Source organism: Rhyacophila brunnea, unplaced genomic scaffold (assembly GCF_057557595.1).
Source record: "Rhyacophila brunnea isolate RB1 unplaced genomic scaffold, BYU_Rbru_1.0 scaffold_19, whole genome shotgun sequence".
Taxonomy (NCBI): domain Eukaryota; kingdom Metazoa; phylum Arthropoda; class Insecta; order Trichoptera; family Rhyacophilidae; genus Rhyacophila; species Rhyacophila brunnea.
In genome coordinates this window covers 5,249,363-5,321,451 of record NW_028232848.1, presented here as the reverse complement: position 1 = coordinate 5,321,451, position 72,089 = coordinate 5,249,363, and the positions used below count along the sequence as shown (strand labels likewise).

The following is a 72,089-nucleotide window of genomic DNA, read 5'->3' as shown; positions in this document are numbered from 1 at the left end:
TCATGATGCTGTGTATCGTGCAATTAGCTTATTTGATGGCACCATAAAGGTTGATTTGTTTTTTATTAATTATATAATGTTTGTAGACGTTTTAAATAGGATTAATTTATAATTGTATATATTATCATATTTCTTTAATATTTACACATGCTGTCTTTTCCACTTTCTTGTCATATTAGTTGTTATTTCTAATTAAGATATTTTTATATATTTGTATATATTATGTATTATGGCGCATTGGCCAAAAGCTGTAATGCCGTAATACTCTTTTTTATAAATAAATAAATAAATAAATAAATTCACAAGGTTTAAGAATGTAGCGTTCTTTTATTGAACATACATAATTTGAAAACACTTTTGAGAAATGTATACCTAACCATTAAAAAACGCAATTTAGAAAGCGCTTCAGAGATTATAGTAAAATACATAGTTAACTTCATTGCAATTAGATATGACAGGTATTGCTTAGTGGTCAGAGCACATGGGTGCGAATCTTGCTGGGTGTAGTAGTCAATTTTCAAAAAGATTTTTTCTTCTGGTTATATTATATTTCTCAGGTGTGTTTACAAATGATGTATGTTATATTTACAGTCGAACTTGGTTATTACTAAGAAGATGGGACCGACTGAATTTGCTCGTTATAAGCATGACTCGTTATATCGTTAGGTATATAACATTTTTCGGGCCACGTTCTATTTAAGCATAGAACATAAAAAATCTGAAAACCACCATAAAAATCCCCGAAACAAGCATGGCTTTCATAAACTACTGAGACTGGTAGGTACCTACTGACTTCGCAAAGCTTGGATTTTGTACGTGCAATTTCAAGCATATGCGTGGATACTTTTTCAATGTTGTCGGCGAAAACAGCAATTACTTAGACATTTAACTGGTAAGTGTCATAAACGTAATCCGATCCCGGCGGCATCGGTCTAGCTACCCTGTCGGATTTTATTGCTTAGGGCAATGACATTATTAATGGACAACGCACTCAATACAGTAGCTAGCAAGTAAATTCGCGCATTGCAACATTCTCACATGTAGGTATAGGTAGACATCACGCAATTTCCATTATGCGATATCACGCATCGGGAATTTATAGCAATGTCGCCTTTATTGTAATGGCGTTAGAACAGTGTTTCTAGTGTCAATGTTCTTTTGAGCGAACTCGTTCGAACCGAACCATTCGGCAGACCCGACAAAAGGCATCGGGAATTTATAGCAATATCACCTTTATTGTAATGGCGTTAGAACGGATTATGCCATTCGGCAGACCCGACAAAAAAGTGAGTGTCATTTTTTTCCAGATGCTTCGTCCATATTAATGTCATTGGCTTAGGGTCGAAAATGTTGTTTTTAAACGATCGACAGAATATTAACAGTTTTGCTCAGTATATCCGAGAAGTTGCTCGTGATATCATAAACTAAAATGTCAACGAATGTTTCCTCATTACATCCGAGATTTCGCTATTTCCGTGATCGTAATAACCAAGTTCGACTGTATATCGCTATTTTAAGGATTTGTTAAAATAATGCTAACAGAAAATACGTCTCGTTCATATTTCAATTAGTCCCCTCGTATTAGTATTATGTTAGGTACCTACTGTCGACACAGACAGTTTGCGAGGTGAGGGGTTGCCAAGCGCGGGCATCGAGCAGCTCGCGCCCGGACAGGTGGCTCGTAGGGGTAGCCGCTGCCATGGCAACCGCCAGACGCTTTCGTTTGATTCAAAATAAAATCAAACAAAATGGAGGGAAATGTAAAAGCTCACAGACGAAGTGCCTATGTACATACAATATACAACTATGACTACAACGTCTGTCTGTAAAAGGATTTAGTATATTGTCTATATTGAAAATTTACAGTTATATTCAAAGCGAATACTATTCAGAGTCTAGAGAATCCAATCCCGAGCCAAAATTCTGATCCCGGGATTACAAATAACATTGATAAAATTGGTCAAAAATAAATCTAGTATAATTTATACTATTTAAGACATTTATTATTAATATTGTATACGTCTAATCTTGTAAATACATAAGTTTAATGGAGTAAATATTATTGTAATATAAATAATAATGTGAATTTAATATGAGATTGCTGTTTCTGATAGTAAATACTTAATGAATGGGTTAGCGAGATTTAAAATAGTAAAGCAAATCACGGTTTACTTATGGCCTTTCCGCTTCATAAATCTAATTAGTCAGCCAAATATGAAACTGCCGTAAAACGTATGAGATCATGGTGGAGTTACTTTGTTAATAGTGGGAAGCATTTTTTTTTCCAATCTTTCTCTTTTTTATTAATTTATGTGAAAAAATAAAATGAATCGGCAACTTACATATGGGTATAAATCAAACTATCAAAAATTGATAAAAAAATCAATCCCGAAAGTTTCGGGATTATGTTTATCAATCCCGGGATTCATAGGTATCGAAAATAGCTCGGGATCCCGGGATTGGAATCCTTGATTCAGACTGTCGGACCCCAGTTGTAATTTTTTTGCTTTTCATTTTCTGCGTCTCCCATTTGGCGACACTCTTCATCGTTATCGGCACTACAACCCGATGTGGGTCTTGGACGCCTCCAAGAAACGTCTTCACTCTCCACTGTCTGCCGCAAGCTCCCTCCACCGCCTTAGTCTCAGGGATGCTGTGTCTCTTTCTATACAGTCCAGCCACCGCAGTCTAGGTCTCCCGTTCCATTCTGGTATGTTGAAGAGAAGCCTTTTTGGTGGTTGGGTGTCTTCCATCCTTGAGATATGGCCTGCCCAACGAAGTCGCCCCACTTTCACGTGTGAGACTACAGGGGGATCTTCATAAAACGCATATATTTCATGGTTGTACCTTCCTCACCACGTGCCATCCTCCTCACATACAGTTCCAAAGACTCCAGCTTCCTCTCATCTTTTTTTATAAAGCCCAGAATTCCGAACCATAGGTTAATATGGGTCTGATGAGGGTTTTGTATAACTTTATCTTAATTTTCTTTGAGAGGAGTCTTGATCTGAAGTGTATATGTAAACCATAGTAAGATTTGTTTGCCAGAGTAATCCATCTGCTAACTTCTTGGCTGATGTCGTTTTGAGGAGTAATGCATGATCCCAGATATATGAACTCGTCGACCCTTTCGAACTGATACGTGTCAATCGTGAGTGGTGAGCTTGAAGGAGCCTCACTTGCAGGCATGTATTTTGTTTTTTCTTGATTGACCTGGAGTCCCATTTCTATGGCAGCTCTTTCCAGTGCGATAAATGCCTCTTTTAAGGCTGGTTCTGATCTTATCACTATATCTATATCATCGGCATAGCCAAAGCGTTGCACAGATTTATTGTATATGACAGTGGCGAAGGGTGGAGGTAGGCTGTTAAGATCCGCCATAAACAGTGCACATTAAACTTTTTCAGACATACATATTTGTTTTCATTGAAATAAGACGACATTTTAATGATAGTGTTGGTTAGTTTTTAAAATTTAATTAAACCCTGAGAAACCAAGCCATAATAGATAATAAGCCATAGTAGTCAAAAAATACATGTCTACCTATAAAATATCTAACATTATACAATTAAATCATACATAACTTTGAATATTTTATAAATAGAATAATATTTTTTATTTATTAAGGTTTGGTTTAGGCAGGGCTTAATAAAATTAAAAAAAATAACCAACAATATATGTAATATGTATTTTTAATCCAACGAAAACAAATAACTATGAATGAAAAAGTGTGCACAATTTTGTCGTATTGCCCAAATTAGACCAGAACTATTATGGTTTCGTTTAGGCATGGTTCAATTGATTTTTAAAAACTAACTAACACCGTCCGTAAATTGTAGTCTTAGTTCATTAAAAACAAATACATATGACTAAAAAAGTTTAGTGTGCACTATTTATAGCGAATCTTAACAGCCTACCTCCACCCTTCGCCACTGGTATATGACCCCTGTTGTTTGTATTTGAGAGTCTCTGATGACTTTTTCCAGTCCTATATTGAATAGCAAACAGGCATGGGCATCTGCCTGTTTGAGACCATTGTATGTGTGCAGCACACCAGAGAGTTCCGGTTTTTTTGGCGACACTCTTAATGTTGCAAATTTCCACGATCTTAATAGATTTAAAAAAATCTTTTAGCCAATGTTATTATTTGACGTAAAATTGCAAAGGTTACCATCACGCTGGAAAAATGAATTTCCCTTAACACATCAATCACCCGAAAATGACTCGTAGAAAAATAATGTTTTCCGACATTAATAGCATTCTTTGAAAGGACTTTTTTGCGGCACAGGTAAGATGCTGGCAGGTAATTAATTATAATTATTTTGCCTTTGCCTGCATCTTATTACATTGTGAACGTGTAGATATCATTGGCGTGCCATGTAAGTTATTTAAAGTTCAGACTCTATCTGGTTGGTTGATTATAATTATGCAGCGCCATCTTTAGATTAATAAATCCTGAGCATATCTTTTTGCACAAGCAACGAGTGGTCCATTGTTCAGCTGTCAAAATCAGATCCCAGATTGCTTGACATATTGATTCGTCCTTTTTCGTTTCAAATTGAATTATAAAAAATTCTCTTATCAAATATATTAACTATCAGTGTTATTTATAAATAATATACCTACATTCCTGTTATCCATCAGTTGTCAAAGTCAGAGCTTTACTCAAAAACCGGTGGTAATATCGATTTCCAAAAAAAATGTAGCATTGATCTATCTATGCATTACATTTGTAGAAGGTGTGTTTATGCTACTGTATAATTTATCATGTAACTCCTCTATCCAAATCAAACCAATCCATGTGTGAACACGAAAGACGCGTCAGTATGAGAAGTCTATAGAAAAATGACGGGCAATGACAGGTCATCCATAGACAACAACGGGAGGGGCGGAAAAGGTAGGACCAGTCGTTGTGAATGTATCGGCTTTCTACTTGAGTCGGCAATGCTCTATCTGATAATTTTAAATACTGCTTTGCTTTCAATGTTAACAGGCTTTATAAGGGTGAGATAACTTTAAGGCGGATCTCATATCAAAACTCGTCTCGTGTGCCGAACAAACCTTCCGAGAACTGAGATCCAGTGTTGCTTGTGAATACCGTGCATATCTACCTAGCGACAGTCGCCCGTAGCCTTCGAAACGTATAGATATTTGAATGCGGTAATCGGCGAGCCGGTATAGGAATGACCAATAATTTATAGGTGTTTGCATGTGACTTCGGCCTTCGACTCTTGCCGATTGCAACAGCCATATGTTTTTTTCAAACGAAACAGTCGCATTCGACCAATCTGCGGAGCTCCATTTGACAACGTGTGTTTTATGAATAACGACGACGTCACATCGACGTATCCGACACGTTTTAAGACGGACGAGTTTTGATGTGAGAGCCGGCTAACAGTAAGGGTTGCGATAGTGCCAGTGTTGCATTGTGATCTTAATTCTGGGGACAGACAAGTCCACCAAACAACAACCTGAGTAAAGAACGATTTAAATGTTAAAGATCAAGACAGATAGCGTACAGTTTTAAAAAAGTCAGCAATTATCATATAACATCAAATGACGATAATATATAATCGTCGTACCTTTCCGGTGTCAAGCGAGGAAATGGCTCACTGGCAGAACACTCAGGTAAAAGTCTAGTTACCAGCTTACGTTTAGTTTTGCACATTTATAACACGTGGTACTTACTTAAATAAAACATATCAAAATCATTCGAAAACGTTCGAGTGCTACGTACATTATACGTATCATTTGTGTTGAGTATTCTTGAATATGCCAGCATTATTTGGAGTCCTAATAGGTCCATCCACACAATTAAGTTGGATCGAGTTCACATTAGATTTCTTAGATTTCTCTACTTAAGAACATACGGGTTCTTTCCTTATGACAATGATAATAAAATGAATTTCCCGACTCGTTTTCTTCTGGGTATGCTATCAATGCAATCCCTGTCCACCCGAAGAGTGATTTCTCTTTTAAAGCATTTCTTTTTACTTCTTCGTGGGTTCATTTACAATCCGTATATACTGGCAAATATTAATTTTCACGTTCCCACCAATATCACTCGTAACTCTACGGTCTTCAAGATACCTCGTCGCAGGACAGATGTTATGTTTCATGATGCTGTGTATCGTGCGATTAACTTATTTGATGGCACCATAAAGGTTGATTTATTTTTTATTAACTATATAATGTTTGTGGACGTGTTAAATAGGTTAAATTTATAATTGTATATATTATCATGTTTCTTTAATATTTACATAAACATATTCTGTCTTTTCTACTTTCTTATTATATTTTAGTTGTTATTTGTAATTAGGATATTTTTATAATTTTGTATTTATTATGTATTATGGCGCATTGGCCAATAGCTGTAATGCCGTAATACTCTTTTTTCTAAATAAATACTATACATAAATATGTAGGAACCCCCCCGCCTTATTGTGTTCGCGTCTGAAGCTTGGGGACGCCACTGGTGATAGTATGACAACACCCGCCAACTCAATTATAAATTTGAAATGTAGCTAGATAAGTGAATGATAATATTATTAATATAAAGAATCATTAAACCGTGTTTTAATAGTATATTATTGTAGCCTGATCCTTAGTCATTTTTTAAATATAATATTATGTCACTTGTACTTGTTTAATCCTCATCACCTCAAATGTATGTAGGTAGCTACCTCTCTTGATTCACTTCAAACGTCGTAGGTAGACGATGATTGATGTGTTCAATGGCTCGTTCAGATCATATGTATGTTACCTCTTATAGTATGTACTTACATAATTATATGATACGAATTTTATATATAGAATAATATTCTAAAATTAGAACATATGTGTCGCTACATTTCAAAATCAGCAAAGTCCACCTTTAGGTATTTTTTACTTTTTTGTGAATTTCTGAAGAACTACTGCTTTCTAACATTTCTGCATTATAAGAATGTGGAATTTATTAATTTTAAATATTCTATACTGGAAATAATATAAACTTTCACCTTTCTGACTGTGTATTTGAGAAAACAAAAAGCTGTTTTTCTCCTATTCATCTATTATGGACTTGGCTGATTTTGAAATCTAGCGACACATATTATGTTGGTTTTATAACGGATTTATTAATAATTAATAAGGAGCGCCTTTCTCAAAATGAGACGCCTCCTTAGCAATCGAGATCTTAATCTAGGTCTGAGACTGCGTATGGTACGTTGTTATGTGCTCTCAATTCTTTTCTATGGTATGGAAGTATGGACGCTAAACCAAGAGATGTCACGGAGACTTGAAGCTTTCGAGATGTGGCTGTATAGACGCATCCTCAAAATTCCTTGGACTGACCGGGTGACAAATGTTGAAGTTCTCAATCGAATGGGGAAGGACCGAGAAGTTCTACGTAGTATCAAAACCAGGAAACTACAATACCTCGGTCACATTATGAGAGGACAAAAATACAGCATTCCCCAACTTGTCATTCAAGGAAAGATCAATGGGAAGCGTAGCAGAGGACGGCGCCGCATTTCGTGGCTTAAGAACCTCCGTGATTGGTACGAGTGCAGCTCCACCGAACTGTTCCCGGTAGCAGACGACAAATATAAGATCGCCTTGATGGTGGCCGACCTCCGCTAGGGGATGGCACAATAAGAAGAAGATTAATTGAAATACATATTATTATGTATGTGTGTTTTTCTTCTTTGTAGGTAACACAAATTATGCGTGGTCCCATAGATATAATTATTACTATGTAGGACGTTCGATATTGTTTTTTACAATGAATACTGCATACTGTGGCGGGCCTAAAGATGTGGAGGCCAGACGAACTGACTGTTATTACTTTTCTTTTTTCTTTCTTCTTTATAATACTGTTTCATGTCATGTTATGAACGTCTTAAACTTATAATTTGTAATATCCAAAATATGTAAAACAAATAAATTGAAAAATTTTAACATTACCCCCACAATAAAAATCAAAAATTACATCATTTATCTAAAAATATATATATATATTATCGAGGATCCCAGCGATGGTACACGTAATAATAATATATATATATTTTATTATGTGCGATCCTAATATGATCATATTATGGGTCTCCACAGAGGTCTGTATTAACAGAATATTGTTTTTACGAGAAATTGATGTTAGCCACTTGCTCAACCTAATAGGTCCATACTCTGGCTCAAAACACGAATTGAAAAACCATATGTGTATTTTCCAGAGCCAAGATTCGAACCTGGGACCCACGACACTATAAGTCGACGCTTAAGCTTACTTGGATGTTTTTTTGAGTTTCGCCCATGATTGCCGAGCGGTTACTGAGCCGGCTTAAAAGTTAGGCGCGTATCTTATTGACTTACGCGCCTAAGTATGGTTCTGCATCGCGGTGGGGATAAAGGTTTTAGCCACATAACAGATTAATTAAACTTATAATTTGTAATGTCCACAACATGTAAAATAAATAAATTGAATTGAAAAAATTTAATTGAATTGAATAATAAATATAATTTATATAGGCTATATGCTATATCCCAATACATTTTGACGCAGGGTTTTGAATGTGTGAGTGTCCTACGAAATGAACCACACATTATAGACGTGCAATAGTATGTGTTATACACCAATATTGAACAGTGACGTCCAGTGACGTCCCGTAGGGGTAGGCAGATTGAGCGTCGCTTGGGGGCGGCAAATCGAGGAGAACCATTGGGAATATATAGAAATAGCTACCTTAACTCATTTAGTGCTGACAACGCGACTGGCGCGTTTGCATTAGTTGGCCATTAGATATAATTAACATGATAGTTAAATGTGATAATTAATTAGTAATTATCTGGTCAGCAGTAAATGTATTAACTTTTAAATATCTTTTCATTAACAAATTCAGCTCACTCGTGTTTTCGGGTTCGCGATATCTAGTTTACTGCCGTTGTCCTTCGACGTCCTTGATGACCAGAAACGACACGTGCAGATTTGTGAATAATTAGTCTGATATTTTGTTAGTAATGGATCCATGCAGCATATTTCTTAGATACTGCACTCATGAAAGGATGATAAAAATACTTTATAAAAAATGGGGCGGGATTTTGGCGCTGCCTAAGGGCGGCATTTTATCTAGGGACGTCACTGGTGACGTCCATAAACAAAATGCCGCCCCTAGCCAGCGCCTTAATGCCGCCCCATTTTTTATACAGTATTTTTTATCATCCTTTCATGACTCCAATATCTAAGAAATATGTTGTATGGATACATTACTAACAAATTAAATACCACTAAAATATACAAAATTTAATTTAGATATAAAAAGCGAATAAATATAAGTAATAAATTATGTTAGACTGTTAGACACCCTAATCACCAGAAGTCTGAGGTTCTATTTGGTGCATATTTCTGACATATTTGGTTTGTTTCATTTGGCAATATACAGATTTATTATTTTCACATCATTTTTAATACGCTATTGTACAACATGTAAACAAAATAAGTTTAGCTATTTCTATATAATATACCAAATGATTCTCCTCGATTTGCCGCCCCCAAGCAACGCTCAATCTGCCTACTCTCACGGAACGTCACTGATATTGAATGAGCGTCAGTCCACAAAACGAGAGTAGTTGTCAGAACGAATGTGAACGCGTATGCTTTGCGCATTTTTAAGTTTAAATCCCATATTCTTCCACACTCGAGATCGGTTGTCTGTTTCTCCACACCCGTTAGGTATTTCAGTTCCCATTATTTCTGAGTTCCCTGGTTGTGGTGTTAATCTTCTACTAGAGCGTCATACGTATTTTTGTAACTACACATTGTGTTATTTAAGGTGTGACCTTTGGGTAGTACATTTAAAAAATAAATTGATCTGGCAAGAAAATAAGTATTTATAACTTTTAATTGGCTTTATCTCGACAATGAAAGTTGTAAACAGGTATTTCAGATCACTGAGTAGATACTCTATAACAGTGGTGGCGAACCTATGGCACGCGTTTGAAGAGGAAAAAAATATCTATAATAATAATAAATGACAAATCGCATTGTACGAGTATAAAATATAACAGGAAATACTCTTCAAGATTAAGGATTGCGTTTAATTTAAAATAGATAATTGTATAGGTCGGTCTTAAGAATTTATGTGTCAAATATAATATTATCGCACTGACCTTATCAGGCGGCGGGTAAATGCCACGCCGCGAACCTTTAATTTCGATCGATTTACAATGTTTGAGACCACTGTAGCGAGAGAATGCATCATCTGATCGGAGCAATTCTGATGTCAATGTGTGCGTAAATAACCAAACTAATTAATGCATTGACAAACAATTTCATTTATATCCACAAAAAATGACTGCACCAAATAACAGACAAAAACTTGGTGAAGCTCGTAGTAGTTAATTCTGGTAGACAGTTTCAAAATTGGTGGACCAAAATGTTTGTCGTAATTGAAAAAAGTGATAAAGCTATATGTGTGCTATGTTCTGTGAGTGGTATCTAGAACATCGTCATTTTTAAAAGAATGTTTAAAAAACTATTTTTTCGCTATAACTGCATGGCACGTCGGACAGTTGAAAAATAATATTTGGGAAATTTTTGCACGCGTTCGAAAAAAGGTTCGCCAACCCTGCTCTATAAGCTGCGATACTTATGTCATAATTACGTAGAAAAACAACGTTATTTTATTGTTAAAATCATAGGTGAAGTAAACTTTGAAGGTTGTGTATTATCTGCAAATAGATTCTGTAATCTGTTTACCTTTGTTACGGAGTTATTGTGGCGTAAAATTGGTGGATTATTCCAGATACGGTCAACTGCATACGTACAAATTTCCGGACACGGTTCTGTGCGTATAGCAGATTCATAGTTAGATTTTTTTTAAATAAAAAATAAATATAAGCTTGTAGTCAATTATTTACCTTACATAATATTTACCCCCCCCACCCACATACACCCACATACACCCACATACACCCACGGTGGCCGCGCGGCTTGAGCGTTGGGCTATCACGCCGTGGGTCTCAGGTTCGAATCCTGGGTCTGGCAAGTGAGTCAGGGTATGGACCTAATAGGTTGAGCAAGTGGTTGACATCCATTTCTCGTAAAAAACAAAATCTGTTAATACAAACCTCTACTCTGTGGAGGCCCATATGATCCTATTAGGATCGGACATGGTCGAAAAAAAAAATTTATATTTGATTTATATGACGGAAGCTGTAGGAGTACATCTAACCAACCTCTTTGGGTTCACCACTATTTATTCTGTTTAGTAGAATATTCCAGGAAAATATTGTGCCAATAAGAAATACTTCGGTTCATTGGATGTGGAACAGTATTTTACGACATTTTTATTAGCTCGTATTCTTATCTGTCCGGTGGTTGTTTGTCCAGTACAAATCTTGCAATCGATTTTTAACTAACTTCCCGACTAGATAGATGTTTGAAACTTTTAGAATACATCAGAACACGATGCCAATGCATTCTTTTAATACTTTTAACCATCTTTAAGTAGAATTGAATTCATTTTCAGTTAATTCTGTTTTGTATGGAAAGTTATTTCAGAAAAATGCGTAACAAGTAAAAGACTATTATTGGTTGCTAAGGGGGTGGTCCTGGCAACTAAATTATTTATATATACGTGCGTTACTATGGACATCAAAATGACATTTCAGTATTCTTTATTTGTTTGTTTGTTTTTATTTACTTCATATCAAGTACAAGTTTGAGCATATTGAGCATCATAATAATTCAATTAATATCAAAATGACATTTTCAAGTTTATATGATTCAACAGAAAATTTAAAAACGTGGTATATAAAAAGTTCTTTGTATCTTGTAATTATTTGCTTATGCCATTGTAATCTATTACCTATTCTATCTATTAATGTCAAAATGACATTTCGGTATTCTATATTTTTGTTTGTTTGTTTGTTGGTTTTTTATTTACTTTATATTATCAAGTAAAGGTTTGAGCATATTGAGCATAATAATTCAACAGAAAATTTCAAAACAGTGTATATAAAAAGTTTTTTTTTATCTTGTAATTATTTACTATTCATTCATATTACGAATTGTAACAATACGCATACATGAGACCAGTGGCATGTCTAGGATAAATAATAGCCAGTTAGATGGGTATTAAGAACTAAATAAGAAAACATATTAACATAACTGTTGCTATTTATTTTTATATTCTCATGAATTCAGTAATTTATAAGATTTAAAATAAGACATAAACATTACATACATATGTACCTACAAAAGATGTTGAATTTTCTTTTATGCGGAGCCTTAGTTGTTGTTATTCCATGTAAAATGTATCCAACAATATAGATATGTATATTATAAATTATAGAAACATATATTCTTACTGTTTGAAAGTTTGTATGAAAATCAGTGGTCATTTATATCCAATTTTGCCTCATTTACAAAAGTTTAGGCTACATATTATTATTATTATCTCAGTAGCGAAGGTAGGCTGTTAAGATCGGCCATACGTATTTGTTTTTATTGAACTAAGACTACAATGTACATAAGGTGTTGGTTAGTTATTAAAAGTCAATTAAACCCTACCAAAACCAAATCATAATAGTTTTCGTATACTTTAGGCGATACGACAAAATTGTGCACACTTTTTCATTCATACTTATTTGTTTTGGTTGGATTAAATGGAATACATAATTACACATAATGTTGTTGGTTAATTTTTTTAAATTCATTAATCTCTGCATATACCAAACTATAATAGATAAAAAATATTATTCTATCTATAAAATATTCAGTTATATATGATTTAATTGCCTACTACGCGAAAGGACCGTACGAGAAACGAATGGGTTAGGAAGCAGACAAGAGTACGCGATGTACCTAATAGACGTTGCCAAACAGCTGAAATGGAGATGGGCGAGGCACATTGCTCGCCGAAAGGACGGCCGCTGGACAAATGCCGTCATCCAGTGGTACCCAAGGGGCACGAAACGGCCACAGGGTCGCCCTAAAAGCCGCTGGATTGACGAACTGGTAAAGTTCGGCGGAAATACGTGGCAGCGAACGACACAGGACCGAGAGAGTTGGAGAAAGCTTGGGGAGGCCTTCATCCAGCAGTGGATTGACCCCGGCTGATGATGATGCATTGCATACTTTTAGATATTTTATAGATATACGAGTATTTTTTGACTATTATCTATTATCTTGAGACTCCTTTACTTGAGGTTGTATGGATACTATCCCTGGTTTTATCCAACTGACTTTCTCTTAGGCATGCTTATATACTGCAGTCTGCAATTTAGAAGAAATCTTTATTTAGCTACGTATTTTTTCGACTTATACAAGGTATATATGAGAATTCTGCCATTCTGGGCAGTGTTGACCTGTGTGTCCCTGATAACAATCTTAGAAATAGAGACCATCAGTTGTTTATTCTCCTAAGGTGCAGAACCAACCTGCCACTGGTAATGCCAATTGGGAGAGCGATAACTATGTTCAACGAAATTGCTTCGGGTGTTGATATATTCCACCTACGTGAGAATGAGTTTAGGTGGATGTTGTTTTATAAATTCTTAAAATAGGGTCTGCTTAACTCATCCGGTGTACTTCCTTGTACCTATCTAATTCATCTACTGATATATCTCTTTTTTTTATGTAATACTGTTATATTTATATATCTTTGTTTCTAAATGTCATGTTGTGAACGTCTTAAACTTATAATTTGTAATGTCAACAACATGTTAAAAAAATAAATGAAATGAAAAAATGACTTAGTTTTCGCAGGGTTTAATTGAATTTTGAAAACTATCTGTAAATTTGTAGACTTATTTCAATAAATATAAACAAATAATGCCTGATAAAGTTTAGTAGTCACTCTTTATGGCGGATCTTAACAGCTTACGTTCACCCTTCGCCACTGACATAATATATTATAATATATAAGAAAGTTTTATTTTGCATTTCCACCATGAATTATTGACAGTTAACACCATAAAAGAAAATAGTATTTATAATGTAAAAGAAAGAGAGAGAATTTGAAAGTGCACAACGATTGTTTGTACTTACAAAATTGTTTTATAATAATCATTCTAATATCTTTATAGTCACTATCAAATGTTTTAATATAAAATATCATAGGATTTCCCCATGGTGTTGCCAAAATTCTTTGAAATTACCTATTATTTTAGGATGAGGTAAGACATTTTGTAAAAAGGATTGCCCGAGGTAAGAAAGGGCTCGCGCCACACAACAAAACATCAGCTGGTAAAAAATGGCAGGTGTCTTCATAGCAGCTGCCGAATGTGGAACACCTTTGCGGCCGTCTTCAACATGCTTCCAAGGTGCAATCGAGAGATATAAAGACAGCTTTTAAATGGGATACCTACGTACTTCGCTATATGATGTGCTGTTATTATTACAATACAAGTTTATCAATTTACTTATCTGATATCAGCTGGAATTAAAGGATTATTTTTAAACGATTTATGACATTGCTATTTCCCGTTATTGTGTAATATTATATAATAACAGGAATTATGACATATTTTAGGATCGAGGCTAAAGCGGACAGGGCCGCGCCTGGGGTGGTTGCCGCCCTCTATATATAAAAATATTTTTGAAGATATACTTCTTTTGGCGCCTTTGGGAAATCAGATCAGAGTGTATTTCTGGCATGTGACATGTAATACATAATTTATTTTTTCACACGAAAAAAAAACGCACTCGAATGGATTCGAATCACCGATCGTTCGGTTATCAGCCGAACGCACTACCTTTACGCCACAGTATGATACTGCAATCGTGACGATTATACAGTATAATATTATAGTTTAGAAATGTTCCGTTGCCTAGGCAGCGAATTTATTATTGTCGGCCATTTACAATTCGTTACGTAAACAAACTATTAAACGTCAGAGTAAAAATTGGTACTTTAAAAATAAAAACAACGAGAAACCATTATATAATTTAGTAATATAAGTTAAAATGTATAGAAATAAAACAACGGCGTTCCAATAAGAGGTCCTTTTAATTGAGTGTGTAATTTAACAAGATAATTAGGAGCTAGTCAAAGACCGTCCAACATCTTTAGGTCGTAATAAAACACGGTTCTTGTCGGCTTACAGGAAACCAGCAGCAAACAAATTTTGAAAATAGCCGATATACCCACTGGGTTATTTGTTAGGTTAAAGAATCTAGTTTATCACCACAGTTTTGTTTTTGTTTTGTTACGCCAAAGAAGTATAACTTCTAACGCGCGTACATAAGTACACACACCGATTTTTTTTTAAATGGAAATATACAAGAAATGAAAATAGTTGAAATCATTATTTAAGGCTATACTTTCTTTGCTGGTTGCAATAACTTTTCATTATTATATTTTAAATTTTTGTAATCCATATGTAACTGTTTGTTTCCTTAATAAATTAAAAAAAAAATACTTCAGCTGAGACATGGTCTAAAAAGATCGCGACTACGCGACGCACATATTGTGCAAACGACGCGTGCAGAACAAAACATAATTTGTCATAAAAATTCAACATGCGTCCATTTAATGTCATGTTTATTGTTATATTAGTAATAATAATAATATATTTATAGACGTGTTTTCTTTTTCGAGTAAATAAGTAACGTTTTTTAGTCATCTCTACACGATTTAAGAATATATTCCGCCAACGCTATCACAAAACAAATTGACGTGCTCACATGTCGACTATCGCTATCTGATTGGCAACGAGTGTGAAATTACGTCCCACCTATTGTCGAAAATTATTTGCCGTTTCACTGAAGTATGCTCTTAATAGTTTTTTTTATACTATGAAAAAATATGTTAAATGCGTTTACCGGAGTAGTTCATTTCACCAAATCAAAAAGGCTTTGTTATTGATACAATTGAAAATAATAATAAATTCTAATTAGAACTTGCTGTTTCGCATATAGATCATTATTTAAAAATCAGAGACGCTCAACCAGTAAAGAGAATATATTACTACCTTAAGTGGTCCTTAAATCATATATTGTATAATATTATATTATTTTATATTTGTAAATTTTATAAACCGATTTATTCCTTCTCGGGTGTGCCTGCCTTTGAATAACGGCAGTTACGTACCGTGGGGGTAGGCAGGTCATGCATTGCATAGGGGTGGCACATTATAAAGGGCGGCGAATGAAGGAACAATTAATACAAATATTACAATTTTCGAGAGCAGTGGTGGCTTCCATTAGAAAGTATCAAAAATTTAATTAAAAAATAATGCTCGAAGCATTAAAAGTTATACATATCTACATATTGTAATGGCGGTGTGTCGCACAAGCAGCATTTTCACAGGGGTGCCTCCAAACCTGTCAGAATCACAGACTTCCAGGTACCTAAAACCACCACTGTTTGAGAGTAGGTTTCATGGAATTGCTCTATTAGAGCCTAAAATAAATAATTAAATAGATAAAAATCTAACGTACTATTTATAACTAAAAATGAAAGGGAACGGCATTCTAAGTCTACTTAAGGGCGGCACTTTACCTAGAGACGTCACTGCCTACGCAATGCATAGTCTGTCTGCCCCCACTGGATGTCACCGTCACTAATAAACATCGCCAAATCAAGGTGCGTCCGATGCAGAGAGATAAACACAACATGTGGCTCGTAGTCGCGATTGTTTCTGCGCCGGTGTATAAATATTGCGTTTAGACTGCGGCTTCTATATCGAGACATACAACACGCCACCGCGGTCGTTTCTGGAACTAAAACCGTTGCAATACCGCGAAAGCGTGTACTCGCATACAGCTCTATGACGTAGATGCAAATGGTATTATAGAAGGCGTATAGTTAGTTTTTTTGCGTATATCGCATACATAGAACGCACTGGCGCAAATTGGATTTAATATAATATCAGCTATCTATAAGGCTGGTTTCAGACGGGATACCGGTGTTGCGCTCGTATATAATAACTATATGACGCCTTTGTATTCGAATAAAGGGACCTTTGTTTTATGTTTATGAACGCCCCAGAGCTAATGAGTCAACGCATAATTTCGCGTTATAAATTAGAACATAAAACTGGCTGCGGTAATAAAAACCAGTGTATCGGCGGCTTGAGAATTTAGCGGCTGACGGAAAAGTGTACCGGACACGCGTTGACTCATTAGCTCTGGGGCGTTCATAAACATAATACAAAGGCCGGTTTATTCGAATACAAAGGCCTCCTTATTGTATAAGAGCGCGACACCGGTGTCCCGTCTGAAACGGCTCTAACGTTGGAAAGTAAATGCATCAATTTGATTCCTTGCTTTGTTCAATTACGATGTTAATGCGTTGTTGTATTGCAACATACCTACTTTGTATTGTGTTGCACCTTGCCACGCGTGTCGACGCATGCGGGATAAAGGTGGACGCTCACGCAATGTTAAAGATGCACCCCGAATTAGGTATAGAAAGAAGGCTAAAACGATTTGGTATTGCCACTTGGACGTCAGAACAACTGGACAGTGCATAACTGGTTGATGACATTTCTGCGCCGTTAAAGATGAATAAAATACGTTACACATAAGTCTAAAATATATGGAATACCTCATGCCCCCCACATCCTGAATGATCTTTGGCAGCCCCTCTACCTACCACTAAAGTTAAAAGCAGTCTGACGCTCTACACAGGCGTTTTCCAAATGGTGTTCGAGGTCAATAAAAATTCAGTGTATTTTTAGAAATTTTTAACACATGGAGACGAATTATGGAGAATACACAAGAACCAAAAATTGCATCGTACAACTATATACCTATTTTAAAATGGTAATAACCCTGAAGTAAAATAGCGCCGCAGACGACTTTTTTTTACTATTAGAACAAATTTAATATGTGTATTTATCTCAATTATGTGGTCGATCCGCCACGCCAGGCCCCCTCTGAACCCGGGCCCCTAGACTAGAACCCTGTCAGCCCCCACTTGTGGGGGCCATGGAATACCTAACCAAACTACAGTCGCACTCGGTTATTACGATCATGTAAATAGCGAGATCTCGGATGTAACGAGGAAACATTCTTAGTTTATGATTTTCTCCATTCATTTATTCACTTTTATAACGAGTCACTTATCGGTTATACCGAGCTAAAATGTCGATCGTTTAAAAAAATCGCAATAAGCAATAAAATCCGACCGGACAGGATGCCGCCGGAACAGGATTACGTTTATGACACTAGTTAATAGTGCTAAGTACCTACCTAATTGGTGTTTCGCCGACAATATTGAAAAAGAATCCACCCATATGGTTGAAATAAGTAAAACATCCAAGGTCTGTGTCAAGTCATTAGGTATAATAAACAACTTCTTTTGTAGATTATGAATGACATGCTTGTTTCGGGGATTTTTACGATGTTTTCAGATTTTTTATTTTCGACTTTTTGTGTTATGTGACCGCTCATTTAAAAATACCTATTCTCTGATATAACGAATAACGCTTATAACGAGCAAATTCAGTCGGTCCCATCTTCCTCGTAATAACCAAGTTCGACTGTATAAAATATTGACGGTTTGTCATAGTTGCCAGTGATTTATATCTACCGCTTGGGAATATACATATTTTAATTTTATTGTACGAAATACTATGATAAATAATGGCTCCTCTAGTCAATACAATACTAACTATTAAATTCTGCAATAATATAGTTTACTTACAATTTGTTTTTTGAAACTCGTGTCCGATGGTCTTTTTTCTGAAACAGTTCCTGTATAAGTCCAAAACAAATTTGACATTGAGCCGAGAGTGTTGAGAAGTCGAGATCTATTTTTTTGGTCTCAACACTTAGCTTTACCGTTCAAAAAATCTGCCAATAATCCATTCTGAGTTTTTTTTATTATTTAGAATAATTATTAAGAATCTAAAATTATGTAAGTATGATTTAATGGCATTATTTTAGATATTTTATAGAAAGACGAATATTTTTTGACTTTTTGAATTTTAAAAACTAACCAACAATATCAGCTGAAATTTGTAGTCAGGCCATCCCATCAGCTCACGCAGAAACTAAAATCTGACGAACTGGTTGGTGATGGAACTCATAAACTGGACAGTGACTGATGCTCCGCACACGGCGCTATTGAATCATAATAATTTTATAACCTCAAACTGTCTTTCCTACTTCATTCTAAGCTTTTTCCGTAATATCTTTAGGGGAATATTCTGGCAATCTGTAATTATAAAGGCAGAGTATTTCTTAACATCTGCCACATATTTTATATTAATCATCGGTTCGCCCACCTTTAACTTTTGACGTCTTGACTAGTTATTGCTTGTTTATTTCAGTTCAGTGCTACCAATTTTGGTAAGAAAAGATGATTTTTCATCGAATCTACTGATATTCGTATCCCTGTTTAATGGGTGGCTGCATTGCCGACTGAAGAGAAAGCTGATAGATACATTCACGACTGGTCCTACCTTTCCACTCCTCCCGTTGTCTATGGATGACCTGTCATTGTCTACAGAGTGCTCATTCTGACGCGTCTCTCTAGTTCACGTATAGATGAGTTAAATGATAAATAATACACTAGCATTAATACACCTTCTCCAAATGTAATGCATATAGATCAATGCTACATATTTTTTGGAAATAGAAATTACCACCAGTTTTTGTGTGAATGACTAGTCTGACTTTGACAGCTGATGAATAACTGGAATGTATATTATTTATAAATTACACTGATAGTTACATAATATATTTGATTTGAGATTTTTTTATAATTCAATTTGAAACGAGAAAGGGCGAATCAATATGTCAAGCAATCTAGGATCTGATTTTGACAGCTGAAAAATGGACCACTCGTTTCTTGTGCAAAAAGTTATGCTCAGGCTTTATTAATCTAAAGATGGCGGTGGTGACTGGCAACTGAGAGACTGGGACTACTGGGAGACTAGCATGTTGCGTCTCCTCGGTTTCAGTTGCGGATGATTTGAAACTTAGAGATTCCAGTCTCGCCGTCAGCGAAATATATTAGCTAGATACCTACTGCAGTTTCAGTCTCGTCTTTTTTGAGTATTCACGTGAGCGGATGGCCTTAGTTCAATGCAAACAATTAAGTATGATTGACAAAGTTTAGTGTCACTTTTTATGTTGGATCAACAGCCTGTCTATATCCCTCGTTACATATTATTAATTGTATCCCTGGGAAGCTAATTGACACTTTGAATTTTTGAAGGTAATAATTTGTTTTCGTATACTGTTAGAGTTAGACCGTGCGAGTCCGTCTTTAGTTGCAGATGGCGTGCGCCAGATCTTTTTATTTACATCTTCGAAACTTCTGTCTGTTTACTACAGCAGGTGTAAATTTAGTGGTCATCATCTGCTGCCACCATTAAAAACAGTACCTTTATTTATAATAGCGTGCCATTAGGGTCATAAAAAATAACTGGTATGAAGAAATTGTAAAGGTAACGTCTCAAACAATGCGGGTAGTCCTGTTTATAATAAATTTGCAGGTTGATACTTCCATTTCTTACTATGTTTTGGTTAGTACACAAGCTTGTGTAATAATAATATCAGGGGTCAGTGGCAGGTTTAGGACTCCCGAAGCCTTGACTAATTTTGAGTCCCCCACGATAAATAATAAATTCCAACTATTAACGTAGGTATGTAGATAGGTACAGTACGCTCTCATTAATCTGCCGCTCGATTATCCGACAACTATTATACATACTCCGCCGTTATATTTTCCAGTGACGTCCCTAGACAAAATGCCGCCCTTAAGCAGTGCCAAAATGCCGCCACTTTTTTTATACTTACAGTACTTTTTATCATCCTTTCATGACTCCAATATCTAAGAAATGTGTTGTATGAATACATCACTAACAATACCACTAATTAATCTAATATAAATGCCATTTCTGCCGCAATAGACAATATTGCGAATCTACGATTTCAGATAGGTACATTTAAAAATACGCCTGACATCTTCCAAAACAAGTAACTAGCAAACATATTTGGATAAATTTTAAATTAATGTACGTATGACCTACCTAATGTAAGTATAACCTACAATTCAAATATTATTTGCAAATCTACATGTGTCTTTGCTATTCACTAAGGACGTGACGTCCAAGGACAACGGAAGTAAACAAGACATCGCGAACCCGACAAAAAAGTCATTTTAAAACTTTTATAGTAATAATTAATACATTTTGTTTCGAACCAGTGAGTTGATTTTTTTAATAGAAATATATTTCCGTTATTACTAAGTTTAGGTAGCTATTTCTATATATATATAATGATTGTCCTCGATTTGCCGCCCTTCGGGTAAGTGCCGCCCCCAAGCGACGCTCGATCTGCCTACCCCCACGGGACTACTAGTTGAAAGCACAAAATCATGCTCTATAATTCGCCGGTATCCGATTGCCAAATTCAGTGGTCCGCTGCGTACGGGAATGGGACGATTTGGCACCGCGAACTGGCCTCCGGTAATTGGCCGCCGGTACAATCGGACGCCGGCCCAATTGGACGCCGACCCAATTCGACGCCGACCCAATTGGACTCCGGGAGGATTAGACGCCGCACAGTTGAATTAAATGCGCAAAGGAATAGACGTACGTTACGATTTGTTGGAGTAAATAAGCAAGTCAGTTTAATATGCTTCTATCTTCTCAGTAGTTGTACCTTATACATTTCGCGCTTGACACATTTTTAATATACGAGTAGATTGAGAATAATTATTATGCCTTATGATGTTTATTAAAAGAAAATAATTCTTCTCTCGCTAAAACTTAAAGATGTGCAAATCAATTAATTTATTGTCTATACATGGGTACTTACTTATATTTACAACAAATATTCAAAATAATGTTAGATGTTAGAATGAAAATTACATTATATTTCAGCGTTTTATCGACTTAATATTATAATAAAGCTTAAACATGTATATTATTATGCATAAATGCGTATTTTAAGATAGTATGAAATTATAAACAAAATATTAAGTAAGTTATCTGCTAAGTATAAATGTTTCAGTAGTTTGATTGATAAACTACTTAGGTACTTCAGTACATATATCGGGAAACTTAAAAAAAACCTGTAAAAATCCTAAAATCCTTGTAAAAACAGACAAATTCCAAAAAAATATGATTTTTTTAATTTATGTAAGAAGACAAACAAAATAGAAGTAGGAATTATTACTTATTAAAATAGTATTTCAAAAAACACAGACTGTCAATCGCTGCGTCTGACAATCGCGTATGCTTTTGAGACACAAAATTCCCTGATGTTGCCAAAATTGCGCTCATTTTCAGTCGACTTGCTAGGACCACCCCCTTAGCAACCAATAATAGTGGATTGGATTACGGATTTCTTCCGAAATACCTTTTCATACAAAACAGAATTAACTGGAAATGAATTCAATTCTACTTAAAGATGGCTAAAAGTATTAAAAGAATGCATTGGCATCGTGTTCTGATATATTCTAAAAGTTTCAAATGTCTAGCTAGTCGGGAAGTTAGTTAAAAATCGATTGCAAGATTTGTACTGGATAAACAACCACCGGACAAACAAGAATACGAACTAAGAAAAAGTGGTAATAATGTATAATTTATTAAATACTTGATTTTGATTATAAATAAAACCGTAATTTTCTGGTGCAGATTTCTAAAAAACACTATTTTTACGAATTACCTACCTGTTTTAATTTTTACCATATTTTGTATGTAATATGCACTATAATCCGCCGCTTTCACTAATTGGACACTTGTCTGGTTTTTGGGGTGGCGGATTACTGATTGATTACTGTATTTAGTTTTTAGTAAAAATAACAATGTACCCATCTATTCCATATTTTGCAGATATTGCAAAAATTATTATGACAATAATATTAGCGGTTTATTTTTTGTGTACAGGTTCCTAGGTGCATATTTGTTTCTTCAACCTGGCTTGCCTGTTCTTTCAGCCATACGGATTCCGGCGAAAACCGATAAATAAATACTATAGGCATGCCTTTTGGAATAACGCAGGGATTTTTGGAGGCGACATATTGTGGTGTCCATAATATGTTCCAGCTAAGGGCGCAGACACACGATACTGCATTGGCGTCAGTCGACGTAGGTCGACTGACGCCTTGATTCTCGATGACGCTTGATTCCGAATGCATCCGATTAGCGATTATCCATGGCCGAAAAAATGCATTTGCCTATAAGTGGTTATATTTTAGGCCCTTTTGATGTTAGTTGCAAGGATTTCGTTAGGCATTAAGTAATATTTTATACAAAGTCTGTGTGAATTACGTAGTTTTTAGTACGTACCTATACTTTAAAGACAAAATTGAAATAGACGCTTCACACCGCCACTGTAGGGTCCCGTGATAAGCTCGATTAAGACCGACTGTGGTGCGGGGCGGGTTTTGGTTTGGAGGGATTAACTTCAATGTTTCGAGGCCCCCTTTTTTAATATTCTGACGAATCGATTGCGTCATCTGCGTCAAACAAAATCAACGCTGCCAGGGGTAGATTTAACCATTCGGGGGCCCTACTATAATAGAGCCATCATAATATTATTATGCTATGATTTTATATCTGAAAGTGCGGGGGGCTCCAAACCTAGTTCCCCAGATTACCGTTATGACGTTTGTAGCCAAGAATGGTAAGGTTAAAATGTCATATTGGTAAGTAATTTTGTTATATTATCAATATCTAGTAAAAAAATAATGTAGATTTTTAAATAGCGTTTTCAACTATTAGGTGTTACCCCTGGATCCATCAAACTTGGCCTCGTGCACATGTTCTGATCGGGCTTCGCTTTTATTAGGACCGGCCCTGTATGTACCCCATAATAATTATTATCTTCACGTCAGAGAACACGAACATACTAGGAAGTGCATCTCCTTCTGGGCGTAGTTGTAACAAGGTATGATTCTCAAGTATGGAGAATAATTATGGGATATACTTTAATACGGGTTAGGGAATATTTATGTTTGTATCATAATGTGCATAAGTTTGTCACGTCAACACAACACACATTCAATGTCGGTAGCGGATGAGCTTATGGTATCTTCACAATGTTAGTCTAAAATCTAAACACTTTGTACTGTTTTCAAAACATAATCGCACCTGTACGCGTGCATGGATTTATTGGCAGCAATAATGAGTATTTTAAACTATCGTGAATATAACTGTAACACGTAAAAGTGCTAACTATCTCTCCACTCTCATTCTTTAAGAGTGAGCGAAATGCGATATTGTCATTTTATAGTACTCTTTGACAGGTAGTGAAAATCGGTCAACCTGAAAATTCGTTCGTAGTTCGTTTTTTTGCCGGCAGGTTCACCATTATCGCTCTAGTGCGCAGGCGCAGATAGAAAAAATCCCTACTGTCGCATAAGAATTCAGAAGCTTCCAAACTTTTTTGATTCATGCATGCAATGTCATGGCCGCGATAATACTTACTGTCAACTGTAAATCCATGCACGTGTAAACAGGGTATTATACCTACTTAGCCATTTCTGTGGTGGTTTAGTTCCCTTATGCACTGTTGACCAGTCCCCAGCAACCATAAGGCATAAAAATAGAAATCAGCATATACGAACGTGGTTGTGGCGACCAGTCATACTCTATGGTTTCTAGAGACCAGTCGACAGTGCATAAGAGGCCTTAAGAGACATGGAGACTTCACAGACTGATCGATGTCGAGGTCTTGTTTCATGCAGGTATAATTTTTTAGTACCCACTTTGCGAACAGGTAAGAGGTCCTTTTGTGACATTTACCCTGTGCGATCCAAGCAGTGTTAAAAAATTGTAATAAAGTTGTGCTGCAGACTTTTTACGTCTTACAACATAAGATTGTAAAAACAGAGTATTTATTTAAGATCGCCACAGAGTATCTCATATTCATTCCAAATATAGATATTACCGCTAAAAGGCAGTGCTCAAAATAATCTCTGGAGAATGTCCATTTCTGAGGGCTTCACCTACTGCTTTGTTTTACGTCAGTTTGAATCCAGGGGCATGGACCTAATAGGTTGAACAAATGGTTGAAAAATCCATTGCTCAGTCTTTAAAGATAATTCCTTGCAGGGCAGCCAAGATCCTCATCAGAGTGTATAATTATGTAAAACCACTTATTTTTAAATTGCAGTTCCAGTACCTGTATTCCAATGTACCCACTGCGAGTGCAGCGCCTCATGTCAAGATTATCTAGTCTAGTTATTACCTTGTTTACTCTTCTCTATGCGATACATTCCATTCAAGGTGGGTACATTGGAATAGTCGAGATTAGGGGAAGAATCATAATATTTTGATACTAAAAGATATTAAAAGTATTGATAGAATACTTTTTCTTTTGATACATCTCTAGTGATGTCAGCCAGCAGGCCTATATTATAACTGGTGATATGAAGTCACCCGACGACATGACGTAAGCCAATACACGCTCGAGGCAAGCCGCCCAACGCAAACTGCTTACCATAGATATTATTACGCTGAAACACCTGTTTGTGTATGGGGACAATGGATAACGCCAGTATTTTAGTAGCGTTATTTTCTCGAATGCTATTATCACTCCGGTAGTACGTCACAATGATGTCATATGACATCATGTCGACCGGGCGACTTCAACTCGCAAGTTCTAACATAAGGCCCCAGAACATAAAAGTTACACTCCAAACAGGAGTTGTCTCTATCGTCGGTAATTTTCTACAAACACGTATCTCAAAAAACAAAACTTTTCAGGCGAGGCAAATAATAACTTTATTCTGTTTTTAATTCTGAAATAAATTTCCTTCTATGAAATATCCATTTAGTATAGTTACACATATTATGTCTATCGCACTACACTTTGTCATATTGTCGAAGATACGAGAATGCGTTGCAACTTTACTGTGAATCATTCCACAATATTACTGCAGTAAACACGTATCTTGACTTACGAGAAAGAGCTCCAGTATAATGATCTGTCGGAGTCAATGACATTATTAACATTGGTCGGAGTTCAGTATTCTGTATACTACAAACACGTAACTCAAGATATGAGTTTATAATATTTATAAAAGTCTTTTATTGTGATACGCTTTTTTTGCATTGCTTAAATCTATTACGTTAATTATAAAGTACGTTTTGAGATACGTGTTAGTAGAATATGTGCGTATTCAAATTCTGAATTCATTACATCAAAAAACTCAAAACTGACAAAAATTGAGATACATGTTTGTAGAAAATTAGTGACAATATGGGCCTCCACGGGGTGAAGGTTTGTATTAACATATTTTTGTTTTTACGAGAAATGGATGTTAGCCAGTTGCTCAAACTATTGGGTCCATACTCAGACTTCTAACACAAATTGAAAAACAATGTGTATTTGCCGGACTCAGGATTCGAACATGGGACCCACGACATTATAAGCTGACTTATTGGTTATTATGAGGAAGATGGGACCGACTGAATTTGATCGTTATAAGCATTATTCGTTATATCGTTGTATAACATTTTTCGTGCCACATTCTATTTAAGCATAGAACATAAAAAATCTGAAAACCATCGTAAAAATCCCCGAAACAAGCATGGTATTCATGAATTAAAAAAGAAGTTGTTTATTGTAATGAGCCGGTGTTGGTAGGTACCTACTGACTTCACAAAGCTTGGATTTTTTCACATAAATTTAATCCATATGCGTGGATGCTTTTTGAATGTTGTCGGCGAAAACACCAATTAGATACTTAACTAGTGTCATAAACGTAATCGGTCTAATTAACTGCCAGGTCGGATTTTATTGCTTAGGGTCGAAAATGTTGTTTTTAAACGTAACAGTTTTGCTCGGTATATCCCCCCGAGAAGCTCATTATAAAAGTGAATAAATGTATTGAGAAAATCATTAACTAAAATGTCAACAAATGTTTCTTCATTACATCCGTGATTGTAATAACTGAGTTCGACTGTAATTAAGACAGAGGGGAGGGGTAAAATTTTTTTGACGAAGTTTATAGATGACCATTAATAATTAGTGTTCTGTCATATTGTATTTTTTCCATTACTATTGTGATTCACAAATTGTTACTACACAGGTGAATGAATTTCCACAATAAGAGCAGTGGTCTACAACCTTTTTATCGCCGCGGACCGGTCAACGTTTGATAATTTTACCGCGGCCGGCTGACGGGGGTGACGTTGATTGTTTTGATTTAATAATTTTAATTTAATTGTATTTAAACATGCCTTCAAAATAAAATACAGTTACACCAAAAAATTAATGTAAAGTGATTTAACATTTTAACTCACTAGAATGCTAAGTCAATGAGAACCCTGAGCTTGTTTCTTTGCAACGAGACGGTTCCATTTGGGGGTAATAGGAGGCAATGACACCCCAAGTGTGTTGCTTATGTCCAGTTTTTTCCGTTGTTTTGTTTTGGACAAAACCCCGTTTCACACAAATAGGATGTCGGAAATGGCAGTAGGGATTTAAGTGCTGTGGTGGCAATCTCAGGGCATTCCGCCATGACTTTAATCCAGAACACCGGCAGAGTTGTCTCGAACGTAGTCTTAAGGCCACCGTCATTTGCAATCTCCAGCAGTAAGTTGATCTTCTTCTTGTACATACATGCTAGATTCGCCTGGTTTGTTGACAAATGGGTCGCGGATCCATTCCTTACCAGTTCGTGGGTCTTTTGTGGTTGGGAAGTAGCGCTCGAGGATATTGAACAGGAAAGTTCCCGATAGGAACAACAGGACAGTGATGGTTTCAATAAAAATGCCTCATATTTTATTTTCATTTCATATTTTCATCTTATTTAACAAAAATTAACAAACATGTATTTCTCAAAGAATTTTCGCTTTTCACATTTGACATAATTTACCATCTCAGTGTAATAATATTGTGTTACTGAGACAATTTCTTATACACGTTAGAAAAGTGTAAAAAAAAAACCCACCCCCCCCGTCAATGTGATACAGCGGATATCATCGATATTATAAAACGCATGTACACCTCTCTTAAATCAAAATAACTAGCTCCTATATACTTTTATAGGTTATGTTTTAGTTTAATTTTTTTTATCATATGAGCAGTATTTTTTAAAAATATTTACACAACAATATATCAATAAAAAATAATATATTTTGCACGCGTATATACAAATTTTTAATAATATGTTGACATCTATTTTTATATGACGATTATAAGGAAAATTACCGTTTATTTGAAAGAGAAAACAAATAACAAATTCAGTGTTGTATTTTTTTTTTAAACTATGGCTCTCTACGAATAAAGACTATGCATATTTTTGACAGCCGAAATGATCATTGACATGTATTCAATCATTATCAAAGGCGGCATGGCATGATTAAAATGAATTCTATATTAATTATTTTATTAAATTAATTTCTTGTTTTAGACACTGTAATGAATGAGCGTTGCCGTGGAATATGTTTTACCCCAAAATTCAACCGACAACATGTACTAAAAATAACGATAAAGTACAAAAATTGATTCTATTAACTCTCGTTACAAATATAATATGTATACCAATATACATACTCGTGTCCGAAATCTTGTTCGTATGCATTTCGCCGTATCACACTTCACCGTGAAATGTTGTATCAGAAATATATGGCAATATATTAACCCATAGCCGATCAAACACGAGAATTTCTAGTGTGGCATTTTTTTGTCTTTTGTACCAAGCATGAGAAATTCTTGTGCCTGAGAAGGCACCTTTTCTTTTTTTGAAAATTGAATTAATTTTCATATTGAATCTAATAACTTGCGAATTGTGCCACGGTGAAATGTTTGATGTAGAATTTACATACTTGCCCAAAAACGGATAAAACTCTTTTTCATAACAATTCTTGTTAGCATTCGAATTACAAATTATGGATTAAAATTCATACACAATTAATAGGAAAGTGTATTAAAGAGATACGCTAAATAGAATTTAAAAACCATATAAAAAGCTATTGTATTAGAATATGTAGGCATATTATTATGTATTTACAGTATGAAAAATCTTCTCACAACCAAAATTTGCGAATAGTTTTTTATTAGAGTAGGAATGAAATGTTCGAGTTACTAGAAGCTTTTTTTGTATTAGTTTAAAAATCATTTCATAACTACTTATAGATTATGAATGATACGATTTGTGTTAAATCGTACTGGGACATTGTTACAAATTTTAGATTTACAATACAAAACGGTTGTCGAACATCAGGATTATTCTGAATATACTGGCATGTGGTTTTATTAATTTACCACTAAGGTCAATCAACCACTTCTGTACATGTTTATAGAATGAAAACGGTATGAATTCATGTTCTTTACAACGATTTCCACTAATTCGATGAATGAACCATAATTAATAGTCACCACCGATATTAATCTGACAGAAATTGTATCGGAAACAGAAACAATGTTACAAATTTGCAACAAAAAATAACCTTTTCTTGCCATACATTTTATATTTTCTGTCCCATCGATTTCGAATTAACAGGGTTTTACTGTATTACACATTAAATTCGTGGTGGGCAACCCTGTCCCCAATTGCATTTTTTGTTGCATTGCTTTAGAGTTTTTCAGGTCAAACTTAACTTAAATCATATTTGATATTTCCTGCATATAGTTCGAAGCATTCCACATTCCAAATGAGTCATCGATTAATACTATATCTAATAACGCGCATATTATTAGTACAGTAAAACCACGTTAATTTGAAATCGAAAATACAAAACACATGTCGAAAAACAGAAGAACTTGAAATAAAAAATTATTCAAAATCACTATAAATAGATTTAATGAATTTTCGCGAATGCGTCTGATTAACCGTGTTCGTATTAATGAGATTTTACTGTATGCCTTTGTTTCCCACATTAGTTCATGTAAATAATATCCGTGTATGGCATGTATATATTGATAAATCGAAAAATATCAATTCTCAGGGCAGCAGTACAGTTGATTTTCTGTGGTAAATTAGGAATGTTTTTAAATTTTAGCTCGTTGAGAATTTGCAAACATGTTACTGAAATTTAAAAACATCCAAAAACATAATCTGATAGCCATGCACGGATATTGTCTATGTCAATCCATTCTTCGTTTGAAAACCACTTTAATACAATACAAAATAAAAATATTATTCCATTATCAAAGGATACATTACTATTATAACTAAATTCATTATTTTTTCCAGTTTCAACCAAAAAAAAATATTACTCTCTTCAAAACATTCATCAGGCCTATTGAATAATATTCTAGGCCTCTGTGTGATGTCTATAAAATAATAATTCATAAAATGTACTGCCAAAAGTTGGTAAGTCGATAATTTAGGTATTTTGAATTAACAACGGATTATGTATCTATATATAAATATGTATGCTAGGATACTCATAGAGCGTAAAGATATTAGCATTATGCCTGATTTAAGATGGCATGTCAAACTTCAAATTTCAATTACTCCATAACACGATTTCGAGACTTAACAACTTTTGGCAGTAACACCACAATATGTATGTAATAAAAATTTATTGTTTTATTTATCATTTCAGCTGCCCCTAAGCAAGAATGAAACAGGTTTTATAAGGGTATTTAACTTAAATCTACCATCGCAAATTTTTGTATGCATATTACTATATAACTATATAAAGATGATCAGTGCTAAATGTAGCGTATCAAATACACTTTTAAAAAATCATTATTTTACTTTGTCCGCGTCATATAATATTAATCAATTCATTTATTACAAGTGAAACAATATCGTTTTACAGGGCTAGTAAAAAAAACAAGCGTAAAGAAAATCGTCTAGCTAAAAAGAAAAATAAAAACATATTAAAAGTAAAACATAGGATTATTGTGACAGTATTATTCGGATTCACAAAAAAAATGGGAAGATTTTGGTCATCGCCGCCTCCCGATTTGCGAACACCTCGTAACGTTAAAAATATAAAAATAGTAATTTAAAGGATATTATAAATAGGAAGGAATAATTTTATCGATAGTATTTCTAACAATAATAATTATTTCACCTTTTATTTTGCTTGTGGCAGCATTACATAAATATCCCCCCGCCTACTCTTTACTTATGTCCAGCGATGATGAAAAACTGTCATACAAAGTCATCAATAATATCGTTCAATTTATCGAAATGCCTCTAAAAGGTACCATCCGGTCAATGTTGGTCTATTTTTAATATGACTACCAAACCGCCAGTTGATGTATAATCAGAAAAAAATCAATTAATAATCTAGAACAGTGGTTCTCAAGTGAAATTTAACTGTGGCCGCACAATTGACATTTGACAGTTCTATGGAAAGGTCTGGTGGCCGCAACAAATTTCACTTTTGTTGTGATTGAAAAAATTAAAGCTAAATATTATTTACTAAAAAAATGGATCAATTTATTGAAAGACATTTGAACATTTTAGGACATATCTATTTATTTAAAAATAATGCAAATGGAAATTCCTCAATACTCCTTTTTTCCGATGCGAGCTGCATGGATGCTTCTAAGTTTACATCTCGTCGCTATAGAATTGGTTTGTCGAATATCTGTTTTTGTCGAAATCGACCTTTTGATGCAGAATGATTTTTTGTATCTAAATGGACCAGAACCATCCTTTTCTATTGTTTTGTAATGAATACAGCATGCATATGATGTAAAAACAAAAATTTAAATACCTCCATGTATTTAAATATAGAATAATGAAATTTGTTTTTCGTCTCCTGAACATTTGCCATTTGGTCTATTAGACAAACCAATCCTACAGCGACGATCTGTCAATTGGCTTCGTTATTTGTTTTTTATGAAGTCCATTACACCGAATGACCTTTCACAGTATTACAGTAGTAGGAAAAAGCGACAATGTTAATAAAGCAATTGTTGCACATTCTTTGAATTGACTTTATTATCAGAAACGGACTATTTCACACATGATCTCATCACAAAAACACATTATGGATCATTTGAGCGTAGAAAGAAATTTAAGACAAGTCGTATTCAACCAATTCTATAAATATATTTTTGAAGTATTATTCTGTAAAGCCCTGGTGGCCGCAGCAAAAGGGGCATTCACTAGGGTCGCACATGAGAACCACTGATCTAGAAGCAACAGTAGTAAATGACAGTAAGTTGGCAACACAGATTCGATTGGTTTTTCATTTCTAGGCAGTTTCTGACAATTTCAGAATATATTTAATACAAATCAATCACTACAGAATTAAAATAATGCGCAAATTTAAAACAGTAAACAAATTATTTGTAAAAAAAATGATAATGCTTTCAATTGGATAAATATTTCACAGTTAAAATAAAGTTTGCACTGATGACGAGTAAACCCCGATTAGCGTGGCCCACTTTTTCATCAACAGCGGATCTCAAGGTTCGAATCGATACAGAAGAGTTAGGTCACCTGTACGATAGACCAATCAAGTAAAAGATGCCTCTCAAAACCTTCCAAATATAATTAGGAAAATTAAAAGGAGTCACGATACTCGAACACTTTATTTTGACTGTGGACTTACAGTAAGTATATAAAATACTCCAATTAAAGTGTTTACACATTTCACAAAAAAGATAGTATAAAATATTACATGCGATGGATACATAATATGTAGTTAGTTTCAGAAAGAATCACAACAAATTCTATAAAAGGTTACCAATATAAACTGTCAGTTTTTTTTTTGTTTCTTTTTGATGGACCAATTCATAATAATATAATCAACAGAAAACGAATTATATTACAATTCGTTATCTCTTGACTTATATTCTGTCAGAGAAAAAAACGTGTATGTCTCGCCAAACTGTAAAATTTATAGAAACCTACAAAGTAAAATGAATGGAAACGTTTTTTAAAAACGCACAACTCCGCCCCTAACAATTTATTTTGACGATCGTCAAATTACTTGGATCCGATCACAAATCATTCACGAAGTTCATATCGTCACCTCACTACAACGGCTGGTTAGTTTTGGTTTTGATATTGTTGGGAAATTAAATTTTAAATGTAGTACAGTGCGTATTATAATTTTAAAACGATGGTTTAGTGCACAGATATTGTATGTCCAGTTTAGTGTTTTGAAAAAATCAAATTTTTAAATTTGCGATGCATGAGAAACGGACATTTTGTGTATTTGAATGATACAGTATTTTCTAAAACATCGTATTTGGACGTACAATATTTTTACAGCATAAAGATATGATGCAGACAAATATTTTGTGTATGTTAACTCAATTTCGACAAGAACTGGACATACAATATCTGTGTACTAAAACATCGAATGTAATTCGAATAAATTGTTCTTGTGACTTCATCGTGATTAAATACATAAAAATATTAGTGCCATTATCGGTAGGTAGCTGTGGAATTTAAGGCAGAGGTTCTTAACCTATTGGTTGCGACCCAAATTGCCATATACTTACAGTGGGTCATGAAATATTTTCAACAATACTGTTATTTTTGATATATTATACATACAACATGTTACAAATGTACAAAAACCTTTCAAGCCACTGGTCATCGAGAGTTATAGTTTTTATAAGGTTCGTTAAAACTTAAGAATATATTCAAATATAAACGGGTACGAATGCCATTTAATTTTTGAATAAAAAACTTTTTAAAAAATATTGTCAATATTAACAACTCACAAAAGCAATTTTCATTGAAAAAAAAAAGCCCAAATATACTCTACCCTTTGCAACAACATGAGAGTCATGTGTAAGTTAGGGTTTTAAACTCCAACAATAGCAAAATTGCAACTTCAACCTGATGATAACCCAATGTGCAGCGTATCCAATATGATTTGATAAACTTCCAATGTTTGCCGATATCGAGTGTCATATTAATATACTTTATTATGAGGTATGTATTATTTTATTACTCTTTTCTTGGGTCGCTAAACTAATACAATTACCCTAATCTGGGTCGCTGTTTAAAAAGATTAAGAAACCCTGATTTAAGGAGCGAGGGTTATTCAAAATATTTATTTTTATCAAAGCCTTATATGAACGGTCCTCATTGAGCCATGTTATTTGCTGATTGCATCGCGTATCGGATCCAGCAATATTCTCAAAAACAGCATATCGTCGTTGAGTTGGTAAAATATCCGATGGTTTTTATATACTTAAGAGCATACATAAGTGAAACGGCAAATAATTTTTAACAATAGGTGGGACGAAATTTCGCACTCGTTGCCAATCGGAGAGTGGTAGTCGAGGTGTGAGCACATCAATTTGTTTTGTGATGGCGTCGTATATTCTTTTATCGTGTAAAGATGATTAGAAAACGTTACACATGTACTCGAAAGAAAAAACATGTCAATGAATATATTATTATTATTACTAATATAACAATAAACATAACATTAAATGGACGCATGTTGAATTTTTATGACAAATTATGTTTTGTTCGGCACGCGTCATTTGCACAATCCGCTCGTCGCATAGTCACGATCTTTTTAGACTATGCCTCAGCTGAAGTATAGCCTTAATATATACTATATATGCATAGTAAATATATCACCAAAATTAAAATATATATTGATTGTAGAAACCCCTGATTAAACATATTGTCTTATTGTAATAAGACCGTCCAATATTCGAAGCCGTCATATCGGAGAAGTCGACAATGATGAGACAGACAACAAAAAAATTGAATGCCTACTGTCATTTTTGTGATCACAAAGTAGCTTTTGTCTCTCCTGTAAAATTTCAATGTCACATGGAAGGTTTTAACGAGGACGATACATTGAATTGTCATAAATTGAGGTGACGATATACTTATGAAAATGATTTTGTAAGCCATGTACGACAGTAAATTTTTGTAGCGGTGACTTTAGAAAGAAATTATAAATCATGGAGTCTTAGTTTGCTGGTGTTTTTAACCCGGTTCTCATCTGGCGAACACAAATGAACGCGGCGATTCTTTCCATGCAGTGACAGCCGAAAAAGTGCTATCTTAAAAGTGACATAAGACTAGTGTCACATGGGTTTCTATAAACTGACAGTAATTCAAAACGGCATCGAATCATCCGCACCGTTCATCCGTGCACTCTCAATGTAGACAAGTTTCACATTTATAGTTTTATACTGATGATGTACGCATGTTATGTTCATTATATGTAAAATAAATAAATTTGATTATTGTTGTTATTGACCCCTTTGGCTGCTATATCTTTCAAAATCCCAGCGAGAAATGCTACCATTTATAAATAATATTGTTGATTAAACAAAAAATTATGATATTATTTATAAACACCTTACTTTACTTACGATTGTACGATATCAGGATTATTATTTTAACACTGAGCGTGCGGGAGACTAATAACAACTCGCTGTAGGCTGAATTGAATGGAGGATTAAATCTACATAATACGCTGTTTTTATTCAGAATATGACAATAATAAATTAATAACAAGTTAATAAATCATACTAAATAAATCATTTAACCCGCAACGGAAGTGTTAAAATAAAAAGTATTTAAATGTGCAAAGCAAACATAATAAAAACCGGTTTGATAATGCTGCAGTACAAAGTTCTCAAAATTATTTACCATTCTAAGCATAGTGACGTCAACGTCGTTGTTAGCATTTCAGGTTGGTATTATGAACAAAGATTTATCGTTATTTAGCATTCAAAAGGATAGCAAACGTTAAATATAAAGCATTGTTGTGTATTCTGTCTTATATTTTGAACACATGATGTAGGTAAAGCATGACATAATTATTAAGAGTTCATTCACTGCGTCCAACGCAACTGGTGCGTTGCCCATCAGGTGGCCATTAGATAAAATTAAATATTGATTAAAAGGTCCGCAGCGAATGGGTTAATACTGGGATAACGATATTGGTTTTTTTAATGTCTCTCTTCGGGTCAGTATGTAATATGAATGTAAGCTGACAAAAACAAAGAGAAATTTCAAGTTTCATATTATACTTTACGATTCGTGTAATAAATAAATACAAGATGACTCTAATTTTTAGTCAATTTAAACATCATTTAATTTACAAACCAACTGTTTCCTTTAAATCAAACTTTTTTAGTTGAAGATAACCACTTGCAGATGCGTCAGATCATATGTTACAGTCACAGGTATTCATTGTAGACTGTTTTGACTTAAAGAATAGTTGCGTCGGTGTCCTCAGGCACATGGTCCACATTCCCCTGACCCTGCATCTATTCCTCATGTCTAAACAGCAAAGAACACGTGTCCTGCAACCTGACTCTCAACGATAAGTGATTAGCGTGTACGAGCAGCCTTAATCCGCAGTAATTATAACACAATTAAGAAATCAAGCAAGATTCCTTGATTCGTTGCGATTGCTAACCCTAGTCATACCATCATGTATAAAAAACGAAGACAGAACACACCAGTTAATTTTGAACATTCACAGAAACTGTTGCGTCAAATATCTGGCAGTCTCAAACACGGTGTTAGGTTACTGGAAGGGAGCGTTACACTTTGGGGGACATTGCGTACAGGTGATGATGAGCCGTCCAATGCCTAATCGAACTCCATGTCCATGTCGTAGCTTCCGGACGGAGGTTGAGTTCTGGGCTCCGTCCGAGCAGACGACGAAGGCCCTGAAGACATTGATCTAAGCAGGGACACTACGCTTGTAATCGGGCCTGGAAACACAAAACCTGACAATTATTAAAATAGTTGTTATTCCGAGGGAGAAAGTGCTCTAAGTAGATAAATACCTGTTTAAGAATTTGGGGTTACCTATTTAGGAGTTTAAGAGTGCGATGCAGAACCATCTGTATTATCTTGGCAATAAACACTATCCAGAGTTGCTAACTTAGCTCGACTTCGTTAGGCATGTCTTGATCATATTTTAAACGGTTTCTAATGAATGCCTATATGACGTATTGTTATGTATGGGTACTGAAGGCGACACAATCTAAGTTGTCGACATTGGCCTCCTAAAGACAGGCACATCTCTTAGGGACTTACACGCCTAAGTATGATTCTGCATCGTGCTCTAAGAGTAAACAACCTGTAAACTTTGTAGATAAAATATTTTTGTCATTATGATGTCTTATCTTTTCTGATCATAATATTATTATATGCTAAGGGTGTTAAAAATAATTTAAAAAACATTATCGGCTACGTAACATTTTTCTCCAATTACACTGTTCACGCTGCGGCGTTGCGGTTTAGAACCATATGCCATACTTAACTTATGATTTCTGTTTATACGTCTATGGTATAAACGGATACGATCAGAGGCTTATAATATACTATGTGAAAATATATTTCCATGAACAGAAATCATAAGTTATGTATGCCACACAGTTCAAAACCACATGCGGTTTCAGTCTATACTGAGACACAAGGTAACAAGAAGGATTATCGAACATATTTTGTCTTTTTTTATAATACAAATATTTGCTTTAGCATTGCTCTCGTCCTACAGAAGTAACCAAAAAGATCAGCATTGAAATATCACACCCATTCCATGCAGCAAAAAATAATATATTATTTAATATTAGTTAGTTTTTGAGATCGACCATTTGGTTATGAAACTTTGGATTTTACCAATTAGACCAATGGAGATGTAGGGTTTTAACACAAAATCAAAATAACAAAAATATTAGCAAGGATGGAAGAATATCCTATTCAGTAAAAATGCATGCGCCGTTCAAATAAACAATGTTTTCTTGTGATTAATGTAAAAAACATGCAACTGTTTGGGCATGTCCAATGACAATATGCTCACCTATGATCCTGGAATGAACAGTGGGCCCCGCCGTAAAAGGGTTGGGGGGTCCTTGAGGGGGGTTAGCGGAGGGGGTGGTGGGGGGTAAATTGGCAGTGGGGGTTGTGGGGGCGGACCCAGTCACCGCCTCGGGGTCCTGGGGCTGGTGCGTTGCGCCCGTGGCGTTTGCGTTTGGTGGGGGCGGGTGGGTGCTGCGACATGCGCGCAACAGCAGCGTCGCCAGGCTCGGAGACGCTGCAAGCCAACATCACGATTGTCACAAATGAAGCGTGTTATGAATTTACACATACTGCCTCTAAAGTCATAGTCTTTTTTTAAGGCTTCACAATAGTTAAGAAGTGATCCGTAATACAACGACAGTAAAAATGTACGACATGATTTCTTAAATTTTCACCGATTAAATTGAAAATTATCATGGTTTCCTACATCAATAAACATAATTTTGTTTTTGCGCTTGACAAAATAATTAATAGGCAGCAATATTAGGTACGTTTATCACTAATTAAAAAAATATACCAATGCACAATGTTTTAATTCTTCGAAGGGTATTTCGTAACCTGATACAACAATCCGGCGCTACCTTGGAAAGTGAGTTTGTTTGAATAGTGTGCATTCTGTGGGTGCCGGCGGTAAATACACACAACGGCGGTCATGCTACATTGCATGCGCCGACAGATGATTAACTGACAATGTTGCAATTGTGTTGAGTTAGTATGTGCAACCCATCTTAAGTTAACTTTTCAATATACTTGCGTTTTCGATGGAAAAATTGTCAGTCAAGACAGATACTGTTGATTGAATGATATAGGATCGTTTCCTAAGGCCATTCGCTCACGCAGAAACTAAAATCTGACGAACTGGTTGGTGAAACCTAATAATCTCGAAACCTCAAACTGTCAAACCAATTGTCTTTCCTACTTCATTCTACGTTTTTTCTGTAATATCTTTATGGGAATATTCTGGCAGCCTGTAATTATGAAGCAGGAGTATTTGTCAACATCTGCCACATATTTTAAAATTAAAAATCGGTTCGCCCATCTTTAACTTTTGACGTCTTGACTTGTTATTGCTTGTTTAGTTCAGTTCAGTGCTACCAATTTTGGTAAGAAAATATGATTTTTCTTCGAATTTACTGATATTGGCACCACTGTTTTATGTGTGACTGGAAACTGAGAGACTGGGAGACTAACATGTCGTGTCTCTTCGGTTTCGGTCGCGGACGTTTTGAAACTGAAAGATTCCAGTCTTGTCGTCAACGAGCCGCCATTGAAATACATTAGCTAGATACCGGAGTTTCAGTCTCGTCATTTTTGAGTATTCACGTGAGCGGATGGTCTTAATAAATCGATTTGAGAATTCATAAATATCAAATACAAAACGACGATAACCATTATTCAAACAGTGAGTCATATACGATAATGCCCGGTATATATTGCAAGGATTGAATCATTTCATACTTTTTTACAATTGAACGATTTACAATGCGTAATTCGGTTATGTCTCACTTACCTACACTCAATGGCACTAATTAACAACCAGAAGCGAAGGGGGAGGTAGGCTGTTAAGATCCGCCATAAATAGTACACATTCAACTATGTTAGTCATACGTATTTATTTTTATTGAACTAAGACTACAATTTACAGGTGGTATTGAAATGGTATTAAAAATCAATTAAGCCCTGTCTAACCAAACCATAATAGTTTTGGTATATTTTGGGTAATACAACAAAATTATGCACACTTTTTCATTCATATTTATTTGTTTTCGTTGGATAGAGAATACATATTACACATATTGTTTGTTAATTTTTTTAATTTATTAAGCCCTGCCTAACCAAACTATAATAGTTAAAAAATATTATTATAACTATAAAATATCTAAAATTATGTATGATTTAATTGCATAATTATATATATTCATAGATAGACGAGTATTTTTTGACTATTATCTATTATGGCTTGATTTTCGCAGGGTTTAATTAATTTTAAAAACTTATCAACACCAATTGGAAATTGTAGTCTTATTTCAATGAAACAAATACATATGACTGACAAAGTTTAGTGTGCACTATTTATGGCGGATCTTAACAGCTTACCTCCACCCTTCGCCACTGTTGACAACTGAAACAAAAACTTAGAAAACCAATGTGTACTGTGATATATTCATAGCACGATTTATTACTGATATTATTAAATTTGCGATAGAGTGATATCGTACAAGAAAAATGCAGATGTGTCTTGTGCCAAAGAAAGAAGAAACAAAAGTGATCTTATAAGTGATAAAAAAAAGCTACCATTTTGGAAATATGGAGCCACCTCGTTAGCTTCATTTGACAAGTGTATAGTGAAAGAAATATTGCAGTTCACATTTTTAAAAAGTGGATCCCAGTGGCGAATGTCTACCTTGGCTAAAAATCATTTAATCACCAGCATTTATAAAAGACATGCAATTACTGCCGCAAATAATGCAAATCGGTTTATTTCTTAGCAAACAGATGGATTATTTCAATCATAATTCACACGTTTAAATATATGAATACATACATACATAAGACCATGTCCGATCCTAATAGGATCATATTATGGGTCTCCACGGAGTGGATGTTTGTATTATCAGATTTTTATTTTGACGAGAAATGGATGGTAGCCACTTGCTCCAACTATTAGGTCCATACTCTGAGTCATACACAAATTGAAAAACAATATGTGTGTTTGCCAGGGTTCGAACCTGGGACCCGCAACATTATAAGCCGATGCATAAGTCGATGCAAAAGACTGTTAAGTTATAACATACCAAATCTCTAAAAGAATTACATCAAAGCTAATTTTTAACATCTACATACTAAAATGATCTCCCAATACAAATAGTATCCCTAGAAGTGATTCTTTGAATATTTGAAAGATGCATGATGTCTCGAGTAGTAATATCATCATTTTTCAATTTGAACATTATTCATTACTAGGATTCGCACCTGGGACCCATGACATTAAGCGTCGGTTTATAATATATGAATATCAGGGCTGAAATATCTGTGATTCAAATTAAATTGCAAACTGCTCGGCAATAGCTTACAAACAAAATAATATACTGAGATACAAAATAGAGCAATAGAGGTTTTTTCGAAGTGAGTTTGTGTCACATTATTCAGTTACTCAAATTTCTTGAATGTATGTTCCAATAACTTTCCGGTTCGTTTCGGTTACTTTCCAAGAGGCAGTCTCCGCCACTGTGGGAGGAATCTGTGAATTTTTGAAATCTTCAGCGCTGTCGGAACACCTTCATCTGGTCATATGTTCGGTTAGTGGTTTTTGAACAATTATAATTGAGACACTCACTTGCTCCTGTATTTTGTTGTGGTACTTCGGATTCAGGCTGAGCTAAACTCTGTCGACAGATGGGACACGTGGCGTGCAACGCCAGCCATGGGGCGATGCATGCTTGATGATATAGATGGCTACATGTTAACTGTCTCACTTTTTCATCTGTAAACAAGCAACACAAAATTAAATCTTTCTACTTTTAGTGCAGGAACATTTGAAGTTCTCCAAAATTGTTAAAAGAAATGGCGTGTATTTGCTAGTGTGGACCGTATCCAGCAATTTGTCTAGTTATGAAAAGGCAGAAGTTTTATTATCGGGTATAAAGACTTTATACATCCATGGAAACGAAGTAAGCTAGGCTCACAATTCACCAAGCATCTTGAAAGTGGCTATATTGTAAATCCAATTCACGATCTTATCGATAACTGTGCATCTATAGGCCGGTTCAGATTAGTCGAGTAGCGAGTAATTTAGTAACTAAACGTGTATGAACAGACAAATTTAGTTGAGTCAATCCATTTTGTTCTTATTTGTCGGTCGAGTAGCGCCCCCACCACCTCTCACTAAATACCAAACAAGCCACGAGACAAGTCTGAACACGTTATCTTTAGTCAAGTTAATTAGATGTCGTGGAATTTCTTCCTCCAATTCTTCTGATATAGCCATTACAAATGAAATGATTAACTTATTTATTTTTGCTTTGTTACGTTATGCTCTGTTCATTTTGACACGCCACTCACTAATGTACTATGTTTGGACACTTTTCAGTTACTAAATCATTTAGTGGTAACTAAATCATTCGCCACTTGACTAAACTACTCGACTGATCTGAACCGCCCTTATGTGACAAGCAATGTTCCAAAATGTTTCCCCACACATGTTTTCATCCCCCGCACAGTCCTCACGCAAAAATATTGTAAAAGAAAGTTTCCTTTGCCAGATTTTAGTTTTGCTCGAATGCACGAAACCATCACATGCACAATTCTTTGACTCATTTCTCAGAAGGCGAAGGTCAAGTGCGATTAACGCGAGCACACAAGTGAAATTTTACATCGAGCGGGATCACTATATCCGTCCCGTTCTATCGCGTGCCAAAGTATACAAAAAGAAGATACGTATTTTAGTGTTTATCAATGACCACCTATGTGCCGGGTCCTCTACATTTCCTAGTCTTTGACATGATTCAACTTGCAAGAAACATTGTCAGTACAGTCTCATAGTAGTCTCTTTATTGTGTAAACATCACAGTTCACGGTAAAAGTGTTCATGCCAAAAAGTGTGGAAGTGTTTGTGGGGTGGGGAGTAAATTTACTGCACTGGGTGTCGGCCCGTCACTGACGGGTGACACCAACCCTAGTTACGCCACTGCTCAGATGCGTTGATGATCCGCACACACAATAGAAAAATTAGAGGGAACACTTCACCTTAGTTGAGATAAATAAATTCATTGCAAAAGAAGTCCAGAGATCAATAATTAATGTAGATGTGAAACTGTCCCCCATGTTCGATCCTAAGAAAATCATTTAGGTCTCCATAGAGTGGAGGTTGCGTCAACAGTTTTTTTTTGTTTTTATGAGAAATTGATGTTACCCACTTGTTTAACCAATTTAGACCATACTCTGGGTCCAAACGCACATGAATATGCCAAGCCCGCGACTTGAACCATGGACATGATACGTTACTGCTTGGATATTGTGGGCCAGGCTTAAATATTTAGGTGCCACAGTTGCCGACAATGACAGTCTTTCCATATGGCATCTTTGAGAATCAGTGTCTCCGCGAAATCTTAGGTGTACACTGGTATGACCCCATTACAAACACCCGAATTAGTGAGCTTGTGCTTCCCTTATGCTCCGACGCTGGAGTGTAGCAGGGTGCAGTAAATAATAATGTGTAAAGAATACTCAACTATGGAAATTTGCTAACGCAGTCTTCGCTACTGATTTCTTTGTTTTACTGGCGCAAACAAATATCTGATGGTTTTATGTGATCATTTACAATGCACGAATAGAAATGGTATTTGTGCACTTCATTCTCATTCTGCGCTTATGTTCGGGTTTATTCCATTTCACTCTAATGCTTCAAATACATTATGATCACGTCACGTACTGTCACATGCTGGTACGGTGATGAATTTAGTTTATGGTTTTGTCATCCTGAGAATATTTTGAATGATCACTATCTCTATAAATTCAATGATGGAGACTGCAACTCGAATGTATTAACATTTTGAATTACTATTCATTATTCATGCTAATTTCAATAAATTTTAACAGTTTCTACGTGTGCGCATGTTAAAATTACTTGCAATATTGCATCCATAGATAATATTTTCAACAGAACCCAACCTACAGCCCATGGATAATAGATAATAATTTAATATAGAATTCGAGAAAACCACTAAAACAAAGAACACGTGATTTTGACATGAGCCGAAACTGTGTAGGCATGTAGAAAATGATAAAAAACGTTCATCAAGTCATGCGGGTGTCGATGTAGCGCGGTCCGCGTGAGGTGACTCCATTGTTGTTCCGGTGATTTCGGCAGATTTTGCTGACTGACAACGTTAGTTTAATGGTTCAAAATGTGCTATGGGATGGGAGCATCAGTCTTTAAATAAACATGAAATTAGACACTTTATTCCCGTAGTGGCGCTACGGTCACTGTGACAGCACATAACGTGATCATAATATATTTGTATCATAACTCACATATTTGTCACTAAGTAGTTTCACAAACTTTCTTTGTCACACTGACATACCGGTTTTGTTGTGGCTTTGATTTTATTCCATCTAAAAGTTGAGCTCTAGTGATGTACATATTTTTGGGAGGAATACAATGTTAAGACAATGAGTAAAAATGAATCACCTTCAATGAATAATTCCCAACAGACGGAACATTGTGTTTTGGCGGCGGCCTGCTCATTGGTAATGGTGACCTCCGGCAGGCTGTCGATGGCCTGTGCGTTGAGGGGCGGGGGTCCCTCCGTCTCCGCCTGCCACAGCAGCTGTGACACCATGGCATCTAGGCCCTCAGCTGAGGCAGTGGGGTCGCCTCCGAACACCAAGAGCGGGGGGGCGCCCCCCGCAGCCATGCCGCTGCCCGTCAGCTGGAGCATTATCTGCTGCAGTAGCGACTCCGCCCCGCCTAAGCTCATGTTTCTACTACGTACAGTCCTGGAACGTAAGCAACACTATACTAAAATCAGACAGGAGAATATTCCTGCCGACGGGGGACAAGGAATGACAGTCAAAATGCATTAAATTTTATCAATAATTAAACAATGTGCTTTTTTTATATAGAAGATACACCATTTTATATAATACTGAAAATTAAAGTATATTTTTACAATAATATATAAAATATCTGACATAAATCTATAACTATGTCTCCATTTGATCATTTACTTCACTTCAAATTTTTAATCCTGGTTTTAACACCCAAGTTGTTTTGCGCATGCTTTAGGCGGAAAGCGTGTTACGCACTGCGCCAACTGTCTATACTTGTATGTCAAATAGTTTTAATTTTTTCACGGGAAGCAGTGTTGACATATTTTAATAATGCCGATGTAAAAATTATAGTATTTTAAAATAACTGTAGGACACAAAACATTTCTCGTTTTGAATCCTTCATAATTATAGTATTTTTGGCTTATTTGGCGTTAAATTATAGTATGCATTTTTGCTATTATACATTTTTCGTGGAATCATTCAGTTGGCAGCACTTGAGTCGCGGTTTATGTATGGCATAATTCAATTTTAAAAACTAACCAACACTATCTGAAACATTGTAGTCTTAGTTCAATGAAAACAAATACGTACGACTGACAAAGTATTTATTATGTGCACTATTAATGTTGACGATTTGCACCCACGATGGCCGCGCGGCTTAAGCGTCGGCCTATAGCGTCGTGGGTCCTAGGTTCGAATCCTGGGTCTGGCAAGTACATATATTGTTTTTCAATTTGTGTATGAGTCAGAGTATGGACCTAATATGTTGATCAAATGGCGACATCTAATTTATCGTAAAAACTAAATCTGTTAAAACAAGCCTCCAGTCTGTGGACCAGCCTACCTCTATTACCTTCGCCAGTGGTAAATAGATATTCGCAACATCCATCGAACATCATGACTTAGGTAACCATGAAGCTAGGTTAGTATGTATTAACAAAACAATGTGAAATGTCAAATAAAATTACAGCACTGTACATTATTGTTCACTTTGCAACGTGTTATCAATATCCCGTGTGTTGCATGACTAACTTTATGATTTTATCTCGTATTCCAAACAATAACCTTTAGTAGTTGTTATAGTGTTATTACGTTGGAATAAAGTTGCTATTACTGCTCTACAACCCTTCATAGACAATTATTATCAATGAATTGGTATAAAACAGTAGAGGGTGTTCAATATTGCTTCAGGATTCGCGACCATAATAGCATGTTATCTAACAGTAGGTGTCTTTAAGTACACAGAATATTTATTTTGTTTTTCCTTATCTTATCTCTAATGCTAGAGCAAACCTTTGGCATATAATATGATTCATTCAATAGTATGCTACCGTTTATGTATATAACAATATTTAAAACAATTACAATAGCCATTGATTTAATCGAGTCCGGATACTTGTACGTATGCAGTTCGCCGTATCACACTTCACCGTGAAATGTTGTATTGGAAATATATGGCTGTATATTAAACACCGTCCAACCTCTTTGGGTGGTATAGTACCGACATAAAATTCATGTCTAAATAAAACATGGTTCTTGTCCGTTTATACAGCTTGCAGCAAACAAATTTTGAAAAGAGCCGATATACCGGATTATTTGTAAGGTTAGGTTAGATTTTCATTTTTGAATTCATGAATTTTGCCAAAACCAGCAATGAAAATTGAATTAATGTTCATATTGAATCTAATAAAATTGGCGACCGTATAGTATACGGTCATCTCTTTCCGATAAGAAAGCTCACGACGAACTGTGCCATGCTGAAATTTTTTATGTATAATTTACATGCAACCCGATTTAACAGGGTAGATAGGAAAGACTGTTGCCCAGCTAATTGATGAGATATTGGACCGGTTTACATAATATTTATTACCATAGCCATTAGAAACAACCTGTACTTTTTGACAAGCCGACATATAACTGAATGTTGTAGGCAAGTGTAGATAATACGTAAGCCCGGTCGCACATAAAAAAATCGTCTCGACTGCAACATGGTCATAAATCAAAACGGCCAGCAATATTGCAACTCTCTTCCACGAACACACAAGTGTCAAAGCAGTATGTCGTGTGAAATTTGTTACATACGGCAAGCACATGTTTTTTTCTACAAAAACGTCGCACCGACGCTATGTACGTCAGTACATTAAAATTACATGTGTTTTGTGGATGACAACAAAATCACATCGACAAATTCGACATGTTGCAGTCGAGATTAGTTTGTATCTACGACCGGGCTAAGAGTTTTATACATTAGTGCAGGATCCCATAGACTTGTCGTATACATAATATGCGGAACGCATTCTGACAATTGGAAAAGGTTCTAGGGGTCACCAAGATATATAATGTCGATGTTGCCAGGCGATATTAGTGGTCATTTTTTTTTTATTGAGGTTTTAATTTTTTTTCTTATAACCCACCAAAAATTGTTCAGAGTTCTTCAATAAAACCAAGACGGGATCAGGGATTGATTGAAAATGCAATAATTGTACCATGCCATCGGCATGGTCGTAGAACGGTCCGTCCCGTTTGAAAAAATAAAAATAGCGGGTAGTGAAATGTGTTCAAAATTATCGATTCTTAGGACCCTTATTGGCTTAAATTATATTATTTAGTAGCATTTTTGTATATAATCACCTAAATTCGTTTCTTTACTATATCTATGCATATGAAATTCGTTTTAGTATTATGGTTAATCCAGAAACAGTGTAGGTTGCATATATAGGTAGGTGAATAAATGAAATAACGATAACCACTAACCACACTAAGTACCTACACATTTATTAAAAAAAAGAAACAAGAAGTCAAGTGTTCAAACTGCTTTAGGTACGAGGGTGGGTCAATAATTCCTTAGAAAAAAGCATTAAAACAGTTTTTTTTTTTGTTTTTTTTTTTTTATTTCTCAACATAATCTCCTTGGAGCTCAATACACTTGGTTAGACGTTTCTCAATTTTTTTAAACCGTCAGAAAAATAAGTTTTCGGAAGGTCCTCAAAATAAGCATTTGTCCGATCGATGACTTCTTCATTTGAAAAAAAACGTTGTCCACTTAGCCATTTTTTTAAGTTTGGGAAAAGGAAAAAGTCACTAGGGGCTAAATCTGGCGAATACGGTGGGTGGTCGACCAATTCGAACTTCAATTCTTCAATTTTAGCCATTGATCGTAAACATGTGTGAACACGGGCATTGTCCTGATGAAAGAGGATTTTTTTCCTGTTTAAATGAGGCCGTTTTTCTTCAATTTCGTTTTTTAGCTGGTCCAATAAAAATGCATAATAATCCCCTGTTATTGTTTTTCCTTTTTCCAAATAGTCAACGAAAATAATTCCACGTGCATCCCAAAATACAGTAGCCATAACCTTACCAGCTGATTTTACGGTTTTCGCCTTCTTTGGACATGGTTCGCCTTTCGCAAACCACTGCTTTGACTGTTCTTTCGTCTCGGGAGTATAGTGGTGTATCCATGTTTCATCTACAGTCACAAAGCGACGAAAAAATTCATCCGGATTGCGTTGCATGAGCGACAACAGGGCTTTAGAGGCCACCACCCTATTGCGTTTATTGTCGACTGTGAGCAAACGCGGCACCCATCTTACAGAAACTTTTTTCATGCCCAATTTGTCATGTAAAATAGAAATGACGCTACCTTTTGAGATCCCTGTAACCTCAATTATCTCACTCAACTTTAATCTTCGATCACTTAACACCATATCGTGGATTTTATTGATCATTTCTGGTGTAGTCACCTCTACAGGACGTCCTGAGCGTGGTTCATCCTTTGTTGATGTACGACCACGTTTAAATTCATTTAACCAGTTATAAATAGTTGCAAGTGAAGGAGCAGATATGCCGTGAACTAAATCCAACTCATTTTTTATTTCCTTTGCTGTTAACCCTTTTATATTAAAATGTTTAATAACAGCTCTAAACTCAATTTTCTCCATTTTTGTAAACAAGCAAATTTTTTTTTTAAATGTACGAAAATAAAAAACAACAACCCAACCAATCTGATTGAAACTTCGCAGCATACTGAATCGGTAGTGCCGCTGCATGAAAACAAACCGCTTACAGTACTAGTCGCGCCACCTGTCGGCTTTTCTAAGGACTTATTGACCCACCCTCGTATCATGATCACAGTTTTTACAAACAATACTTACACATTTGCACAATGATATTCGTGTCAAAGCCGATTTCTTATAACTACGTGATAATGTACGGCAGTCAGAATTACATTTGCATGGTTTAACCAAATAATTTGGCAGAGGTTCATTCGTCATTTGTCTTGGATACAAATTATTTTCTCATAATTGTTAGAAGTTGTAGGAAATCAATAGGCTCAATAGTGGATCAGATGAGCTTTTCCATAAATAAACTTGTGCTGCAGCCCTTAAACAGTGTAAATGCTTATAATATCTAAGCCTTGGAGATTGTCCCTTAGTGTATGTAGTAGGTATGTGGTGGATTAATTGCAAAGATTTTTTTGTGAGCCCTCAAAATAAATTACAGCTTGTTAAATGTATTTGCAAAAATGCTCCCACATTTGCAAAAATCAACGGAAAAAGTGAGCTGTACATTGTGGTGGATTTGACGACCCCACACAATGGTTTAAATTGCAGGGATCAATTTTCACTGACGCCATTGATTTAAAATCAAAATCATTTAGAAGCAGACTCTGGAGTCTAGAATGTTCTGTCATATATTTCATGCTGTAAAAATGCAAAATTTGGAGATTATCACAGTCCCGATACAGATGTTTTTAGAAAAAACAAAAAAAAAAACTGTTTTAATGCTTTTTTCTAAGGAATTATTGACCCACCCTCGTACCTAAAGCAGTTTGAACACTTGACTTGTTGTTTCTTTTTTTTTAATAAATATGTAGGTACTTAGTGTGGTTAGTGGTTATCGTTATTTCATTTATTCACCTACCTATATATGCAACCTACACTGTTTCTGGATTAACCATAATATTAAAAACGAATGTCATATGCATAGATATGGTAAAGAAACCAATTTAGGTGATTATATACAAAAATGCTACTAAATAAAATAATTTAAGCCAAGAAGGGTCCTAAGAATCGATAATTTTGAACACATTTCACTACCCGCTATTTTTATTTTTTTAAACGGGACGGACCGTTCTACGACCATGCCGATGGCATGGTACAATTATTGCATTTTCAATCAATCCCTGATCCCGTATTGGTTTTATTGAAGAACTCAGAACAATTTTTGGTGGGTTATAAGAAAAAAAATTAAAACCTCAATAAAAAAAAAATGACCACTAATATCGCCTGGCAACATCGACATTATATATCTTGGTGACCCCTAGAACCTTTTCCAATTGTCAGAATTCGTTCCGCATATTATGTATACGAAAAGTCTATGGGATCCTGCACTACATATGAAAACAAAATTAACAATTATCACTGAAGACATTATGTATTGATTATTTCAGATATCTTTATTATTGTATATGAGTCAGAGTATGGACCTGACAGTGGCGAAGACTCCATACTAGGCGATTATTTAAAGCCTACCTTCTTAAGAAAAATATTTTTTAATTGCATATTGACATATTTATATACTTAATCACTTCATTATTTTATGTTATATAAAAATAATTTATTTTGCCAACGAGAGATGTCGTATATGTAGGAATGAATTACACAGTTTACAAAACAACTGCAAAGGTATTAAAAAATTTACCACAGCGCGCCGTAAATAAATAATAAATGCCGCGACGTCTCGACGTAAATAAATCTTCCATTATGTGTGAAATAATTCTGAATTTTTTTCGTATGGACTTTACGTCTCGTAACCTCAGCAAGTCTGCTGATTTGTACGAAATAAGGTAAACTCCTATCGCAGAGCCTAAAACATTCGCGCATAATAATGTTGTCACGACTGCGCACTTTGTCCAAAATCATTAATAATAAGATAATTAAAAAAATAATTTCAACGGCGTTTAATCGAATATTAATAAATAAGTAAGTATAGATTGTTTTTATAAATAAAAATAAATTTTATCTAATGATTTTTGATGGGTATACATGTTTTGAAAAATAAGTAATTTAAACACATCGCTCATTTTTATGTCGTCAATGAGTTTTTGAAGTTTCATTGAATTAGTGTGTCGTTGTCATTTACTAGTGTGTACCTATTCATTAGTAGTAAATATCGTAATATTCTCGTAAGTATACCTGACAAGTGTGTTCTTTTTATCAGATCTCCACAGCCTACCTCTTTCCAAAAGTTACCCTTCGCCACTGGGACCTGATAGGTTGAGCAAGTGGCTAACATTCATTTCTCTTAAAAACACAAATCATTTAATACAAACATCCACTCTGTGGAGGCCAGAATGATCTTCTTAGGATCGGACTTTGTCAAAAAAATATATACTTATATATTATACTAGCTGACCCGGCGAACTTCGTACCGCCTCACAATCAATAATCTTGTGTTAACTTATTAGCTGAATTAAAATACTCAAAATGAATTAAGTTCAATAAATGTGCAAAAATCAAATCAAAATGAAATAGATTACATAGTTTTGGTTGGTTCAGATTTCGAAGCATGATAACTACCAAGTCAATCTTCAGTTGTAAATTGTGCGGTGGCAAGCCAGGCAGATCCAATAAGTTTAAAAATTCAGTTGGATAGTTGGTTGCTTCGTCTTCGTTTATTACACAGTCGATAGATTTGAAGGAATGCATTGGACCAACGATTTGATTTTGAATTGTGAAGTTTAGGTGATCCACATCTTTGTTCTTTGCCGCAAAAATTGCTCGTTCACTCAACCAATTGTGATTTTTGTGGTTAGCAATGACGTTCGGGAACACTTTGTTGATGAGGTCGTCCTTCGCTGAGACGAAATTTAAAAAATTCAGCGGAAACGAAATCAATCCGTTCGATTCGTCGACAGGAGCACGGCAGTTACCGATAATTGCTTGGAGAAATCTTCGGCAGATGGATCGTTTAGCAATGCAACTCGCATGTTTGTCGTCAGCTGAAGTTTCTTGACATAGCGCCACAGACTTTATGATTTGAGGCAAGCGTTCATTTCATCGGCAGCGGTTGATCTTGGAATGACTGGTAGTGTTTGGCGGAAATTGCCAGATAGTAGAAGCATTGCGCCCCAAAAACATCTTGAGTAATTGCGCAGATTTTTCATAGTTCGATTGAGTGCTGCCAATGCGTATTTGTGCGCAATTGTGCATTCATCCCAGGTGATGATTTTACTTGCTACCAAAACTTTGTGTTTCGCAATACTGATTGTCGGTGTTTCAGTCGTTTGAAGGTTTAACGGCAATTTCAACGCTGAATGAGCCGTTCGGCATCCTTCTAACAACGTGGCCGCTATTCCAGAAGAAGCAACTGCTACAGAAATTTCGGATCTCACACGAACAGTGGCCAAAATCAATGACATAAAAAATGTCTTCCCAGTTCCACCAGGCGCATCGAGGATAAATAAACCACCATTTCCATCATCAATTGCCTGCATTAACGTATCGTACACTTCCTTTTGTTGGGGGTTCAACATTGGTACATTCGATCGAACCGATCGGTTCAATGCATCTCGATCATATTCACGTTCACGTTCCAATTCTCGATTAAAAGCGTCATTCATTCCACGATGTGGCGTTGGCATTCCTAACTTGACTAACAAACTGCCGCACATGAGATAACACATGTTTTCGATCAAAAGCAAAGCCTGGTTATGTATCTCCTCATTCACTTCGAGATCGAGATTCTCTGAACTGACACAAATTCGATGTCAAATGTCTTCTGACATGTCACCCTTGTACTTGTTCCACAGTTCAGGTGGATTTGATGGGAAGCATGTCGAAATAATGATAGCAAATAATGGGCGTATCTGACTTGGAGATGCAGAAACAATTGCTACAGCGATTTTCATGTCCCAATGAATATCGTTTTCAATCAAATTGAGCTGTTGACATGCAGCACGAAATGTTGGACACACTACACCATTGACAGTTCAAAGTGATTCAAATTATGTCGGCCCACGAACATTAATTACCATCAACAACCGCAAGTAGAAGCATTCTTCATTCTTCGGATGAATTGTGTAAATGCGACCAAGAGCATCATTAGAATGCACATCCGGATAATTAGGAACCGCATCGCCTTGCTTCCGACGCTGAAATTTCTTCGATGAAGCGTTCCAAGTGTAATAACGTGGCATCTCAGAGTAGAGCAACGTTTGTGCAAACGGATCGCTTTGACAAATTGAAAAGAAACTGGTAAATGTTGTCGCTGCAGGTGTTACAGCACGTTGAGCAACATTCGATGCATTAAAATAAACTCGTTAACCATTCTCCAGATGCACCGCCAAATGTACAGCAGTGGGATGACGTTCATGAATTGGGAATGAGAAAATACGCCAAATTGTTTCATTGCAGCTCACATATCGACAAACTTGATAGTGCGTGATTTCATCGATGGTATTGGGAGTTTGAATGCCAAAAACCACAATATTGCTGCCTTTGGTGACATATTTGCAGATGTATTTGATGTACTTTACTGAATTGCAATACTCATGTATCAGAGATGGCGGTGTATACGGATTTTTTTTGTGATTTTCTTACTTTTCCAATGCGCGAGGCCGAGACGAACAAAAAAATTTCATCGAAATCAGTCAATCAGTTCTATATCATCAATAGACATCATCAAAAAAGCCGTTCCATAATAAGAAAATGAATGTTCTTCATAATTTCTTTTTCCGTGAAATTTTCCGATGTTTTAATAGTTATTCTGCTATTCAAGGCAGAGACAAATCCAACAAATTAAAGATCATAAAAATCGGTCCAGCCGTTTTTGAGTTATAAAATAAATGGTGTAATTAACCTGACTGTTTTATATAGATTAGATCTTCTGGCTCGCAGCATTGTAAATAACACTGGAAAATTATTCACACAATTCAAAATTACATAATGAAGTAATTATCGATTACCCGCACATTCACAAATTTGATAACCTCACAAAGTGAACATTTTAGAAGGCAACTTATCGTTTGAAAATCACGATCAAAATTGCTATTTGTCTACAACAAAGTCTTTCGGTATTATTTGAGAACTGAATCAACTGCCAAAAACGCCATATTCATACTTTCTTTTGTTTGTTTGTTTCTTGTTTATTGTTTCTGTCATGTATCAGAGATGGCGTTGTATACGGATTTAATTTTTTTGTGATTTTCTTTTGTTTTCGTATGCGCGAGCTCCATCGTTTAAATTAATCGATATCAGTCAAAAGCCGTTCGATAGAAAATGTATGAGAAAATGAATTTTCTTCATAATTTATTTTTTCCGTGATTTATCCAATATTTTAATAGTTATTCTGCTATTCGGGGCTAAGACAAATCCAACAAATTAAAGATCGTAAAAATCGGTCCAGCCGTTCTCGAGTTATAAATGGTGTAACTAACCCGACTTTCTTTTATATATATAGATATGCACTGAAAAATTGTTGCCTACCCAAATCTTCAATAAGTGTGCGTATCAGATGTTTAAAAACTGATATTGTATTTGTCTGTCCACGGTGAAAAAACTGTCACATTTTAATATTTTTGGAAAATTATCGAGCGTTCCGGTTGACAAAACATTTTATTTTGACCGCTCAATTGGTGCTACTATAGTCTCACCATAATAATATCGTGACATCATAACGGTGATCTGGTAACTACGGAAACCACGCACTTTCAGGTATAAATCTACGCTCCCGAGTCCCGACCTTCGCTATTGTCCGTAACACTGCCCCTATAAAATCGTAGCATCGGACATGGTTTAAAAAAAATAAAAATGTTATTGACATTGAATCACAATAGAGAATCGTGTAGACTTGAGTCATAGGTTGTGAATAAGAAAATATCTGAAATAATCAAACATGTCATTTACACGGTAATAGATTACAATGGCATAAGCAAATAATTACAAGATAAAATAATTTTATATACCACGTTTTTAAATTTGTTGAATCATAATATAAACTTGACAATTCTATGTATTAATAAATACTTTTTTGTACTTGATAGAAATACTGAATAAATATAGAATGCTGAAATCTCATATTGACATTTTATATTGTATTCCATAGTAACACACGTATATATTAATAATTTAGTTGCTAGGATCCCATTAGCAACCATTAATAGTGTTTTACTTTTAACGATTTTTTTTCCGAAATACCTTTCCATACAAAATAGAATTAACTGAAAATGAATTCAATTCTGTTTAAAGATGGCCAAAAGTATTAAAAGAATGCATTGTCGTTGTGTTCTGATATATTCTAAAAGTTTCAAATGTATAGCTAGTCGGGAAGTTAGTTAAAAATCGATTGCAAGATTTGGACAAACAAGAAAAAATTTGTACTGGGCAAACAAGAATACAAGCTAATAAAAGGGGGATCCATAAAAATAGTACGAATTACTTTAGCCAGTAAGGAAGGGGTACAATAAAATTTAATTAAAACTATATTGTGGATTTAATCGTTCATAGTGCAACTATGGTAGATATTTTCTCCCTTTTCATTGCGCCTACCCAGTTAACAAGAACCACAAATCGACAGTAAATTTTTACTACAAAAATGATTAAAAGTCAAACGTACCGAATTTGGTTACCAGACATTATAAACGCATCTCCAAACGAGGCAATATCCTGAAAAAGAAATAAAAAAAATTAATACACACGGCCGTAATGAAATGAAAATAAATATACACATCAGTAATTATATCTAAAATATATATCGTCGCCGTAGATGTCAAGGGAGCCGAGCCACAAATTTGGCGAAAATGAGTAAAGTACACAAAAGCATTTTAAAATCATCAAAGATGCAGTGGTCAATGGATTTAAACCACAAAACTCTTTTGACTACATTTTTTGTACATTTCAATATTCAGTGGTCAAGAGATATAACACACATAACTTCTAAGATACTATTTTTTTTAGTTATTTGTACAAAATAATAAAAAGATAATACCACAAAGTATATTCTATGTTGAAAGTTTCACTGTTATATCTTTAAAAACAAAAAAGTTCAATAAAAAAATGTTACTTTTTTTTGTCACACAAAATCTTTGAGTGCCTGTTTCTCAGCATTATGATTTTGTGGACTGGCTCCCTTGACATCTACGGCGACAATATACGACTTTTGATTTTTCCGCGGCAACAAATGAAGGACAAGGGGTATTCTCCACTGGGGTGGTAAAGGGTACCTTCTTACACACGCATGAATTTTTTCTCACCACAAAGAGAGTCAGTCAGCAGTCAGTCTGTGAGTGAGGGAGTATACTCAGTATCAATCAGATTTTTTTTTTACACAAAATGACTTGAGCAGAATTAGTATAGCATGATATTTTGCATAAAAGCTTGGTGATACTCAAGCGGAAACCACTGAGAAGATTCAGCAGGCTTTCGCCGACAATGCCATGGGCATCGCACAAATAATGAATAGGTACAACCGCTTCAAAGATGGCTGCACGTTGGTGGAGAGCGACTCACGTTTTGGTAGGCCCTCAACGAGCCAAATTTAGAGCCAACGAGTTAACTTTGATCATGCAGTACTGTCTTTGTCCAAGAACTTGCGGACGATCTAGAGATAAACCATTGGTTCCATATATTCATTTACGAGGAGAATCTGGCTTTAGGGAGAGTATCCGAGTAATCATCTATCTGATTTAGATGTTCTTAGCCAAACAAAGAACTCTTAGGTTCGCCAGTCTCCCTACTCTCACGACATGACACTTTGTTATTTTTGACTGTCCTCCAAGTTGAAAATACCACTGAAAGGGGACCCAATACTATGTAATCCAAAAGAGGTTTGGGAGAAATGTGTACAGATCCAAAGAGACTATTTTGAAGGGATTTAGTAATTTTCCCGGCGAAAGGTACATTTTAAACAGACCACGTATATGTATACACGTTGGTGGTCAACGGCTGGTCGGTCCCAAGTGGACACATTGACGCCAGTAGATGTGTTCATAGCAAACGTAGGGAAATGCCAAACTGCAAGTCCCATCTTCTAGCCTCCCCGTGGCGACCTCCGGGCAATGCAGCGTAAGCTGTAGCTAACAGCAGGGGGCGAAGGGGGAGTGACCGGCGCAATAAAACTGGCCTTCTGGGTAAGGTAAGGAAATCCCCGACAGAAAAACCCGGTTGAGCCGACCTTCAGGGCCCTCGTGGCTCAGGCCTCGGGAGCGCTAGGCTAATAAAGTACAATCGACACTGAAACCAGTTAGAATAATTCATATACAGGAGGCACTGTGGACGCAATTCAGTCCTTTATAATTATTAGTCACGACCAATTGATAATCGTTATCAATTCTATATTTTTTTGGCACTCTACAATGACTGCCCCAATAATGCATACATAGTGCTTTAGTCATTAACAACAAAAATTCGTCGATGTTACGCATGGTTAATGAGCTGTACAATACGCTGATTCATTACCATCATCATCATGCACAACACTATGTAGATATTGCAATTAGATAATATTATGTAATGTCAGTACCAAAGTAGCAGCTTAATCGCCAGATCTTTTGCTCTGATACTCATGAGGATAATATTACAAATGGAAACATTTTCGTTTTGTACAATGCATAATATTATTGATGTAATATGTACAAAAGCGAACCATTGAAAGCGTACCCGGACAATTGGATTAAATAAGTACAAGTGACATTATAATAAAAAAAAACGTTAGGAGCGGTTGTCACATCACCAAATACATATATCGATGATCTAATGTCGATACCCGTATATGACCTATATGACTTTTTGATGTACTAAAAACAACAAAAATACTGCCCATCGACTGTGAAATTCTCATATCTGTAGTTATTTTAACAAAATGATACAGCCATTTTAGTAATTTCCCATATCTGAACATTGCATAAATAAACCTGTGATAGCCCGTATCTTGCCTCTAAGCTGTCAAGCGTGTTGCAAGACGTGTGTTGAATTCAGCTTCAAAATGTCAGCATTCTCAAAACTACTTGTATACAACATATAAATTTGCAGTGTACAAACAACAGAATACTACCATTTAAAAGCGGTTTAGAGGGCAGAATTGTACATGTCTTTTGAAAACTAACCAAAATATAGCTTGTAATAATTAACATACACACAAAGGTCGTATGTTTAAGATACACGATTTGATATATATTCGTTTTAGCATGGGTTAATTAATTACCATGACAGTTGTTAGATTGATTATTGCCAAGTGCGGAGATCAAACCAACAACCATAGCCGCGTCACCCGTGGGCGCAAAAATCTCAATTGTATTTGATTTTTGTGCTTTCACCGTGTGTTTTTCTTTCTTCGACATTTTGCGTTCGTTGCAGAGGCCATTCTCAAGAGATAGCGTACTAAAGTGTTTAAATGCATACGTCATGCTAATTGTGTCAAAAGTGTCGGGTTTAGCTGACAGCGAACATAGCTCAGCGTAAAAAGGTGATGATAGTTTATAGTTGACTGTTCTTTTAGTTGCGTCCAGACATGCTAATTTGAATAGTGGATTTTACTGAAAAAACTGAAAGGCATGATATTAAGAGTAGCCCGTTGGCAAGAACCCACGGTGACCAAAAAATCAAATACAATAACCGACCTCGAAAGTGTGAAGCAATATGTAAATACTTTTAAATATAATTTTAGTAGGCAACAATCAATTCGGTTATATCAAACAGTGTTTAATTAATACGCGTTCCGTTTGGAGGTTTTGACGTAACTGCAATGTTGTTATTACGGGACAATAATGAATGAAGCACCCAATAAGAAACTAATGCAAACTGACTGGGGGGGCAGCGGGGGTATTTTCGTCTCTATAGTTCCATGGCGGTTGCCAAGTGGCCCAGCATTCGCCCGTTCGATTCCCCTAGAAACAAATATGGCCCGATGTGACGATATGAAATTAAACTAAAGCGAGCGATTTCATAATATCATGTATACCTTTGGCCTGAAATATTAGCCAAGTCAGGCTCCTTTCAAGGATTTTATGTCTCTGTCTTGAAAGCCCAATAACATAAGTTTATGGCTCTCCATTGTTCTTTCTTCCATGAGACAAAAGGCATCTTGATAGACCATTAAACAGACATTATCAGAGCTGAGTTGATGGATATAGCTCGTAACGGACAGAAATGTATTAATAGTTCTGTCAAAATGTAAATAATCTAATTCCGACAACGGAACTTTAAAATGCCATTTGTAATATATAAATAAATTTATTACATTTGACAAACAAAAATAGGAACAGCACATAGTAGGCGGTGTAGATGACTGACTCAAATAAGCTCTCACTTTCAGAGTAATAATATAAAGAGAGTGACCATTGTTCGGCAAAATGAAGCCGTGTTTCTTGCGTGTAACGCACAGTAGAACATCAATTTTATTATTATTAACTTAACCATGAAAAGTTATACCATCATGTTGCTTCTCAGTACGGCTACCAAATTTAAACACAACATAGTTAACCATATTTTCTACTAAAATTAAAAATAATTACCACCAACTTTATATTTAACACAAAAACAAAAAATTTTAGCAACGCGTGCTCGCAGTTTTCAAATGAATGTAGTCATCCAAATCAATATTTACCGGCGACGTTTACAAAAAATATTTAATTCAGCTGTAGAAATTTCATCTTATTCTTAACGCATATTGCGGAGATATAAGCGTGCCGAATGCTTTCTCACTAGCACTTGTGGTTCGTTTTGCCTTGCTCACACTACTTCAACAACAAATATGACGCAATATTGATGTCTAAAACAAATGACCGGGTTGACCAGGTCATGGCGTGGTTGGGAAGAATTTAGGCGTATCTTTCGCACGGATACAACAGAAGAGGAATATAGCCCAATATTTAACTGAGTTAAACTTTTCAACATTTTTCTACACTGCGTTTTCAATATGCATTTTCTTTCGCAAGCTAATGTGAATTCTCGCCGAAGCCCCGACACGTCTCGAAGAATCCTGGTTAGGAATCACCGAGCGGAAATACACTTAACAGAAAAATATCTTAGATATTAAACATTGCGTTATATTTGGGACGCTACGGTATGCAATTCTCAAGGTTCTGGTTCCACAACTCTAGTTTTATTAAGGTGATATACCTGCGATAAGTCATCAGAATCATCTAAAGGTGTGACGTCTATAGTTCCGCGGTCCCCAGGTGGCCCGGGCTGGCCAAGAGGTCCCGGCCCCCTCCCGGCCATGACGTCTGCCTCTCCCTCCCCCGCCTCCAACTGCTCTATGAAGCCGCCCGAGCAATACGGGCAGATAAAATCCTGAAAGCACAATGTTTTACAGTTAGTATTAGACATATTTGGTATAAATGCTAAAAACTTCAAATTTGTACTGATTCGCCACAAGATCAGGTAGTATAAGTAAGATATCAGACTCAGATTACAAAACCATCTATAAAATTAATAACATAGTGCAATTATTGTTAGTACTCATTACCAATTGACTGTCGGGGTTCATAGATCCCAATGTAATGCTAAGTACCCACGCATGTTCTTGCTCGATGATTTTACGCTCGTTCGAACATGTCTCAACATGTGTACTATCTCGCTCGATGATTTTTTGTTCAATATTGAGCAAACGGCTCGATGCGAAAAGGATTCAAAGGCCGTGATTCTTGCTCGATGTTCCAACAGAAATTCGCTCGTCGTCCATGGCTCGAGACTCTTTGACTGAGCGTGTCGAGCTGCTCGAGTGTGTGGACACAACAAAGAGCATGCTTTCAAGTCAACATGTTTGATCGAGCAAGAATGTACGTGTACTTAGGATAACAGTTCTCCATTGGTGATAGCTGAATGCAACTAATGGAATAATAGAGACTGACAAAAGTGAGATGCTTCAGTTTCACTTTGTTATCGGTCATGTATTCCAAACTTACAGACGTACCCTAAGAATTTGGGCTATAATTAGTAGTAGTCTTTATGAGGGTTTAATATTACAACATTTGATGTCGATGTAAATGCTCAAACACACGATACGACTTACTACTCTATTTTTTTCATAACAGACTCAATCTGGGAGTCAGTCAAAATGAAAATCTGTGCATAGTTGCCACACATTGATAACAGCAACCTTAAATACTATGAAAATGGAGAGTAAATCGAAAAGTTTCACTTTTATCTCATGTGCCAGCCACATAATAGTTTTTCTTTTATCATTTAAAAAAAAAAGATTCAATGTTGCCAATCCCACCATGCTAAAAACTATCTGGAAGTAGTTACCTATACGAAACATGAGAAATCCCTCTATTATATTAGTATAATCTCTTTGGTAAATAATAGCTACCTACCTATTATTTATTTATAAATGGCGCATGCACATATGAAACAAAATACATAAAATACACCAGTAATAAAGAGCACACAGAATAATAATAAATACCTATTACAGTCCTGTATTTACAAATTATGAAATTGAGTAAATAGCTGTGGCGAAGGGCGGAGGTAGGCTGTGGAAATTCAACATAAATAGCGCACACCAAACTTTGACTGTCATACATCATTGAGCTTAGAATACAAATTGAAGATGGTATTGATTAGTTTTTAAAATTCAATTAAACCCTGCCTAAACCAAACCATAATACTATAGGCAGGCTGTGGAGATCCGACAAAAATAATGCACACTTTTTCAATCATAATTATTTGTTTTCGTTGAATTAAAAATACATTAAACAGATGTTGGTTAGTTTTTTTTTTAATTCATTAAGCCCTGCCTAAATCAAACTAATCAATAAGACATATTCTTATATCTATAAAGTATCTAAAACTATAACGAAAATTTTTTGATAATTATCTACTGGCTTGGATTAAGCAGGGTTTAATTGAATTTTATAAACTAACAAACACTATTTACACATTGTAGCCTTAGTGCAATGAAAACAAATACGTTTGACTGACAAAGTCAAATCTTAACAGCCTACCACTGGTAAATAGACTATAGAAAAACATTAAATGTCAATGAATTATTAGAAAGAGAATGAATCCTTGGCATTGAAGAATAAACAGAGAATTTTATATCAATACATTTGACTTTATTATTATTTATCTATGGTAATATTTTATTTTGACAGGTCATCTACCTACCTACATATTGCATTATGGATTAACTTGACTAGGTAGGTACATACCTACTATGTAATCGTAATATGTATAGGTATATTATGACATATCTGTTACACCTACCTACCCACTAGGTACCTATAATAAAGACGTCACTTTTGCAAGCCAATAAAAACAACAGATTTCTTCTCAAATTAAAATAAAGATGTACTTACGGAGATAAAAAAAATATTGTGAATTTATTTACATAAGGTCGTTACGCTAGATAGGTAGGCATAATAAGCATATAATACAAACGCAATTACATATAAATTAGTCGACTTTCATCATGAATACGTCTAATCAAGGGAATAACATGTTTTCACCAGTTATCAATCACTTCTCGTGACAGACAACGTCGTATTTCTAATGACCATAGTTTGTAACATTATGATTAGATGTAAATCAGACAAACATATTTCACAAGGTTACTTCAATTTAAACACCCCTGTGTCGGCAAATTAAAGGCGTGTTATGGTGAAAAATTAGAGCGACGAAGTGCGATGATTATTCTGTACATGTCAATGCGATGGTAATACAAAAATATATTGTTTAAAATATATTGAATATTGATTTTACTTATTACCTGCAAAACATGATCGAATTCAATATTGCATTTGTGGCAAAAGAACCGGACGGGCAGAGGTCTACCTTCCACAGCGGCTTCGGCCATATTTAAAGATATATAATTTTATTATTATATTGACTTAAAACAATTTTAAAAACAAATGACAGCACTAATTGTAAAATTAGCTCTAAACTCCACCGACCTACAGTTTAAGCGGTCGCCATTTTAGGGGCCATGATGGTTTTTTTTCTGGGGGTTGCCAAAAGTGTCAAAAATATTTTTCTTGCCTGAAAATGTTTTTTATTTTTTTAAATTTTCAAATAATATTTATTATCGTAATAAAAACAATAAGAATAATATTCATTTTTTAATATTTGGAGGGCGATTGTCAGCTCCCAATAAATTTTTATCACATCATCAAAATTGATTTATATACAATTCAACCATACAACAAAATATTGAGTATGTCCACCATAAACCATCCCACCAAACACTGATGCGTTAATGATTATTGAATAAATAATCATTTAAATTAAGTAAAAAATATTTTGTTAAATATTTTTTCTATTTTTTATGTATTTATTAATATTAAATTCATGTTTACTTATTACTGTCATATTTAGCGCTTGGCTGAACCTTGGCTGTTTTGTTGTGCTATTATTAGAATTTTATGCGTACGCTACTTTAAGTAGCTATAGAGCTTTGAAATATTTTAACAGTAGGTATTAATTTTTGTTATGCCAATTTTTATAGACTATAGATTTGACTAGTATTATAGTATCTATGGATTTGACGTTTCTCTAAACTAAAAACTGACGTAAAGAAACAGAATCTTGTGAAAATGGCACGTCAGCAGCAAGAAGTGGACGAATTGTTCGACATTAAAAACTCATTTTACACTGCAAACTATCAACAATGTATTATAGAAGCCCAAAAACTAAAGGTATTTGTCAAATAATCTTTCATTCAACCAATTTTGTTTGTACACCAGTTTAGGTTAAGTCAATAAACATCGAACACTGTATAGTTTGTCAGATAAATTTGATATACCTATGTATCATTTAAGAAAGACTAGCTTAATAATAATACTCTTTGTTTTTACTTAGCCATCTACATCGGAGCTTGGCGTGGAGAGAGATGCCTATATGTACAGGGCATACATTGCCCAGAAGAATTACAGGGTGGTTCTGAATGAAATAAACACTTATTCGAATCAAAAGCTTCAGCCACTGAGATTGTTGGCTGAGTATCTGTCGGTTCCTTCAAAGAGCAATAGTATTGTTGCTTCTATTGATGAACAGGTAATCCATTATATTATTACTAACATATTTCCACACCAGACAATCGACTCTTTGTACTCCTGTACACTGCTAGTCGTTGTGTCATAAAAAATTATTCCCATTAGCCGGGTCGCACATCTAGACTCGGCGCGACCGCAACACGTTGAATATGTCAATGTGATTTTGTTGGTATTCACAAAACATAATATGTACAGTAGACTCCCGATTATTCGGTGTTGGGGAAAGGTGGCACATATAAAAGAAAAACACGGATAATCAAAACTATAGCCCCATTTACATGATTCACTTTTGATGATCATCACGGAGGAATCACCCCAGTGACCTGTGTATACGCACATTCATCAACGAATCATCGAAAGTGATCATCCGGAATCAAAAGTGAATGAAGTTCAACTGGTTCTACTTTTTGATTATTTTTTGAAAACTACGGATGATTGCAAATATGCTGCGGATGCGCACTGGTTCCCTGAGTACTGTCATCATATTATCCATGATATTACGTCGCATTACCCATGGTTTAATCCATCAACGACTCTTTTTCCTGTTCCCTTTTCTCTCGATGAAATTTCTGCATTCATGTAACAATCACAAGTTTTTTGAATTGCAACCAGCACCTCACCTCAATTTCACTTGACGCCATTTTGGAATGAATTGAGTATTTTACTTTCGGTGACACATGTAAACAAAAAATGAACACCTGCATTCAATTCCCTGCGTTTCCCTTCCACAGTGACTCGTCTAAATGAGCCTTATGCTTAATAATTACAAGATAAAAAGAACTTTTTAAATTCTGTTGAACCATATAAACTTAACTTGACTAGCTTAAACGATCAAAAAAATTTGTACTTGACATGTCATATTGATTTCCATAGTAACGCACGTATATATTATTAATTTAGTTGCTAGGACCCCAGAGCCCTAGCAACCAATAATAAACTTATAAAATAACTTTTCATACAAAACAGAATTAACTGAAAATGAATTCAATTCTGCTTAAAGATGGCTAAAAGTATTAAAAGAATGCATTGGCATCGTGTTCTGATATATTCTAAAAGTTTCAAATGTCTAGCTAGTCGGGAAGTTAGTTAAAAATCGATTGCAAGATTTGTACCGGACAAAGAACCACGGGACAAATAAGAATACGAGCTATGAAAAACGTTGTAAAATATTACATATTATACATTTTTAAAGCAGTCAACTATTTTAACATATTTAAAACTCATTATTTATTAAGAAAATCTATGATTTTGGTTTCTTTACAGGAATCTTTTACTTAATGATTTTCTATTATAAGTTCGAATTTTCTTAAGAGCTATTATATCGTTATATTAGAATTCCCATTGGTCGATGTACTCCAATAAAGTGTCAACAGAAGTCAGTGCCGTGTTGTGCGTTACTTATTATTTGAAAACGTGGATCACATGAATCATATTCTAACCACTCTTCAATATTTTCTCTATCAACATTTTCGAAGCCACGTAAATTTGTCATTAGCTCACATATTTCAGATAATATTTCACTTAACTATTTCTTTTATTCAACGAATAATTCACAAGATGTAAGAATGTACCATTCTGATTATTGAACATACATAATTTTGAAAAACACTTTCGCCTTGTCGCCTTGTAGCATAGAGGTAAGTAGTAGGTATAATGGTACATTCTTAAATCTTGTGAATTATTCATTGAATAAAAGAAATAGTTAATTATAAATTATTAGCAAGTTCAAGTAAGTTACATCATAAAAAATATTGGAGAAATCCACGACGTCGGTTAGTAATTGAAGTAATAGGTATCTACTTTGATTTAATAAAACAAAAACCGATTGCCAAAGTAGCTTGATTTAGAAGAACGCTGATGAGTAGGTATTAAAAAGGCCAGTAGTTAAAATTTATCGCAATTAGTACGTCACCTTGTAGCATAGAGGTAAATGCGACGGATGGGGCGGGGCGTAAACCGAGGAGATGCAGGGTTCGATTCCCTGCCGAGGTGGCTTATTTTTTTCAAAAAAAGATTTTTTCTATTGGTTATAATATATTTTCTCAGAAAGTGTTTTTCAAAATTATGTATGTTCAATATTACACTTGTCTCAGGCTGGATAAAATCCAAAAAATCATTTTCTACATCATTTAGTACTTTTTTGTTCGTTTATGATAGTCGCGTGATTTGACTGTCCCGGTATGGCCTCGTCAATGCACACAGTTTTGATTTATGACTATATCTCAGTCGAGGCGATTTTCAATCTGTGAAATAATATTGAAAGAATATGGTGCCGGACAGAACTTGAACCTGCATTCATCGGATTCCAGCCAATGTGCTATCAATTTAGCCATTTGCACGTGACAAATTACAATAAAATTAACCAATAATCATGTAACTGGAGCACTTCTAAAATTTCGTTAATATTGGCTACTGGCTTTTGTAGTTTGAATCAAGGTACAGACAGGGTATCCATGGAATTAAGCAAAACCGAATGGTTTATGACGGTCTCACCTTACGCCGGAACCGTTTATTGCCGCAATAAAACTTGTCGAGTGTTCACCCACTTGTCTGCGACTTTGTATATTCGGGTGCCGCGGTGTTCTATAATGCTCCATTCAAATAAATGTATTTGTACATGCATGTCTATGTAAAACAAGTATTCCTTATATTAAAACAGAAACATATTTTTTCTCTATGGTCAGTTTTTGATGTCTATGTGCACTTAACTGTCAAATAAACGATATTTTTTCACATTTTGCCGCTAGGTAGCCTTAGTAGTCCACATATTTTCAACTCGCTATTCAATGACATTAATATGTCATTGTCGCTATTACATACTTTCATATTATTTCTTTTATTTTTCTATTAATACTATGTACGAGGGTGGGTCAATAAGTCCTTAGAAAAGCCGACAGGTGGCGCGACTAGTACTGCAAGCGGTTTGTTTTCATGCAGCGGCACTACCAATTCAGTATGCTGCGAAGTTTCAATCAGATTGGTCGGGTTGTTGTGTGTTTCTCGTACATTTAAAAAAAAATTTGCTTGTGGAAAATGGAAAAATGGAAAATGGAGAAAATTGAGTTAAGAGTTGTTATTAAACATTTTAATATAAAAGGGTTAACAGCAAAGGAAATAAAAAATGAGTTGGATTTAGTTCACGGCATATCTGCTCCTTCACTTGCAACTATTTATAACTGGTTAAATGAATTTCAACGTGGTCGTACATCAACAAAGGATGAACCACGCTCAGGACGTCCTGTAGAGGTGACTACACCAGAAATGATCAATAAAATCCACGATATGGTGTTAAGTGACCGAAGATTAAAGTTGAGTGAGATAATTGAGGTTACAGGGATCTCAAAAGGTAGCGTCATTTCTATTTTACATGACAAATTGGGCATGAAAAATATTTCTGCAAGATGGGTGCCGCGTTTGCTCACAGTCGACAATAAACGCAGTAGGGTGGTGGCCTCTAAAGCCCTGTTGTCGCTCATGCAACGCAATCCGGATGAATTTTTTCGTCGCTTTGTGACTGCAGATGAAACATGGATACACCACTATACTCCCGAGACGAAAGAACAGTCAAAGCAGTGGATTGCGAAGGCAAACCATGTCCAAAGAAGGCGAAAACCGTAAAATCAGCTGGTAAGGTTATGGCTACTGTATTTTGGGATGCACGTGAAATTATTTTCGTTGACTATTTGGAAAAAGGAAAAACAATAACAGGGGATTATTATGCATCTTTATTGGACCAGCTAAAAAACAAATTGAAGAAAAACGGCCTCATTTAAACAGGAAAAAAATCCTCTTTCATCAGGACAATGCCCGTGTTCACACATGTTTACGATCAATGGCTAAAATTGAAGAATTGAAGTTCGAATTGGTCGACCACCCACCGTATTCGCCAGATTTAGCCCCCAGTGACTTTTTCCTTTTCCCAAACATAAAAAAATGGCTAAGTGGACAACGTTTTTTTTCAAATGAAGAAGTCATCGATCGGACAAATGCTTATTTTGAGGACCTTCCGAAAACTTATTTTTCTGACGGTTTAAAAAAAATTGAGAAACGTCTAACCAAGTGTATTGAGCTCCAAGGAAATTATGTTGAGAAATAAAAAAAAAATACAAAAATAAAACCTGTTTTAATGCTTTTTTCTAAGGAATTATTGACCCACCCTCGTACATTATGGCCGGATAATCCGAATGCCGAATAAACGTTATTGAATAAATATAATCATTACAATATAAACAAATGAAAGGAAATGGTTATCGTGATAGTATGCCTACCTACCATATAATTATTATGCATAAATCGATTCCAGCATAATCATGTGAATTGAGTTGTTAAAAATATTATATTATATTTATTTGATTTTCATGAATCTGCGTTTGATGTGTATTTACTAACGAGACTCTTAAATTCGAAAGCGTCGCCGCTTTTACGAAATCTGCGGCATTGTAGATTAGCTTCATCTACGAAAGCAAAGTTTAGTACCTATAAATAAAGCATTCATGATTGAATAAAATGAAGCACCAATTATAGGATCAATTGTAAAATAGATAATACCATTAGACAATAATCAAAATAATTCACTGAATCATAATGAAATACGGAAGAAAACAAGTACCTAGGTATGACAATTATCAACAAACGCGGGCTGTCAGTTGATCTGTCAAACATCAACTCTGACAAATTTAGCAATCGGTTCGCTAAACTTATGGTAGAGGGGCATTCGGTGTACGGATTCGGCGAGATGCTTATATACAAAATTTGGATGAACGCAATTATACGGGCGTATTATATATCTGGCGTAAAATCGCATTCGAAAATATTGGATGAAAGGGGCCTAATAATATGTACTTGCCTTGATTTCTAGCCGGCGTCCGAATCTCTCAAAAGTTTAGCCTTAACGTACTTGCACTTGCCAATAGTTTAATAGATTTTTTTTCTTATAGGTTTCAAAAGGTTTCGAGCTGTCGAATGATGTATTCCTGATTACAGCAGCAACGATTTACTATCATGAAAACAATTTGGAGTCAGCTTTGAGGTAAGGTATTTGACATTACATACATTCATCTCTACAAATTAGTTTAACGCTTTGAATGTTAACGTTGTGTGACGTCATAATTCTTGAAATTTAAATTCTAATTAATTTCTTCTATTCCATTTGAAACCTTTTTTATGACCTGGGTTTCACCTTGCATGTTAATCTATTTAATTGTATAATTTCCATAGGTGAATATGAATGGTGCCTGAAAATACTGAAGGCGAAACCTAAGTTGCTAAAAACGGTTCAAATAGAATAATATAAAACTTAAATCAAGTAGAAAACAATAGCCGATTTAAATTATATTAATCCTTTCAGGGTACTCCATGGATCTGATTCATTAGAAGTGTTGGCGTATGGTCTCCAAGTATTGCTGGCCCTCAACAGACCAGATCTGGCGAGGAAACAACTCAAACTTATGCAGGACAAAGACGATGATGCCACACTCACGCAACTTGCTCAGGCTTGGTCGTTACTCGTTCAGGTTGGTGCTTAAGTGGTTCTTACATAAGAGTGTCTATTTCCAAAAACCAATATGTCCACAATCCAATATTTGAGGTAGGCCACATTTTTGTATTTCATGTGTAAATGATTGGATCTAACACAAGGCCCACTATATTCGGGCTGGGCACGAAACTATGAATTTTGATCATAGTGCTAGTTATTGCTGATTCTTCGCATGCAATATAGTAAACATGATTGTTTTATATTGAAAAAAAAATGGAAATACGTAATTTACTGCGAACAAGTTACTGCATTGTATTCGAAGTTAAGCAATGACTAACACTACCATCGGAACTTTCCATTTAGCGCCACGACCTGACTATAGACTGTTTTGATTTAACCCCATTAATAATGATTTTGTTAAGTATGTTTTTCATAATAAGTGAATTTGTGTTAATGCAGGGTGGCGCGAAACTACAAGACGCCTACTACATCTACCAAGAACTCTGCGACAAGTTCTCGATTTCGGCGGGCATTGGTGCTGGACTATCAGCATCGCAAGGAGGGCGTGGCAGTTGGCCAGAGGCGGAAGGTACTGCTCTAGAGGCTGCTGCTAGAGACGCCGGACACCCCGATCTTTTGTTGGCCGCCGCTGTTTCTTCTTTCCACATGGGAAAACCACAAGAGGTAATTTGTTATTTTGACTTATCACAAAACTAAGTGAGTGTATAAATATAACCTTTTATGTCATCCACCAATCCTTGGCAACAGTTGCAGCCCTATTCTAGCAGGCGTATTTACTGATGACACATAATTTAACATCTGCACGTGGATAAACTCGACACGACTGTAACACGTGATTTTGCTGGCATTCACAAAATACATTTATAACGTTATGTACTGATGCACACAGCAACACTTTTGTCAGAAAAAACATCTGTTGGCATTTGCATCAAAGTTGGAAGACTCATGCACAGCGGTTCTCAAACTTCTTAAAATTTCCTGCGTGGCGGTGGTAAAACCATGATTTGCAAATGGTCACATTTATTTAAACAAGGTGGAGAGTCATTAGAAGATGATGACCATTGTGAAAGGCCAAATGACGTCACTACACATGAAATGTATTAAAATCGAAGATGCCCTTTTGGAAAGCGGTCAGTTAAAACTAATCGAAGTCGCAGAAAGGTTCAATCTATCCAAAATAACAATTTCCAGAATTATACACGAAAATCTTGGGATGTTAATGGTAAGCGCAAGATGGGTGACGCAAATGCTTTTCCAACATCAAAAAAAGTTACCATGTTGAATGTTCGAAGCAATTTTTAAAGCTGTTTGGCGTCAATCAAGAAGAGCTAATCAACAAAATTGTTACAGGAGATGAAACGTTCATCATTATGACCCTGAATTAAAAAAGGAGTCCATTCAGTGGCATAAAAAGGGTGGTTCAGCCCCCAAGAAGTTTAAGGTCGTACCATCGGCTGGAAAGGTGATGGCAACAGTGTTTTGGGATTCACAAGGAATCCTAATAATGGATTATAAATAAAAAGTACTACGCTATTATTCTAAGTCGCTTAAAAGAATCTATTAATATACTTATGCTGAGATATAACATGAGATCAATTCACCCATGTCTCTCTGTCACAAAAACGATGACTCTATAGTACTCAAACTCCCTCAAATCCTCGTCATCCACCTTCCTCGGTGTTACAATAATGACGTTACATTTGTCCGGCATTGATTTGAATTGATACGATTTCTCTTCTTCCGCAGGTCACAAACCGGTATTTATCCCAATTGCTGGACTCCAAAGACAAGCATCCTTTCATCACCGATTATCTCACCAAAGAGGAGGAATTCAAAAGATTAACACTGCAGTACAAACCATCCGTACTTAACAAAACATAATTATCCATTCCAATATATAATTTTTATTGATACTTCTATAATAATTAATATAAAGTGTTGCCACTACGTACTGAGAAAGAGAGCCTATTATTGCCATCTGCGGGTCTATTCTATACAAAAGGCTGCTTTCGTCCGCTAAAACCGCTAACTAGGGTATGCTTATATCGAATTATTAGCACGTATTGTAACAATTACAATTAGTTGGTATTAATTGTTGCAATAAATGCTATATTTTAACGGCATGCCCCTTGGCTGTGCTAAAATTTAGAGCATAAGTGATAGAGAGAGAGCGAGAGAGAGACAGTTTCGACTGATTAAACGGCTAACTGATTGTTACAATTACAATATTTCAATACAAAATGTATGTAATAAATACTAACACATCACGTTAGCACGTTAGCGGTCGATAGTCGCCTTTTGTATGGAATAGACCCACTGGAAAAAATTATCAGTGTGTACCATTTTTCGACGAACTACCTTTTTTATCAAGAGAAAATCGAGATATTTCATTTTTAACTGTCAAAAAGGTTTGTGGTCTTCAAATTTTGTCGACTAACGGAACGGAAGTATTTTTCGGGGAACCCCATCCTATACTTAGGACAATATATCTTAAAATAATTACATTTTTTTTACACAATTTGTCGAAGTCTAGATCTATTTGTCGAATTTTTTTTTTGACTCGCGGAACCCCCAGAGAGGTACTACTGAACCCCGGGGTTCCGCGGAACACAGTTTGAAGACCACTGCTTTAAACAAATGAAATAATAATTATATTATTTAATGTCTCTCTTTGTTTCTGTCATCATATACATTGTTCGAATAATGTTTATATTATACTGTATAATTGGGTTTTCATTGCATTAATACATTCCCTTAATAAAATTGACCATGTGTTTACCGGCAGTCACGTCAAAAACAAAGTACAGTAGAACCTCTAGGCGCTTTTTAGTGGAGTGTAATAGGAAGGGGATGATATGGATGATGGGGGGAGGGGTTATAAAGGGATTCCAGGCACTAGCCTTTAATGTTGATAAGGCGAACGCACTGTACTGGCTCCGTGTTTCCGCATTCCCCACTAGTACTGTCACTCTAGCGATACCTATTGGGATGAAGATGAGTTTATGATGTACGCGACGTTAGCAGTAACGAAGGTCGCACGGTCACTTCTTGTTGAGTTGGCTTGTGTTGTGGCGATTGATGCTCAAAACCAATGCACGTAATGACGTATTGATGTTTTACAGGTGTTTACTCCAAGACGGTTGTAGAATGACTATTGTTTATAAAATGCTTGGACACACTGGAGGTAGGTTAGCAATTTGTATGTGATTAGGGTTACCATAATTGGCCCAAACACGGATAAAACATCCGGTCAAATGTGATAATAACTAAAAACATCCTGTTATACACGTTTAAATCCAAGTGTCACCGCTTGTATACAATGTTCTGCACATGATAATCACGTCAAACCTCTTGCACTCGAATTCGAGTCATAATGCCGTCCTGCTCGTAGACTGGACGTAGCACTGACATTTGCAACGCTGGCCACTAATCCACACAG

General features: G+C 35.4%; 2 protein-coding genes across 8 annotated transcripts; one reads left to right on the top strand and one right to left on the bottom strand.

Annotated features, from left to right (window-relative positions):
* Positions 1-35,745: 35,745 nt before the first annotated feature.
* Positions 35,746-62,087, bottom strand: Iru (E3 ubiquitin-protein ligase Iruka). 7 transcript variants are annotated; one of them, XM_085945938.1, is made up of 8 exons: positions 61,872-62,087; positions 59,279-59,452; positions 57,964-58,044; positions 54,777-54,826; positions 43,801-44,108; positions 40,948-41,094; positions 37,612-37,845; positions 35,749-36,517 (listed from the first exon to the last, which is right to left on the bottom strand). In XM_085945938.1, the coding sequence occupies exons 1-8, from the start codon at positions 61,956-61,958 to the stop codon at positions 36,393-36,395; spliced, it is 1,206 nt and encodes a 401-aa protein (XP_085802064.1). In that variant the 5' UTR covers positions 61,959-62,087; the 3' UTR covers positions 35,749-36,392. The 7 variants fall into 7 exon arrangements, with proteins under 7 accessions (XP_085802067.1, XP_085802064.1, XP_085802069.1 ...); XM_085945937.1 differs by having other exon boundaries at positions 35,819-36,532; positions 61,872-62,076; XM_085945939.1 differs by having other exon boundaries at positions 35,819-36,532; positions 43,801-44,093; positions 61,872-62,076.
* Positions 62,088-62,638: 551 nt separating this feature from the next.
* epsilonCOP (coatomer subunit epsilon) lies at positions 62,639-71,375 on the top strand. Its single transcript, XM_085946226.1, has 6 exons — positions 62,639-62,796; positions 62,960-63,154; positions 68,091-68,182; positions 68,501-68,666; positions 69,089-69,313; positions 70,397-71,375. Exons 1-6 carry the CDS (start codon positions 62,695-62,697, stop codon positions 70,529-70,531), a joined length of 915 nt encoding a protein of 304 aa, XP_085802352.1. The 5' UTR covers positions 62,639-62,694; the 3' UTR covers positions 70,532-71,375.
* The last annotated feature ends 714 nt before the right edge of the window (positions 71,376-72,089 follow it).

What these genes read in the sequence shown, in the direction of transcription:
- Iru (XM_085945937.1), bottom strand. Translation starts at nt 61,958, where the DNA reads ATGGCCGAAGCCGCTGTGGAAGGTAGACCTCTGCCCGTCCGGTTCTTT. An exon ending in AATTCGATCATGTTTTGCAG is followed by an intron (nt 59,453 to 61,871) that starts GTAATAAGTAAA and finishes TTGTGCTTTCAG; the next exon opens with GATTTTATCTGCCCGTATTG. An exon ending in ACAACAAAATACAGGAGCAA is followed by an intron (nt 37,846 to 40,947) that starts GTGAGTGTCTCA and finishes GTTGGCTTGCAG; the next exon opens with CGTCTCCGAGCCTGGCGACG.
- epsilonCOP (XM_085946226.1), top strand. Translation starts at nt 62,695, where the DNA reads ATGGCACGTCAGCAGCAAGAAGTGGACGAATTGTTCGACATTAAAAAC. An exon ending in AATTTGGAGTCAGCTTTGAG is followed by an intron (nt 68,183 to 68,500) that starts GTAAGGTATTTG and finishes TAATCCTTTCAG; the next exon opens with GGTACTCCATGGATCTGATT. An exon ending in ACATGGGAAAACCACAAGAG is followed by an intron (nt 69,314 to 70,396) that starts GTAATTTGTTAT and finishes CTTCTTCCGCAG; the next exon opens with GTCACAAACCGGTATTTATC.